This window comes from Haemaphysalis longicornis, unplaced genomic scaffold, assembly GCF_048455015.1.
Source record: "Haemaphysalis longicornis isolate Haplotype H1 unplaced genomic scaffold, Haemaphysalis longicornis Haplotype H1 scaffold_9, whole genome shotgun sequence".
Taxonomy (NCBI): Eukaryota; Metazoa; Arthropoda; class Arachnida; order Ixodida; family Ixodidae; genus Haemaphysalis; species Haemaphysalis longicornis.
In genome coordinates this window covers 172,324,658-172,396,746 of record NW_027526460.1, presented here as the reverse complement: position 1 = coordinate 172,396,746, position 72,089 = coordinate 172,324,658, and the positions used below count along the sequence as shown (strand labels likewise).

The 72,089-nt window shown below is 43.7% G+C and overlaps 1 long non-coding RNA gene across 3 annotated transcripts; it reads right to left on the bottom strand.

The window, feature by feature from the left end:
- Positions 1–47,228: 47,228 nt before the first annotated feature.
- On the bottom strand, positions 47,229–53,356 carry LOC144151770 (uncharacterized). 3 transcript variants are annotated; one of them, XR_013318959.1, is made up of 4 exons: positions 52,719–53,356; positions 49,840–49,959; positions 47,611–47,689; positions 47,229–47,523 (listed from the first exon to the last, which is right to left on the bottom strand). It is a non-coding gene; the product is annotated as an uncharacterized LOC144151770 (long non-coding RNA). The 3 variants fall into 3 exon arrangements; XR_013318960.1 differs by having other exon boundaries at positions 49,854–49,959; XR_013318961.1 differs by having other exon boundaries at positions 47,611–49,555; positions 49,660–49,959; positions 52,719–53,198.
- Positions 53,357–72,089: the final 18,733 nt, after the last annotated feature.

Here is a 72,089-nt window from a genome sequence, read left to right as displayed (position 1 = left end):
TGCCCAGACGTTCGGTCTTGCAAGGAACGCTGTTCCTTGGAACGCCGTTCTGTACAATACTGCTTCAGACGTGGCCTACGTCGTCATCTTGACCCCAACCACGGCCGGAGCCCCCCTAGCCGTTCCCGGCCCGCCGGGCTCCTGATCTATTCTTCTGAGGCAGGGGTCTCAAAGACGCGGCCCGCGGACCTTTTGATTCGGGCTTAGTATACGAACCTATTTATTACCGATGTTCTTGTTCGCAATCCTGCGATAGGTTAGGCCAGGGGTTGGTTGTGCGGCATTGCCAAAAACGTGTTTATTTGTTGAATATTTGCTGGAATATGTAAACCTTTCTGAAGCTTCGCTTTAAAAACTCAGAAAGCCAAAATGAACAACTTCGACAGCGATGCGCACAGTTGGTACCAAAATACGGAATCTTCGTATAAAAACTGACCATTACTCCTGCTCAGCTGATCAGACAGCTAAGCTTGTAGATATTAATGAAAATGATTCTACGAAATGAGTTACAAAAGCGCTTCGAATTGCAATTTCGCAATACAGTTGACTCCTACTAATACGAAATCCATGTGGGCCGTACAAAGCTTCGAACTAACAAAACTCTCAAACAAAACAGAATCCCGCCGTGATTATGGCGGAGTCCAGGGACGCGGAGTCGATTTCCAGCCGCGGCGGCCACTTTTCCGATGGAAGCGAGAAGTGAAAACGCCCATGTATTCGCGATTTCGACACACGTTAAAGATTTCCAGGTTGTATAAATTAATCCTCCACTGCAGCACGCCTCACCGGCTGTGTTGCGTCGGAGCGTTAACCTCACAATCAATCAATCAATGAAACAGAAAGCACAATGAGAGCAATGCCATAACTACGCTACACGTCTTCCTTCTTGATTTTGGTCACAACCTCGACTTTCCTTGCCAATACAAGAGCTCGACATGAATTGTCCTGAGTGTGAAGACTTATAGCTAAAGTTGAAGCCTGAAGCCTTCACCACCCAAATGCTTACACGGAGTTATGTGCAGCCAGGAAACTACAAAAAACGTAGACATGCGAACGCTGGCGCGAGTTTCAAGTGAACTGCATGGCTGCGGGCGGCCTCAGTTACGAGGGCGCCGACATAATACTCACGGTGGTGTTTTAACGCCGAAAAATTGGAATTTCCTCGAGAAATGACTGCTACCTGTATGTTTTTAGACGGCCGCCCCCCTCCTTTTCCCTTCTTCCCTCTTACCCAACTAGGCTACCAAGCCCCCCGTATCATTATTAAAGTTTCATTCATTCATTTTATTCAAAATACTTCCCAATTAACCGACAAAATTGGTTTTGGCTTCGAATTATCAGGCAATTTTTTAATCCAATTGTCCGTATAATTTCCGGAACCAGAACATCACTTCAAGTTAACCGAAAATTCTAACTAAGCGACTTTTAATTGTCTGGAGTCGATTGTATCTTGTTTGCGATCGTACTGACCGGACGTAGTCCGAACGAGCACAAGGAACACGAAACAATTCTTGTTTGCAATTTAAGCTATTCTTCTGTTCAATATAGTAATCAAATTTGAAAAGCCTGCAGTTTTATTCAAGCAGACAGACATGAGGCTGTCTGTTTTACGGTGTTTTTCAACACGCTAATGGAATGCCTTAGGGGCAGCGGCTTCATGTTCTTTGTGTTAAAACTGTGACGCGTAATTACCCGCGCGCGAAATCGCCTAAGATAAAACTATACATGAACATGTAGCCTCCATAGCAGTCAGACTTCATTAATATGCTTCGGGGTCTCTTCAGCACACCAAGAGTTACAGCCATTTGCTGTAACCATTCTCATTCCGTAGACGTTCATATGTTTACAACAATTCCTCAACGTTTACTATTTCACTGTGGCCCACCTAATTACGACAAGTATATGAACTCGCCGTGATGAAAGATCTGTCAGGTCACACCATAATTTTTCCCGAGATAATATACGCTATAAACATTGCACCTTTTCGGCAGCTAAATTTGCCCGCGAAGTAAAAAACCGTCAGCAACGCCTCACCTAAAATGTTCAGTAGCGATGACTAAACACAATTCTAAACACAAGCCTTTGGATAATAATTTTACTGTAGACCACTCCCTGAATATTTACTACGTTAAAACGCATGGAGAAGTGCAGTTAATTGCTGTTAGCGCTTGCTTCCAACACATATGTACAGCTGCAGCCCCTCGCAGGCACACTGCTGAAATATTTTACAGCGCAAGGAGCATAAAACGGCTACATCTCTAGAGGTAAGAAGTCGCATTCACGGGACCGAAGACACCCACTCGTGCGTGGCCCACGAGCGCCCATCCGTGCTTTCTTGTATGTTTAGGAATGGTGGAGACCCGAAGAGCAGAAAAGAGCACGGCATTTTGTGCACGTCCCGACCCTCCTATTTGCTTCTTTTGATAATTCGGCATGCTTCAGCGGAAAGAGGGGGACCCTTGGGGCGCGTTGGTAAGAGCGGCTTCGGGCCTCCCGAGTAGGGGAGAAGGAAAAAAAAAGAAAAAGTCTCCACCTCACAACGCCACGTGGTGTCAGATTTTCGAAGCTTTCGAGATGTCCCCGAAAGTTGGCCTCGCACGCACAGACGTGCAGACACACCTGCAAAAACGCGCACACGCGAACGCATCCACGCGTGACCTCATGGTCACCCGCTAGCTAACACAGGCCCACAAACACACTAACGCGTTTCTGGGCGCATGTGTGTGCGCTAGCGCGCGTGCGTGAATCAGTACACGCACATGTGCACGCGGGCATGCGCACACACACACACATACATATACATATATACACACACACATACACCCACGCGCTCACCCACACACGCACACGTGCGACAACGCGTGCACGCACACATGCACACACAGGCGCACGATTGCACGCAAACGAGTGCACGCTCACACGCGCGGGCACACCAACACGCGCACGGACGTACGTACGCCCGCGAACAGCACTCACACTTGGGTATGTGCGGGCACTTACACGTACATGCACACACGCACATACACACACGCGCTCACACACACACGAACACGCGCGCACACGCAGAAGCAAACTCCCGCAAGCACACGCCCAAACACATGTGTTTGGGCGTGTGCGGACACACAAGTGTGTGCGCGGATGCACGCACATGCGCCCGCTCGGACGGACGCACGCACATACGTCCGCTCGCAGGCATAGACGCACGCGCACACACGCACACACACGTGCACGCATGTACGCAGACACTCCAGTACGCACGCACACAGAAACACGCACAAGCGCACGCACACCCACACACGCACACAGACGAGCATTTGCACACGCACGCTCACGCGCACAGGCACACGCATGTGCACACGCGTACAAGGGCACGCACACGCGCACATTTGCCCTCAGACACACACGCACACATGCACGGAGCTCGAACGCATGCATGAGTGGAAACACACCCACGCTCGGAAAAACACACGCAAACGCACGAGTGCAAACACGCACGCGAACCCGTGCCTGCACACGCACGCGAACCCATGCTTGCACACGCACACGTGTGAACGTTCGCATACAAAAACCCGTGTACGCACACACGCGCGCACAAACGCCCGCATGAACGCACATAGACACGCACGCACACATGTAAACGCAGAAAAACCCCCCACACACGCACACACGCATACACATGCATACACACCAAGAGACACCCATACATACACACGCACCCAAGCACGCACACGCACACACACATGCATGTGCACACTCACACACACCCAGCCGCCCGAAAGCATATGCGCACGCATGCACGGAACCTTGAACACGCACGAGCACGCAAACATGCCCAAACAGACATTCACGCAGGTTAATGCTAGCGCACACAGGCACGCACGACCACACACGCACACACAGCACGCAAGCAAGCGCGCTCACGCAAACATATGTACAAGCATAGGTGCAAGCACACACAGACGCACGCACACATGAACACACACCCGTGAACAAGCTAACACAAAGGCGCACGCCCTCGCGCACACACATGTACACACGTGCAAACACGCGCACATGAACGCACACACGTGCGTGAGTGCGAGCGTGAGTGCGCGCGCACTCACGCTCGCACGAACACACAGACACACGCGCGCATGCACGCAAACACACGCAGACGCACACTCAAGCACGCGCGCACGCAAACGCGCATGGACGCACCGCGCACGCGGACACACACACATGCACACAGCGGGCAGGCGAACATGCACACACACGTAGCCACAAATGCGAACGCGTAGATCTACGTGCACGTTCACATAAACGTGCTCGTACACCCAAGCGCACACGCTATGGCACGCACGCGCAAAAACACACGCACAAGCAAACGCACACACGTGCATCTCTTTCACTTTACGTGGAAGTGTGGGTGCGCTTTTGTGCATGTGAGTGTACGTACGCATGCACGCGCGTGCTTCTGTGCGTGCGTGCATGCATGCGTCAACGTGTGCGTGCGCGAGTGTGCGCGCGTGGGCATGCACCTGTGTGCCCGTGGGCGCGCACCTGTGTGCCCGTGTGCGCAGGTGCGTGTATGCGTGAGTGCGTGCGTGGGTTTGCGAATGCGTGCACACGCGCACACACGCACACGTGTGAACGTACGCACGCAAAAACCCGTGCACGCACACACGCGCGCACAAACGTCCGCATGCAAGCACACACACACGCACGCACACATGTCCACGCAAAAAGTGCCCAAACACAAGTAAATACACGCAGACACATGCATACACAAAAAGAGAAACCCAAACCGTCACACACACACAAGCACGCACACGTACACAAGCACGCGCACGCACACGCACGCACACAGGCATGTGCACACTCACACACACCCAGACACCAGAAAGCACATGCGCATACACGCACGCGCGCACGCATGCACGGAACCTCGAACACGCACGAGCACGCAAACATGCCCAAACAGACATTCACGCAGGTAAATTCCAGCGCACACAGACACGCACGACCATACACGCACACAGAGCACGCAAGCAAGCGCGCTCACGCAAACACACGTACAAGCAAATGCGCAAGCACACACAGACGCCCACACACAGGAACACACACGCGCACAAGCGCACACACAGGTGCACACGCATGCACCCGAGTGCAAGCACGCGCACACGAACGCACGCACAGACAAACGCGCGCACACGCAAACACATGCACACGCAAACAAAAGCACGCGCGCACGCACACGCGCATGCATGCAGCGCGCACGCGAACACACACATGCACACAGCGTGCGGGCAAGCAAGCACACTTACGTACCCGCAAATGCGAACGCGTAGACCCGCGTCCATGTTCACATAAAAGTTCACGTAAATCCACGCACACACGCTACAGCACGAACGCACACAAACACGCCCAAGAAAATGCAAACATGTGCATCTCGTTCACTTTGCGTGGAAGTGTGGGTGAGCTTGCATGCATTTGAGTGTACGTACGCGTGCGCACGTGCGTCTGTGCGTGCTTGTATGCGTACGTCCGCGTGTGCGTGCGCGAGTGCGTGCGCGTGGACATGCACCTGTGTGCGCGTGGGCGTGGACCTGTGTGTGCGTGGGCGTGCACCTGTGTGCGCGTGTGCGCGCTTGCGTGTATGCGTGAGTGCGTGCGTTTGTTTGCGAATGCGTCCATGTGTGTGTGTATGTGTGCGTGTGTGTGCCCACGCCTGTATGCGGGCATACGCACGTGCGCGTGAGTGCGGGTGTCCGTGCGGTCGTGTGTATGTTTTTCCACGCTTGTTTGCAAGAGCGCGTGCCCGCGTGCTTGCACACATGGTCAGACACACGCACACATGCACACACGTAAGCACACACACACACAGGTGCATGCACATGCGAACGCACACGCGGACACGCACGCACGCGTGCACGTACACACATGCAGGCCCACACACAAAAGTACTAAGAGCACGCACACAAACTCGCGCACCAACGCGCCCACACACACACACACGCACACACCAACACAAACATCTGTGCGCAGATACACGCACACACGCACAAACGCAAAAATGTGCACACACACGCGTGTGCGTGCAGGTGCGCACGCACACACACGTGCGCTCAGCGTGCGTATGTGCATGCGCGTGTGTGCATGCGTAGCCTGTGTGCGTGTGCAGGTGTGTGCATCTATGAATCTTTGCCTTGCCTACGTGCTTGTGCCTGTGTATGTCCGTGTGTGCTTGTGCATGTGCGCGCGAGTGTGGGTGCCCGTGTGCGTGCGTGTGTGTGTCGGTGCGTGTGCGTTTGCTTGTTTGCATGCGTGTGGGTGCCCATGTCGGTGCGTGCGCGTGTGTGTGCTCGTTGCCATGCCCCTTTGTGCATGTGTGTGTGCGTAGGCATGCCCCGGTGTGCATGTGTGCACGTGTCTACGTGTGCGTGTTTGTGCGTGCACGCAAGATTGTGTGTGTGAGCGTGCATGTGTGAGTGTCGGGTGTGTGGGGGGGCTTGTGCTTGTGCGTTTGGGCATGTGGATGTGCGAGCCTGTGCGTTTGGGCGTGTGCGTGTTTAATCACGTTTGTGAGTGCGTTTGGGCGTGTGGATGTGTGCGCTTGTGTGCGTGTGCGCACGCGTCAGTGCGTGAGCAAGTGCGTGCATCTGCGAGTGTGTCGCGTGTGTGCATGCCTGTGCGCGTGTGTGCGTCAACGTATGGGACTGCATGGGCACGCGCGCGCACGCGCATACGCACACACGAACACACACCCACACACGCACACACACGCACGTGCATACAAAAGCACAAATGCACACACACAAGCACACACACAGCCACCTGTTCATGCGTGGGGGTGTGCTTGTGCCCAGGTTTGCGTGTGTATATGTGCTTCTGCTTGTGCGTGCGCGTGTGCGTGCTGTTGTGTGTACTCGTGAGCGCGTGTACGCTTGCGTGTGCGTGTATTTGCGGGCGTGTGTGTGTGCGTGCGCCAGTCTTTCGGTGCGCCAGTGCCTGCGTCCGCGTGCGCATGTATGTGTGCATGTGCGTGAGTGTGTGCGTGCGTGCTTGCGTTTCCGTGTGTTTGTGTGTGTGTACCTATGTGCGCGTGCGTGTGTGTGTGTGTTTGCGTGCATATGCGTGAGCGAGCGTGCACATGTGTGTGCGAGCGCGCGCGTGAGCGTGTGTGTGCGCGATTGTGTGTTGTGCGTGTGTGCGTGCGTGTATGTGCCCGTGCGCGCGCGCGTGGGTGAGTGGGCATGTGTGTGTGCAAGTACGCGTGCGTGTGAGTGTGTGCGTGGGTGCGTGTGAGCGCGCGTGTGTGTTGGTGTGCGTATAAGTGCGCGTGTGTACGTGCACGCGCATGCGTGCATCCATGTGTGCGTGCGCGTTTGACTCGGCGTACATACGCGTGTACTTGTGCGTGTGCATGCACGCACGTGTGTGTGCACGTGTGCATGTGCATGTGCGCGTGTGTTGGTGCGGGCGCGCTTGTGCTCGTCTTCTCGTGTGTATGAGTGTTTGCGTTGACGAGTGCGCGCGTGCGTACAATCACATGTGCGTTCAAGTGAGTGTGTGCGCGTCCACTTGCGTGTGTGTGCGTGCGCGAGCGCCTAAATGCACATGATCACGTGCGTGTATGTGCCCGTGTGCCCGCGCATGTGTGCGTGTGTGCGCTTGGTGCGCGACTGCCTGCGTGTGTACTACCGCGTGTGCATCCGCGTGGGCGTGTGCTCGTGTTCGTTGTTCCCCCCGCGCCTCCTTCCGTGTGTGGCTACAAGGTGTCCGCATGTGCGCGGGTCTGTGGGTGTGTATGTAAGCGTGAGCGCGTTTTCGTGTGCACGTGCCCGCACGTGTGCGTGGTTATGTGTGCGCGCTTCTGTGCATGTCTGTGTGCCTGTGTGCGTGACTGCCTGTGTGTGTGCGCGTGTACGCATGGGCGGGTGTTTGTGTGTGCGTGCGCACGTTTGTGTGTGTTTGTGTGCATGTGTGCATAAGTATGCACGAGTGCGTGCATAAGCGTATGCGTGTGCGTGTTTCTGTGTGTATGGGTTTCTGAGCATGCGCGTGTGCGCGTGAGCGTGCGCGTGTGCGGAAGCATGTGTTTGCGTGTGGGCATGAGTGCGGGTGTGCGCGCACCTGTGCGGGCGTGCGCCCGGGTGTACTCAGCCGCTCGCACACGCGTACACACACGCATGGACGCACGCATGCGCGCACGCACACACCAATGCCAATCCCACGCACACTAGCACGCACGCCGACACACACACAAGCGCGTGCATGCACGAAAGCACTCGCGCACGTAAGCACACACAAACATACACACACACGCGAACCCACGCACACTCGCAGAAACAAACGTGCACGCGCACAAAAAACACGCGCACACGCACACCCGATCACGCACACCTACGAGAACACGAGCGCACGCGCACACACGTACACACAGGCGAAATCACGCAAACACATACATGTCCGTGCGCCAGCACGTAAGCACGCACGCACACACACAAACGTGCACCCACGCTCACGTGAACACATGCACACACGTACACACACCCGCTACGTGAGTGCACACACGCGCGCATGCATAAACACAAACACACACAAACCCGCACAGGCAAGTGCACACAAACACCCACAAATACGTGTACGGACGCCCACATGTACACCAACACATGCACACAAACGCGTGCAAGCAAGCACGCGCACGCACATGCGCGCACGCACACATACAAACACACTCGCGAGCACACTCGCGCGCACACGCACGCACACGCACGCACACACACGCACACAGGCGAGTGCACGTGTGTGCACCCCAGGCTTGTGTGGGTGTGAGCTTGCGCGCACGTGTGTGTGCTTGGGTGAGTGCGTGCGCGATTGCGTGGTTGCACGAACCTGTGCTTAAACGTCTGCATGTTTCGATGTGAGCGCGTGCGTCCGTGCGCGCGCGGACGCGTGAATGTGTGCGCGTTTGCGTGCGCCTATGTGTGCTTGCGCGCGTGCGTGCCCTCGCACACATGGGCACACAAACACACAAAGGCACATACGCACTCACACACGCGCACACGCGTACGCACACGAACGCACGCCGACACACATCAGACGCGCGAATATGCGAAGGCAGTGGCGCACGCAAGCGCCAACATACATGTACACATGCACGTACAGACTCACGCACGCACGCAGAAACACAAACGTCCCAGCACACGCACACCCATGGATGCCTGCACGCTCGCACTCAAACACACGCGCAACCAAACTGCACACGCAAGTCGCACACACACACGCACGCACACACGCAGCCATACGAGTGTACATACACACACGCACGTACAAGGTCATGCGTGGACAGATGCGCATGCATGCACGCGGGCTTGCGCGCCCGCAAACGCACACGCCCGCTAGCCCACACACACGGCATTCGCGCCCGCAAGCAGACACACACGGACACGCACGCACGCACCCACGCACCCACGCACACACTCAAACGTGCACGCACACGCTCACGTATGCATGTGCGCGCGCTCGGACAAGCACGCACACCCACTCGCACACGCACGGACGCGCCTCCACGCGTGCACGCACGCAAACAGACGTGCGCATGACCACGTGCATGCACTCACACAAACACATGCGGGAGCACACACGTACACGTGCAAACACACTCACTCAAGACACACTCAAAACGTGCATGCGCGCAGGCGCGCATGCACGCAAGCACACATCCAGACATCGAGACGGACACGCACAACACTAACGCACGCATGCTACGCGCGTGCACACGCACGCAAGCACGCCACATTCACGCACACACCCACGCACCCCACGCACACTCACACACGCACACGCGCACGCCGACACGTACACCCCCACATACGCACACACACACTCGCGCGCACGTGCACACACACGCACACGCGCGTGTACACGAACACGCGCATGCACACGTGCACTCATTCACACGGGTATGCACACACACACACAAGCGCACAAGCACGCACCCAAACACGCACACAGATGAGAACACGGGAAAGCGCGCGCGCGCACGCGCACATGCTCGCGCAGACACACGCGTAAGTGCGCTTGGCGACACTCGGCAATGCAAGCCCACACACAAACGTGCACGCACAAACGAACTCACGCACCCAAACACGTACATGCACGAGCGCACGTGTACACGTGCGCTCGTGCATGTACGTGTACACGTGTGCCCGCACGCGCCCGCAAACACGTACGCCCGCTAGCCCACACGCGCACGCGCGAACACACACGTGCACAATTGCACACAGGTGCGTGTGCACGCACATTCGCGCACGTAAGCACACACACAAAGAGACGCACGCACACACACGCACGCACGTGCACATCCTCGGACACGCACACGCACGCACACACACACACTAGCACACGCAGGCACGTGCATCCACACGCGGACGCACTCACACACAAACACATGTGCCCGCGCATACCAACGCACGCAAACACGCATTGAAGAACGTGCATGCCCGCAATCGCTCATGCACGCAAGCAGACTTGCACATATGCACACAGGCACTTGAACATATGCACACAAGCACATGCACACCACCACACACATAGATACAGACACGCACCCATGGGCGCACACACACACATTCACGCACGCATGCTACGCGCACGCACGCAAGCAACCAACATTCACGCGCACCCGAACACGCATATGCAGAGACATGCAGACACGCTCAGACACGCACACACGCGAGCGCGCACCATCAAAAGAACACGCGCGCACACGCACACACATGCATTCTGACAGACGCATATACGCGCGCACACGCACACACACACAGGTGTGCGAAATGCACACCCGCACACGCGCACGCACACCCGCAAGTGCGCACAAGCGCTCGCACGCACACCAACGCGGACACGCGTGGCCACACATGAACATGCACTCGCGCGCGTGGACACACACAGTCGCGCACACGCACACGCAAGCACATGCGTGCAAGCACGCAGACACGAACGCGCACACACAGCCAGACATACAAACGCCCGCGTGCGCACACATGCGAATACACACATACAAAAGAGCCCGCACGCATACGGCATGCACGCGCACGGACACATGCACGCAGCACCTCCCTCCACGCACACACGCCCACGCATAAGCTCACATGGGCACACTCGTGCGCACCCACATGCAAGACACACACGCAAAATGCAACACACACGCAACAGACACACACATGCGCACACACGCGCGCGGGCGAACACACACCGACACGTGCATATGCACACGCGCACATGCACGCACACGCACGCACAAGCACACACGCACGCACCAACGGAAGCGTGCCCACACACACACGCACGAGCACACACAAACACATACCCGCACGCACACGCGCACTCACGCACGTGTGATAAAGCACTCGAAAACACGAGGTCACACACACGCGCACGAGTACACACACACGCGCACGTGTGTGCACACGCGAACACTAACATACATGCACATACACGCACGCGCACGCCGCGTAGGGTTGCAGGGTTGTGGGGTTGCGGCAGCAGGGTTACGGCAGTGATCTAGCAAGCTCACCGCATTCCTATCTACGTAGTTATTGGCGGTAATCGCGGCGTGCGACAGCCCGGCCTGAAAGAGTGCGCATTCGAGGCCTCGGAGCAACAAGTCGGCGCAGCCAATCAAGGACGACCAAGCGCCACCTGCCTCGGTCCCGCCTGCTGGCTATAAAGGCCGGCACCTCTTGGCATGCGGCACTCGGCAGCAGGGTTGCGGCAGTGATCCAGCAAGCTCACCTCATTCCTATATTCGCAGTTACTGGCGGTAATTGCGGCGTGCGACAGCCGGGCCTGACGGAGTGCGCATTCGAGGCGTCGGAGCAACAAGTCTGCGCAGCCAATCCAGGATGACCAAGCGCCACCTGCCTCGATCCCACCTGCTGGCTATAAAGGGCGGCACCTCTAGGCACCCGGCACTCGGCAGCAGGGTTGGGGCAGGGATCCAGAAAGCTTACCGCATTATGATATACTCAGGTATTGGCGAAAATCGCGGCGTGCGCCAGCCCGGCAATATTCCGCATTATGATCGTTGTTCCCAATCATTTTTTCTACGCCCTACATCGCTGGAGGAGGTTTTCCGTGTTCTGTGTGGTCTAAAATGTACTGGTTCAGGCTCAGACCTTATTAAATCAAGAATTAAGCTTGTCGCTCATGAGCCTTCAGGTGTTCTCGCTACTCTTATAAATAACATATTTATCACAGGCATTTTAAAACTTAAACTTGGGAAACTTGTGCCAGTTTTCAAAAAAGGAGAACGAAATGCGTTGGGTAACTACCGCCCGATAGCGATCCTGCCATTCTTAAGTAAACTAATTGAGAAACTTCTTGCTGACCGCCTAACCAAGTACCTAGAAAAATGTAACCTTCTCACACAACGGCAAATTGGTATCCGGCCCAGTTTTTCTACAGAGGTAGTGCTTATAGAATTCACTGATCAGATTAAAACGTTTATTGACAACAGTTGCTGGGCTGCGGCAATAGTTATCGATTTTACTAAGGCATTGGATACAATTAACCACAGTATACTTTTTCGAAATTAGAATCATATGGTATATGTGGACCGGCTCTAACCCTTCTAAAAAGTTATCTGTGTGACCGCACACAGGTTGTTCAATTTGCCGATGCCGTACCGCAGCCAATAACTATTAATCAAGGTGTTCCGCAGGGATCCATTTTAGGGCCGCTTCTTTTCATCTTGTGTATTGTCACGGTATAAACAAAACTACTAGCGGAATGGTTTATTTACTAAGGCGAACTTGTGCCCACAAGCGACCTGCGACCCTCTAGCCTTGGCCGAACTCTCGAGCTCCTCTTCCTTCTCTTCTTCTCCGGGTCTCATTCTTCGTCGTCGTCGTCGTCTCCACGAGCGGCTATCGGCTATCGTCGTCGTCATCAGAGGCTATCCCACATGTTGGATATGCGGAGAAAGAAGAGCGGTTGGTGAATGCCTGCCCAGGGCATGGGGTCAAAGGGTCAAAGTTCAAACTCACTACCAGCCGTGCCAATATTAATGACATACCTAGTTGCCTTAACAGTTCTGATTGCATTCTTTACGCTGATGACACGACTATATTTGCCGGTGATAAGAATCTGAACAACTGGTAAACATTGTGCCATGGTGTAACGATAATGCGCTGCACCGCCACAAAACCATGCTTCACGGTTTTTCATACCCATCATAAGCAAACCTTTTTAGTTCCGAGCATCATTCTAGATAACCAGGGGATTTATTCATCAAATACGGCCACGTTTCTAGGCATTGTGCTTGACTCTAATCTAAAATTTAACAAACATGCCATGTCCTTTGTTAAAAAAATTGGTTTTGGTATTTTCATTATTTCCAGCAGCATGTTATTCTGTCACTGTAATTTATGCTTTTATACACAGCCACCTCACATACTGCCTATCTTCCCGGGGAAACACGTACGAAACTCACATGTCTCACCTTGAACACTTGCAAAACCAAGCAGTACGGCTGATTACATTTAATCCTGTCCAGGCTTCGGCCCTCCCAATCTACCGGAAAATGAACATTCTTCCGCTCACATACCCACTACAGTTAAAGCTCGGCCTTCTAATTCATGGAATTTTAAATAAAGGTACTGCCATCAAGCATATTTCTGCCTCACAATTACTAAACCCCAATGTCACGTGAACGGATGGTGGGGTGGTCTTTACCAGCTCGGAGCAATGGACATAGGGAAGCCGTTGACGTGTTTAAAAACATACATTTAATGCACACTCAGAACCCCTAACGCAAAGCACTCAATAATTAAACTACACGCAAATGATACACACTCAAACGTCTAACAATCCCACAACACAACTCAAATACAAACCCCTAACTTAACAGCTCAATATACAATTCAAATCAAAACTCAAGACTTTACAATAAAGTTCTACACCTTCAGTTCAAATTCAATCATTACGTCAAGTCCTACTTCATCTCTTTCTCAGTACAACTCTCTAGTTGTATCCTACGAATATGTCCCTAATGGACTGGCCTTCCCCGCTGTCGTCGGCGCTGACGTGTCGCACCCGTTGCGTGGCCGCGACCCGGTGGTAGCCGTCGTCTCACTTCGTCGGTGCCGGCGTTCGATGCGCGCGGTCACTCCTTGTTCGGCGTGGGCTCCGCGCGTCCTCACTTCTTTCCTCTGTGGCTACCCCCTGGTAGCCGCTCTCGCTGGCGGTCCTTGATGCAGGCGTTCGACGCGCGTGGTCATCCCTTCGGCGGTTTGCTCCCTGGTAGCCGCGGCCGCTGGAGGTTCCAGGTAGGCTCGGCACGAACGTCGCCTTTCGGGGCCGTCGAAACGAACGTCGACGGAGCGTGGACGCTGACCGCTGGTGCCCGACCGATGCCGCTGGGGCCACGAAGACACAGGTTCGTGGTGCACCTAGGATGACGGTGCCGATGCGAAGTCGGCCCGCTCCCGCGCAGGCTCGGATGGCGTGGTCGATGGCCTGGCCGCGTCCCCCTGGCTCGTTCGTTGAAGCGCACGTGCTCCGGCCGCCTCCTGGTTTCTTCGGTTTCTTGCCTCCCGTTGTCTTGCCTCCCTGTCCTTATATGGCCATCTCGCCACTTGTCCCATGCGTGGCCTTCTCTGATTGGCCGACCAGTGTGCTGCCACCTTTGCCCATAATTCCTCGGTGCGTCGGCGCTGGCGCTTGCTGATTGGGGCGCTCCTGGCGCGCACTTCAAATGGCCGTTCCTTTCTTCGTTTCTTTCCTGTTTTTCGGGGGTTTGATGCGTCCCCCTCTCAGGGGGTGCCCTTGACACATGACAATTACCCCCCGCTTTAAGAGTTTTTTTCTTAAAAACTGCTTCCGCTTCGCCGCCGCTGTCGTCTTGTTTCACGTGGTTGGGGAGGTGTCTCGGACACCGATGTCCTCGTTTTCCTCCACCATCGCTCACTTCTTTTGAGTACACTGTTCGCCACCACTGCTCATTTCTGTCGTCACACTTTTCACTACACACTTCACCAATTTTTGCACCCTTGTCTGTATTTCACTTGTGTCCCGAACCTACATATACTTGGTTTACACAACGTTCTCGTTTTATCACCGATTCATCACTTTCTTAAACCCCAATCTACTCAAGCACGATGCTCTAGCACATCACCGCAATCAAACACTTCACGAAAATCTTATTGGACAACACTCTATCAAGCGGCACAAACTAACGCTTTTCCTCCTCCTACACCTCAACGGCACTTTGTAACTACTTCTTTCATATCTACACTTCATGCACATACTCCAAACTACTCATACAATTTGCTCTAACTTCACCAAAATCACACACTTCGATAATCTAATATTAAACACCACTATTCTCAATATATACATTCACACGAAGCTTGCCTTTTCACTCTACTACACTATTGAGATTCTACCCACCACACACAATCAGTCGTCACCGTCTTGGGTCCTATTCCTTTCCGAGTCAAGTCCATGTTATCCATCAGGTTCGTTGACCTATGGCTTCCTCTTCACCTTCTTCCGCCTCTTCCATTCAGCACCCTTAACTACACAAACAGATCGGTTATGACAGGCCTTCGTCAGACCATTCGCGTGCCGGTCTCACATAGCCTGCCTGAATGGTTTTGCTGGCAAGCCACGCCTTACAATTTCACCTGCCACTCTGAGCTTGCGCGCTGCTCTTGGCACCATAGGAGCTCGCCAGCCGCTGAGCGCGTCATTTCTTCTATGACGTGAGCTACCTTGCTCACCATGTTCACTCTGAGCCTTCTTTTCGCCTACTCTCCCCTTGGCCCTCCGTCTGCTCATTAGCCCCACACTGTGTCCGAACCGGGCCGTTTTCTAAGCGAGACAGAATTTCATTTGGCTATCCTTTACGCATTTCGCGCCCGGACTACCGCTAAACGATTCTGCATTCCTGCGCTCTCTTCTCTTTTGGTTCTGTGCAGACTTGGCTTGCGTATTCAGAGCTTCTACGACCTTTTTGCTTGACATCACTAGCCCCTGCAGTGCATCTCTTCCACACTGCTCTAGTTCTCCCTTTCCATCGACGTCACAAAACTTGGGCTGAGGGCGCTGTTCTATTTGGTCTGAAATCCCGCTACTAGGCTGCGCCCTAGTGGCTGTATTGACCATCTCAGACTTTGAGCTTACCGCTTCACTGTCTAACAGCTGGCCGTTTCGAGGATGAGGCTACTCCTACTACTCATACGCATTTCTAACGAACTTTCACTAAACCCTTCAAGCCTGATGTCATTGCTACCAGTGCACGGAGCGGCAGGTGCCTCAATCTCAACTAATTCTTTTTCGGGGACCGTAAAAGTAACTGAATCAACAAAGCCGCTCGGCGGCAGCAAGCTGTCCTCGCCTGACGTGTTCTCGGAGCGCTCATCGCAAAGCGCCTGGCCTGCGGTTGAGCCACGCCCAGCCAGTTCACTGCCTCGCGCTTCGAACACGACTTTCTCCACAGCAGGTTGTCTGAAGAAACAATCGTTTTCTTTGTGTTCCTTTTTACTCGCGGCCTCATTATGATCTGCGACCTGCATTCTATCAAGCGCACGTGCTCCTGCGCCTTCGCAGCTCTGCCTGCATTCCTCCTCACCTGCCTCGTATTGGTCAGCGACCCGCCTCTGCTTGGGCCTTCCGAGCACATCTCCGGTGGCGGCGACATACACGGAGGCAGGCTTCTGGCCCATCCAGATGCGGGCCCTGCAGGTGGGTCTCCACCACATCCACCGCGTGCAGGGCACACCTGACGGCGTGGCACTCCTTGAGCGCTACCGCAGCCGGCCCAACTCTCGGATGGGCATGCTGCTCAGTACGTACGAGAGCCACATCGCGTTGCCGCAGCGGCCACGCCTGGAGCCACCACCCCCAGGCACGGGGCAGGCTCTACGCATTGTCACCACATTGCCGGGGGTCCGTAGTAAGAGGTCGACTCCACCCCAGGCTGTCCATCAAGAGGTGGCTGCCCTGCTGCAGGGCGACGCTGCCGGACATCTGCAAGTGTACACGGATGGATCTGTACAACAGTCGATGGGCAGAGCCGGAGCCGCCTGCACGGCCCTAGAACTCGGCACCAGCCAGGTGTGCAGCCTGCCTTTCCCTGCCTCATCCACCCACGCAGAGCTGGCTGGACTTCAATTGGCTGCAGATCTTCTTCTCAAGCAGGGCACCCAGGCCCGGGGGGCCATCATCCTGAATGACTCACGGTCTGCCCTCCTCCGTCTGCGTGCCGCCGACCAGCCAGCCAGCTCTAGCGGCTACGTTGAGCGGTCGCTGGCGGCCAAGCTTCATGCGGTGGAAGCGCAGGGGTGTCCACTGCGACTTCACTGGCTGCCATCGCACGTGAACATCACGGGCAACGAGGTTGCAGACGCCTTGGCCAAAGGTGCTGCTCGCCAGGCAGGGGTTCCAGCCTCCCGGGATGTGGTGTCATTTGACGCTGCAAGGACTATCCTGGCACGAGTAGTGGAGGCCAAGCATCCAGATGCCCGAGTAGTCAGTGGGCAGGCCCCACGGGTCTTGCCCGGACGCATTAGCAGAGACGCCCGGTCGCTCCTTCTTCGCCTGCGGCTCAATTGCTGCAACGTGGGAGCGCGCTTGCCCCACCAAGGCCGCCGAGCATCCCCCACCTGCGCCGACTGCCCAGAGCCCGAGACGCTAGAGCACTTGCTGTGCTCTTGCCCGCAGCACGACACCGCAAGGACACAACTCCGGGCCGAACTCCAGCGACTCGGTGCCCCAAGCCACAAGCTAGAAGACTTCCTGTTCCCCACGGGACCGGACGCCATCCGACGGGAGGTCTTCCAGCACCTAGTCACCTTCCTGGTTACAACAGGACTAGCACTGCGTTTGTAGCCATCGAGTCATGGACTAAACGAACGCGATATAGACTATCTCCCACTCTCCTAACGCTCTCCTCTTCCCCCTTCTCTATTCCTATTCTTTGAAGCCCCAATCCCCTTCCCTGGACTGGGTCGTATGAGGGTGAACTCCCCGTTGAGTTCAACAATATCCCCAGGCCTTTTCTCTTCCCTCCTTTGTTAATAAATCACCACCTCACCACCACCACCCGCGTTCCTCCAAGCTCACGTGCGGCGCGTCCACCGTTCTTTTTGCGTGTCCCTTCTTCGAGCCACTGCTTTAATTCAGCATGTGCTCTCTGTAATTCTGCTGTTTTACTTCTATTTCTCTTTTTCTCCTCAATCCTTCTTTTCTCCTCCTTAATGCTTCTTTTCTCCGTCTCAATTCCCCTTTTCTCCGCCTCGAAATGTCTTTCCTCTGCCAAAAAACTTCTTTCCTCCACCTCCGAACTTTCCCTTGCTTTGCGAGATTCTTCAATCTTTGCATCCAATCTCTCATGCGCTTTGCGGCTATCTTCATCTAACAATTCCAAAAACTGCTTTTTGTTCAAACCTCGCGTTTGAACCAACGTCGACAACCTTCCCAAATCCGTTCTCGCAGCTGGTTAGACACGTGACTGGGCTCGATGGAAATATCCTTGGTGAGGATAAATCAATCCTGTCAGGCTCGCCAATTATTTGTCACGTGAACGGATGGTTGGGTGGTCTTTACCAGCTCGGAGCAATGGACACAGGAAAGCCGTTAACGTGTTTGACATAACACACATTTAATGCACACTCAGAACCCCTAACGCAAAGCACTCAATAATTAAACTACACGCAAATGATACACACTCAAACCTCTAACAATCCCACAACACAACTCAAATACAAACCCCTAACTTAATATACAATATACATTTCAAATCAAACCTCAAGACTACAATAAAGTTCTACACCTTCAGTCCAAATTCACTCATTACGTCAAGTCCTACTTCATCTCTTTCTTACTACAACCCAGTCGAAAAACACAACAGGAATTTCTGTCGCACAACAGAAATTTCTGTCGCACAACAGAAATTTCTGTCGCACGACAGGGATTTCTGTTGGGACTACAGGATGGTCGGTCGTGCGACAGGAAGTTCTGTAGTACAACTACAGAAAATCTGTCGTACGACAGGCATTTCTGTCGCACGACAGGAATTTCTGTTGGGACTACAGGGTGGCCTGTCGTGCGACAGAAATTTCTGTAGTACAACTACAGAAAATCTGTCGTACGACAGGCATTTCTGTCGCACAACACGAATTTCTGTTGGGAATGCAGGATGGTCTGTTGTGAGACAGGAATGTCTGCAGAATGATGACAGAATGTCTGTCGTACGACAGACATTTATGTAGTACAACAGACATATCTATCATGCGACCGACATTCTGCAGTCCCCACTACAAAAACCTTTGGAATAGAACTACAAAATTTCTGTCGCATGAGACATTTCTGTTGTACTACAGTTATTGTGCAACACCCAGTAGGCAATACAGAAACTTCTGTTGGCCCACAGACTGTCCTTCAGCCACTACATTCAGCATTCCGTAATTACCATTATTATCTGCCATGCGACAGATCATTTTGTAGTCCCTGCAGATTTTTATAGTGTGAAAGAGAAGTTTAGATTCATTGCGAAAGTGTCACATGAGAGACCGTTCAGTATTGCGACAAAATCTCTTGCTTACCCTGTCGGAAAGCCCCGCGTTTTCCGGCATTAGGAGAGCGATGGAATAGCCCGGAAAGAGCGGAATACGCAGGAAAGCGCCGCGCTGAACGACAGCAACGCGGGGAGGTTGCTGGAGAGCATCGAATAACATGGGGACATTGCCTTTGGGGACAGGGCTTCAGCCAATGCGAAGGGGATAGCACGAACGGGATAGTACGGGATGGTATGATGCCGCTGCTTGGCTGGACACGGGAATGCCGCGCGCGGGTTAAGGGGTGGACTGGTTGTATTCCAGCGCCGCGATCGACGCAGATGCTCCGAAACTTGGTGTTTGCGGCCCGTGCGGTGCCGCAAAGTCCCACTTTTTTAGCGTGCGCTGCACGGAAACAATGCTGCGTGCGAGTGACGGTCATCTCGTTCAATTGCATTGCAAGCGTCTGTTGTAATGAACGTTTGTTGCATTGCGGCCATTAGCATTGCGGCCGTGTTGGAAAAAACCTTCGCTACAAATTTGCAATTAACAACGCAACTTAGCACAAATCACACTAATGTTGGAGCATCTAAGCGTAGCCCCATAATAAAAAAAATGGATACATAGAGAACTTCGGAAATTCCTTGGGTTCTTTGAGTGAATTGCAATTGCATATATTGTACTGTGGACAATGTTTGATAAAAGAATCAGGCAACAAGGGTAGCCCCTCGGCAAAACGGACGCATAAAAAACAAGCAAGATGTGCTTTTTGAAGACGTGGTGTAATAATTGCAGTGCACATTCTGACATGTATTTCTGGGTGTCTTTGAGAGCCCCGTTGTTTCAATCTGCGCGCTGTTGTTCTATTTTTTTAGCGAGCAATTTGTTTATAATAACGCGAAACATGCGTCCAATCAAGCCGAAATAGTTAGAATAAGATTTTAAAAACAGCGAACCAGTTGGCGCTACCTGTGTGAAAAAAAAAGAAACGGCGCCAGTGCATTAGCGAGATGTGTTAAAAAAATATATATAGAAAGAAAGAAAACGCGCGCCTTCCCTCTAGCCCGGCCCTTCGGAAGAAGTTCGGGGAAGCATCGTCACCACTGAAGGCATGTCGCGGCGCGACAGAACTCGCGGGACAGGGTGGGTGGTGGTGGTGGTGGTGATTTATTAACAAAGGAGGGAAGAGAAAAGGCCTGGGGATATTGTTGAACTCAACGGGGAGTTCACCCTCATACGACCCAGTCCAGGGAAGGGGATTGGGGCTTCAAAGGATAGGAAGAGAGAAGGGGGAAGAGAAGAGCGACAGGGAGACCACAATACGAAGAATCGAGAGGGGTGAGGAGGGGTCGCGAAACAACTTCTCGTGATCGGCCGCTTCCCTCCTTACCCTTCCTTTGTTCCCTCCTGCTTTGTTCCCTCCTGCTTTCCCTTCTGCTTTTCGTGGCCCAGTGGCTCGTTCACATTTCACATCGGCGCTTTGCCTCGTTGAAGTTAGGCTTAACTTTTTTGTGAAAGCGTGCATCTTATGTCTCCGCGGAGTGTCAGCAGCAACATTTGAAGCTTCGGAAGCTGTAGTAAAAGCAAGATCAGTGGTCCGGATTTCAAGCATTTCGATGTGAGGACTCCTCCAGCGACGACTAACCGGGGTGCTTGGGATAATTGCCACTTTAATGTGAGTAAATGTGAGGAATCTCGCAGGCAGCGTGATTTGGAATACGTGCGATGTGCTTCGACAATCGACTGAACTTGAAACGATCCCTGCGTGACTTCGGCAGGTATCGTGCGTGCGTACTCTTCAAGATAGTGCAGCACCACAGGGACGTGCGCTTTTCGCCACAGGATACCCTTCTACACCTTGCTGTGCGAATGCAACGGAACAAGGTTCACAAAGGCAAGCATTCCAGCTAAAGATTGACTTTCCATTTTAATTTTCTCACGTTCTCTCACGTTTTGCAGTGTAAAAGAAATATCTGTTCACTTGGGTTTTAATGGCCCTAACTAATATAAGGAACGAATTTTCGAACGGTTATTGTCGATGCTCGTTTAATTTTTTTTTCTACCGGGGAGAATAAATTTGCTTTTATGAACAGGTTGAGCATCATTGACGGAACACGATGATGGGACGCGATTTGGCGCTGCTTCCGAAGCACGGCCAAATCAGCTGAAAAGTGCCCAATTTAGTCTGGCTAAATTTTGTAGCGCTACTGAGGTTTCCCTGAAGGAATGAATTCTGTATTTCTTTTTAACAGCTACGCGGGTTTGCAATTACACGGCTATTAACGAAAAAAAGGCCGAGCACGAGCATCGGCCACGCTATTCGCTGGAGACGGCGTGGTCTCGGGCGTGTTCCAGCGTTACGTTCCAGCGGCTGCTGGATCCACGAGTTTCCGCGTCCGGCGTGTACCACCGTCCAGGTTCCCGTGAATTTGCAGCAGGCGCAGTTTCGCATGACGTGCGGATGAAAGCTGTTTTGTACTAAAAGAAATTAGAGTTCTGATTGTTTCCAAGTGAGCACGATCATGAAGCATACAAATCACGCGCCATATTTTGTTTTTATATTTGGCAATAAAATAAAAATTATTTGTTTGGTGTAACAGCAACATAAGAGGGCAGTAAAAGCCTCTCCATGACAAAAGTGAAGCCACGGTAGTGCCCAGGAACATGTTGTAAAAAGAGGAAAATAAAATGGATAAGCACCGCAAACTGCTTTTTTTTTTCGGACTGTGATCAGGCATGTGCAGTCTGCGTAACATCAAACTTTTGTATTGCATGCATGAATGTACCACTAGTTGCATTGCTTAAATGCCTTTTGGTACAGCTTTCTGAAATCAGTTATTCACTGAAAACAATTTCAAGCTTGTACCAGAAAGGCAAGAATGACCCCAAATGCTTATGTTTGTTGGTCATATTGCCGCGAACCATACATTGGGTTTGTTTATTTGTGTTTTGCTTTTACCACCCCGCTGCGCCGGTCTGTGTTATCTCTGCGCCAAGGGAAGCGCGTGTTCCATTCTTTCTTTCTGTGCCGCATGTGTTATCTGTCGTGATAGGGAGAGCATTCCGATCTAACGTGAACAGCCCAGAATAATCTTCTTGGATCTACTATGTTCTCGATGCGAATCGACGTTTCGAGAACCACGCGCGCCGAAAGATAAAAAGCCTGCAGTGCGGACGCTGGAGCATTCGATTCGACGACACTCGCCTGTGCAAGTCACTTTGTTGACCGCTGCTTCGCCGCCTCAGTATTCTTTTGAGTTGTTAGGGGAGCACAGGTTCGCTCCAATAACCGTGTTTCTCTTTGAAGACAACTGCATCGTCCTTGTCTTCATGACATCTGGTGGAGGTGCGGGGTACGCACCCTTCATGCCCACTACAACCTCTGGAAGCCTCCAAGCCAGTCCAACAAGAGCCAGCCCCCGCCTGCAAGATTTACCACCCGAGTTCGGTCTACTACCGGAAAAGACGAAGAAGAAAGACGTCGAAACCCGCACCATGCTCAACCAAGCCAATCCTCCTGTCGTTCTGCAGCAGCCACGGGAACCGCCATCATTCCGAGGAGCCCCCGCAGAAGACCCAGAAGAATGGTTGGAGAAACTGGAGCGCGTCCGGAAATTCAACAGGTGGGACGACGCACAAACGTTCCTACATGTCTTCTTTTACTTAGAAGATGCTGCTCGAACTTGGTTCGAGAACCATGAGAGCTCTTTGACGGACTGGACTCAATTTAAAAGGTAGTTCCTTAAGACCTTCACTACCGTGGTGAGAAAAGAGCGAGCTGCGCTTTTGCTTGAAACTCGAACGCAGCACTTGAACGAAGGAGTCGTGATTTTCGTTGAGGAGATGAAGCGACGTTTTCGTCGTGCGGACCCTGAAATGACCGAGGAAAAGATCTCAGGTTTCTAATGCGAGGAGTGAAGCAAGAGCTTTTTGCTTGTCTAGTCCGTAACCCTCTGAAGACAGTGTCGGAATTCGCGTCTGAGGCGGCCGCGATGGAGAAGACGCTAGAAATTCGAACGAGGCAGTACGACCGCCCTGTCAACGCGCTGTTCTCGGAGACTATCGCTGCCGCAAATGGAAGCTCCGATACATTGCGAGAGACCATCGGAGCAGTGGTGAGGGAGGAGCTTCGGAAGCTTTTTCCAACGACGCCGGAACCTCAAGTGGCTTCCCTGACCGACGTAATCCGAGAAGAAGTCCAAAACGCACTGGCAATTTCTACGCCGTCGGAAGCACCCCGCGAACCACAAGCCATGACCTACTCCTCGGCTGTTCGTCGGCCCCGCCCTGCTCTAACCCGTCTACAAGAAGCTCCACCGTACCGCCGTCCACTCTCGCCGCCGTCCCCACTGTCGCCGCCGCCGACCGTAACGCCGTACACAGCCCAAACCCAGACGCCGAGGAAGACTGACGTTTGGCGAACGCCAGATCATCGTCCGCTGTGCTACCATTGCGGAGAGGCCGACCACATCTACCGTCGCTGTCCCTACAAGAGGCTCGGTTTGCGAGGGTTCTCCGTCGACGCCCCACGCCCCCGATACGGCCAGCGCCCTGCTGAGATCGAAGAATACCTCTCCAACACCAACCGAGGACCAGCCCGCTTCAACCGTTCACCGTCACCCTACCCGTCTCAGTCACCGAACCGCCGCAGCACTGCTGACTTCTCACGTGGAAGGTCCCCCAGCCCACGCGGGGGAAACTAAAAGCAGCAACTTCGGGAGGTAAAGTTGCACAACGGCGGAAAAATGAAAACCCTCCAACGACGCAGCGACTCGCTGAAGACCATCATTCACGAAATGCCCTCATCCCGACGACCCGACCTAGCCCTAACGAGACTCCTGAACACGACGACAGCTACACGGCGCGACGCGTACCCGACCTGACCGAGGCGTCCGTTGAGAAGACGACGACAACGACGATGCACACTGCCTGACCGTCAACACGTACATTCGCTTTGCGTGGAAGTGTGGCTGACCGTGTGTGCATGTGAGTACATCCACGCATGTATGCGGGTGCATGTGCACGCGCGCGTGCGTGCGCGTGTTCGTGCGGCCGTGTGTTTTCCACACGTTTTTGCGTGAGCGAATGCCCGCACGCATGGACACACACGATCAGACACACGCACACGCGTGTGCACCTAAACATGCACATACACACACGCAAACACACGCGAGCACACACACAGGTGCATGCACACGCACACGTACACGCGGGCACACGCACGCACGTACGTAGGCACGTACGTAAGCACACGCACACTTACAAACGCGCGCATGAATGCGCGCACACACACGCGCGCACACACGTATGCGCACACGCGCGCACACACACAAGCAACTGTGTGCATGGGCGACACGCGCATCACACACACGCGCCCGGATGCCAGGACTCGCGCTCGCAAACACTTGCGCGCGCCCAAACACTAGCAAGCACACGCGCACGGAAGCACGCGTACACACGCACAAGCAAACACGCGTGGAAGCACACACAAACGCGCGCGCGCACACACGCACACGCACACCCTGACACGCGAAGTCACACGCACACACGCCCACGCGCACTCACACGCACACACACACACAATCACGTGTGCGCACACACACGCACACAAGCACAGAACATGCGCAAATAAGCGCACGGACGTGAGCTTGTTTGCGTGTGTGTTTATGTGCTTGCGTGTGTGTGTGCGTGCATGCGCGTGTGCGTGTGTGCTTGTGCGTGTGCGTGCGTGTGTGTGCGAGTGTGTTCGTTTGCAAATTTGCGTGCGTGGGTGCTGGTGTCTGTGCGTGTACGTGTGTGCGCTTGGGCGTGCACCTGTGTGCATGTGTGTGCTTGTGCGCGTGTTTGTGCATGTACGCAATATTTTGGGCGTGTGTGTGTGTGGGTGTGTGCAGGGACGTGTGTGTACGGGTCAGTGCGTGTGTGTTTGTGTGCGTGTGTATGTGCGTGCTTGTGAGTGTGTGTAAGCCTGTTCATTTGGGCGCGTACGTGTGTAATCACGTGTGTGATTTTGTTTCGGCATGTGCATGTGTGCGCGTGTGTGCTGCGTCAGTGTGTGAGCACGTGCGTACATCTGCGAGTGTGTCCATGTGTGCGTGCATTTGTGTGTGCATGTGTGTACGCCTGTGCACGTGTGGGCGACCACGCATGTATGGGGGTGCATGTGTACGCGCACACACCCACACACGCGCGCACGCACACACACGCACGTTCATCGTAAGTAGCGCTAGATCCGGGACACAAAAGAGAAGACACACACGACGGCGCTAGATCTGGGACACAAAAGAAAAGACACACACGACGGCGCTAGCGCCGTCGTGTGTGTCTTTTTTTGTGTCCTGTATTTAGCGCTACTTAAGATGAATCAAAACCAACTAGCCCAACTGTCAATTTTATTGTCACACACGCACACACGTGCACCCACACCCAAACCTACACCCACACGCACACGCACACACACAAGCACCTGCACGCACAGACACGAACACATGCACGCACACCCACGCACATGCACGCACACACGCACAAAGGCACGAACACGGGAGCACATTCGCACGCGCAAACATGCGCCCGCGCGCGCAAGCAAGCACACACATACGAACGTGCATAGACACACCCGTGCACGCGTCCACCAGCGTGCGCGTGTGTGTATGCACGTACATGCGCGTGTGTATCCTCATGACCGCGCACGCGCGCATACACGTGCATGCACGTGTATGCACGCAAGTGCGTGCTTTCGGTTGTGTGTGCGTATGCGCGTTCGTGTGTGTGTGTGCAAGTGTGCAAGTGTGCGTGCGCGGGAGTGCACCCTCGTGTGTGCTCGCATTTCTCTGCGTGCGTGCGTGCGTGCAGGCGTGCGTGCGTGCGTGCGTGTGCTTGTGTGCGTGTGCGTGCGTGTCTGCGTTCGCGTGTGCGTGCGCGTGCGTATGTGCACGTGCGTCCGCATGCGGTCGGGTGTGCCCGTGTGTGTGCATGCTTGTGTGCATGCTTGTACGTGCATGTTTGTGCGTGTGCGGTTGCGCGTGTGCTGGTGTGTGCCTGCGTATAGTAGTTCGTGTGCGTGTTCATGTGCGGGAGCGTGTGCGGGCACTTGTGCGTGTGCATGCACGTGTTTGTGGGCGTGCGTGTGTGTGCGTGCCTGTTCGCGTGTGCACATACGGGCGCATATACGTGTGGGTTTTTGGGTGCGTGCGTGCACGCGTACGTGTGGGCGCGCTCGTCTGCTTGTGCGTGTGTGTGTTTGTATGTGCTTGTGTGCGGGAGCATGTATGTGTGCCTATGCTTCCGGGGCTTCGTTCGCGCGTGTGTGCGAGATTGCGTCGTGTGTGTGTGCGTGTGTGTGGACACACTCTCACACACACACGACGCAAGCTCGCGTCGTGTATGTGTGCGTGCGGCGCGTGTGCGTGCGTGCTTGCGTGCGTCTGTACGTGTGGGCGTGCATGCGCCTGTGTGCGCGTGTGTGCGTGTGTCTGTGTGTGTGCATGCGCGCACGAGTACCTTCGTGTGTGCACGTACGTGAGTGTATGTGCGTGAGTGTGCGTGTGTTCGGGTGTGCAATGGCGTTTGTACGTGGTGCGTGTATGTTGGCGCGCGCATGCTTTTCTGAGTGCGTTCGTGCATTCGAGTGTGTCCGCTTGCGCGTGTGCAGAATTGCGCGCGCGTATGTGTGTGCACGTGTGCGCATGCATCAGTGCGTGTGTACGCTTGTGCGTGTGTGCGCTTGCGCGTGACTGTGTGACCATTTGTGTGTACGGGTGTGCGCATGTGTGCGTGTTCGCGTACGCACACTCGCAAACACCAGCACGCGTGCGTGTGCGAGTGCGTGTACGCATGTTCGTGCGTGTGTGCATGTGGGCATGCGTGCACATGTTTGTGTGTGTGCGTGCACGTGTGCGTGCGTGCGTGAATGTGTGTGCCTGTGCGGCGCGCGTGTGTGGGTGTGCACGTGCGTGAGTGCGTGTGTGTGTGCGTGCGTCCGTGCGTGCGTCCGTTCGTGTCTGTGCGCGTGTGTGTGCCCGTGCGTGCGCCCTTGTGCGCGCGTGTTCAGCATGTGCGTGGGTGTTTGCGTGTATGTGTGCGTGTGTTCGTGCACGTTTGTGTGGGTGTGACCGTGCGTGTGGGCATATGTGCTTGCGTACACGAGTGCCTGCATTCGTGTGTGTGGGCGTGTGTCCGTGTGAGCACGTGTGCATGCGTGTGCCTGTCTGCGCACGTATGTGTGCATGTGCGTGCATGTGCTTGTGCGCGTGCACTTGTGCGCGCGTGTGTTTGCCTCTGTGTGTGTCCACGTGTACGTGCGCCTGTGTTTCCGTGTGCGTGTGTGTACGTGTATGCATGTGGACGTCTACACGTCCATGTGTGTGTGTGTGTGCATTTTTATGTTCGCGTCTGCGAATGTGTGCGTGTACACACACGCGTGCGTGTGTGTGCAGCTGTGCTCATGTAGGCAAGTTGGCGCGTGTGTGCGTGTGTGCGTGTGTGTGTCCATGTGTGCACGTGTGCATGCGTGTGCCTGTCTCCGGGCGTATCTGTGCGTGTGTGCTTGTGTGTGTTTGCATGTGTGTGCGTGTTCTTGTGCGTGTGCGCGTTTTTGCAGGTGTGTGTGCACGTGTGTGCGTGGGTGTGTCCGTGCATGTGTGCGTGCGTGCGTGTGTGTGCGCGTGACCGTCAAAAGTGGTGGCATCGCACGCGTGTGCGTGTGTGCCGTGTGCGCGTGTGCAAGTGCGCGCGAGGTGTGTCTGTGTACGTGAGTTGGAGCGTCTGTGAGCGTGCGTGCGTGTGTGTATGCGCGTATGTGTGTGCGGGGACGCGCGTGCGTGTATGCCCGTGTAGTGGCGTTCGCGAGTGCCCGCCGGCGTGCGTGCCCGTGTGTGCGTGCGTGTGTGTGTGTGTGCGTGTCTGCCGTCGTGTGTCTGCGTGTGTTCTTGAGTGAGCTCGCGGGAGATTTGTATCTCCGCGTGCATTCAATGTACTCACATGTGCACGTGTGCATGTGTGAAGGTGTCTTGAAACCTTTGAGGTTGTTCTTTTTACCCTTTGTGCACCTATTTTTTATCATCATCATCATCATCATCATCACCAGCAGCCTATCTACGCCCACTGCAGGGCAAAGGCCTCTCCCATTATTCTCCAATTACCACGGTCCTGTGCCAACTGTGACCAATTTATCGCGCAAACTTCTTGATCTCATCTGCCCATCTAACTTTCTGCCGCCCCCTGCAACGCTTGCCTTCTCTAGGGATCCACTCTGTTACCCTTAATGACCAGCGGTTATCTTGCCTTCGCATCACATGCCCTGCCCACGTCCATTTCTTCTTCTTTATTTCTACTATTATGTCTTTAACACCAGTTTGCTCTCTGACCCACTCCGCTGTCTTCTTGTCCCTTAATGTTACACCTATCATTTTCCGCTCCATTGCCCGCTGAGTCGTTCTCAATTTAAGTTGAACCCTCTTAGTGAGCCTCCAAGTTTCTGCCCCGTACGTGAGTACCGGTAACGTACGCGAGTACCGTACGTGAGTACCACTGCCTCGCCACCTATCTCAAACTGCTGTGCTGTCCCGAGGTTATTGATCATTACTTTATTTTCTGCATATTGTTTTCAGGCCCACGGCCTGTAATTTTTCAAGTCCTTCATGTCGCCTTTCTTATGGATTAGGATGATGTTCGCGTTCTTCCAAGATTCTGGTACCATTGCGGTCATTAGGCATTGCGTATGCAGGTTTGCCAGTTTTTCAAGTACAATTTCTCTGTCATCCTTCAAGAGGTCTGCTGTTATCTGATCCTCACCAGGTGCTTTGCCACCTTTCATTTCTCTCAAAGCCTTCCTTACTTCTTCGGTCGTTACTGGTGGGATGTCTATCTCCTCTGAACTGCTGTCTTGTTCGGCATTATCCTGTATGTCCCTGCTACTGTACAGATCTCTAAAGAACTCCTCGGCCAGTGTGACTATTTTATCCCTATTTGTGATGAAAATGCCTTGCTTATCCTTAAGTGCATACACCTGATTTTTCCCCACGCCAAGACGTCTCTTCACTGCTTTCAGGCTACCCCCGTTCTTTCAGCGTATTCGATCCTCTCCATATTATACTTCCGTATGTCAGGTGTCTCACGCTTATTGATTAACTTCGAGAGCTCGGCTAGTTCTATTCTGTCAGGTGCGGTAGAGATTCTCATGGTTTGCCGTTTGCTGATTAGATCTTTCGTCTCCTGTGAAAGTTTACCAGTATCCTGTCTAGACATAGTGCCCCCGACTTCTATTGCACACTCCGTGATGATGCGTGTAAGGTTGTCGCTGGCTTCCTGTGTTGTAAGCTCGGCTTCCTCGTTAAGGGCGGAATATCGGTTCTGCAGTGCGATCCTGAATTCTTCTACTTTACGTGTTACTGTTAGTTCGTTTATCGGCTTCTTTCGTACTAGCTTGTTGCGGTCTCTCCTCAAATCTAGCCTAACTCGAGATCTTACCATACGGTTGTCACTACACTTTACCCTTCCGAGCACTTCCACATCCTGCACGACGCCAGGGTTATCGCATAATATTAAGTCTATTTCATTTTTGTGCGCCCCATTCGGGCTCCTCCAGGTCCACTTCCGACTCTCCCGTTTACAGAAGAAGGTATTCATTATGCGGAGGTTATTCCGTTCTGCAAACTCAACTAGTAGTTCCCCCCTGCTATTTCTACAGCCCAGACCATAGTTCCCAACTGCCTTGTCTCCAGCCTGATTCTTGCCTACTTTAGCATTGAAGTCCCCCATAACTACGGTATACTGTGTTTTTACTTTAGCCATTGCCAATTCCACATCTTCATAGAAGCGTTCCACTACTTGGTCGTCGTAGCTGGATGTGGGGGCGTAGCCCTGCACCACTTTGAGCTTGTACCTCCTATTCAGCCTAATTACAAGACCTGCTGCCCATTCGTTATTGTTATAGTATTCGTCTGTTTCATAGACCTATTTTTCATAGATCTTTTAATTTACAGTGATGTGTCCATCTCACCCCGTCTGTCCCTTTCACTCTCACTAACATCTTCAATATCTTTTACTTTGGGTTTTTTAACCTTAGTGCACCTATTTCTCATCGATCTTTTGATTTAAACAGTGATGTGAGTCTCTCTCTCTCCGTCTGTCCCTTTCTCTCTCTATAACATCTTGAAAACCTTTTATTATGTTCTTTTTAACCTCTGGGAACCAATCTTTAAAGGATTTTGTGATTTACACAGTGATGTGAGTCTCTCTCTCTCCGTCTGTACCTTTCTCTCTCTCTAACATCTTGAAAACCTTTCTTTTGTTCTTTTTACTCTTTGTGCACGTATTTTTCCTAGATCTTTTGGTTTTACACAGTGATATGAGTCTCTCTCTCTCCATCTGTCCCTTCTTTCGCTGTAACACCTGGAAAACTTTTTATTTTGTTCTTTTAAACCTTTGTGCGCCTATTTTTTATACATCTTTTTGATTTACACAGTGATGTTAGTCAATCACTCTCCGTTTGTCCTTTTCGCTCTCTATAGCATCCTGAAACCTTTTACTTTGTTCTTTTCAACCTTTGTGCACATATACTTTATAGATCTTTTTATTTAAACAGTGCTTTTCAACGTTTGTGCACATATACTTTATAGATCTTTTTATTTAAACAGTGATGTGAGTCTACCTCTTTTCTTCTGTCCCTTTCTCTCTCTCTAACATCTTGAAACCCTTTTTTTGTTCTTTTTAACATTTGTGCACCTATTTTTCATAGATCTTTTGATTTACACAGTGATGTACGTCTATCTCTCTCCGTCTGTTCTTTTCTCTTCTCTCTAAAATCGTGAAAACCGTTCATTTTGTTCTTTTAAACATTTCTGCACCTATTTTTCATAGATCCTATAATTTACACAGTGATGTCTCTATCTCTCTCTTTCTCTCCCTTTCTCTCTCTCTAACATCTTCAATACTTATTATTTTGTGCTTTTCACCCTCGTGAACCTATTTTTCAAATATCATTTCATTTAGACAGTGATATGAGTCTCTCTCTCTCCGTCTGTCCCTTTCTCCCTCTCTAACATCTTGAAAACCTTTTATGTTCTTTTTAACCTTTGGGAACCAATTTTTCATAGATTTGGTGATTTACACAGTGATGTGAGTCTCTCTCTCTCCGTCTATACCTTTCTCTATCTCTAACGTCTTGAAAACCTTTCATTTTGTTCTTTTTACCCTTTGTGCACTTATTTTTCATAGATCTTTTGATTTATAGCAGTGATGTGAGTCTCTCTCTATGATCTGTCCTTTTCTCTCTCTGTAACATCTTGAAAACCTTTTATTTTATTCTTTTATACCTTTGTGCACCTCTTTCTCATAGATCTTTTTGATTTATACAGTGATGTGAAACAATCTCTCTCCGTTTGTCCCTTTAGCGCTCTATAACATCCTGAAACCTTTATTTTGTTCTTTTTATCCTTTGTGCACTCTTTTTTTATAAATCTTTTGATTTACACAGTTATGTGAGTCTACCCAAATTCTTCTGTCCCTTTCTCTCTCTCTAACATCTTTAAAACCTTTTTTTTGTTCTTTTAGAGCTTTGTGTACCTATTTTTCATAGATATTTTGATTTACACAGTGATAGGAGTCTGTATCTCTCCGTCTGTTCCTTATGTCTCTCTAACATCTTGAAAACCTTTTATGTTGTTCTTTGAACCCTTTGTGTACCTATTTTTCATAATTATTTTGATCTACACAGTGATGTGAGTCTCTCTCTCTCCATCTGTCCCTTTCTCTCGCTGTAACATCTGGAAAACTTTTTATTTTGTGGTTTTAAACCTTTGTGCACCTATTTTTTATAGATCTTTTTGATTTACACAGTGATGTTAGTCAATCACTCTCTGTTTGTCCTTTTCGCTCTCTATAACATCCAGAAACCTTTTAGTTTGTTCTTTTTAACCTTTGTGCACCTATTTTTCATAATTCTTTTGATCTACACAATGATGTCAGTCTCCCTCTCTCCGTCTGTATCTTTTTCTCTCTCTCAAACATCTTGAAAACCTTTTATTTTGTTCTTTTTAAACTTTGAGCACCACTTTTTTATAGATCTTTTGATTTACACAGTGATGTGAGTCTCTCTCTCCGTCTGTCCCTTTCTCACTCTGTAAGATCTCGAAAACACTTATTTTTTTCTTTTAAACCTTTGTGCACCTTTTTTTCAAAGATCTTTTAATTTACACAGTGATGTGTCTATCTCCCTCCGTCTGTCCCTTTCACTCTCTCTAACATCTTCAACGCCTTTTACTTTGAGCTTTTTACCTTAGTGCACCTATTTCTCATAGATGTTTTGATTTACACAGTTATATGAGTCTCTCTCTCTAAATCTGTCCCTTTCTCTCTAACATCTTGTAAACCTTTTATGTTCTTTTTAACTTTTGGAAAACAATTTTTCATATAACTTTTGGAAAACAATTTTTCATTTTTCAAACTTTTTTCTTTGTTCTTTTTACCCTTGTGAACCTATTTTTCATAGATCTTTTGATATACACAGTGATGTCAGTCTAGCTCTCTTCGTCTGTCCCTTTCTCTCTCTCTAACATCTTGAAAACCTTGTTGTGCACATAATTTTATAGATCTTTTGATTTACATAGTGATGTGAGACTATCTCTCCTTGTCGGTCCATTTCTCTCTCTCCAACAGCTTGAAAACCTTTCATTTCGTTGTTTTTAACCTTTGTGCACCTATTTTTCATAATTCTTTTGGTCTACACTGTCATTTGAGTTTCTCTCTCTCCGTCTGTCCCTTTCTCTCTCTCTAAAATCTTGAAAACCTTTTATTATGTTCTTTTTCACCTTGGGAACCAATTTTTCATAGATTTTGTGATTTACACAGTGATGTGAGTCTCTCTCTCCATCTATACATTTCTCTCTCTCTAACATCTTGAAAACCTTTTTTTGTTCTTTTTAACCTTTGTGCACTTATTTTTCATATATCTTTTGATTTACACCATGATGTGAGTCTCTCTCTCTCTGCGTCTCTCCATTTTTCCCTCTGTATTATCTTCAAAACCTTTTGTTCTTTTTAACCTTTGTGGACCCATTTTTTATAACTTTTGATTTACACAGTTATGTGAGTCTATCTCTCTCCGTCTGTCCTTTTCTCTCTCTTTATCATCTTGAGAACCTTTTATTTGGTTCTTTTTAAACTTTGTGAACCTCAGTTTCATAGATCCTTTGATTTACACAGTGATGTGAGTCCAGCTCTCTCCGTCTGTCGCTTTATCTCTCTCTAACACCATAAAAGCATCTTATTTAGTTCCGTTTAAACATTGTGAACCTGTTTTTCATAGATGTTTTGATGTACAATGTGATGGGAGTCCATCTCTCTCCATCTGTCTCTTTCTCTCTCTCTACCTTCTCGAAAACCTTTTATTTTGTTTTTTTTACCCTTTGAGAACCAATTTTTATAAATCGTTTGATTTGAACAGTGATGTGAGTCTATCTCTCTCCGTCTGTTCCTTTCTTTCTCTCTAACATCTTGAAAACCTTCTATTTTGTTCCTTTTACCCTTTGTGAACCTTTTTTTCATAGATCTTTTGATTTACACAGTGATGTGGGTCTCTCTCTCTCTCTCCGTCTATCCCTTTCTCTCTCTCTAACTACTTCAAAACCTTTAATTCTGTTCTTTTATTTCTTTGTGCACCTTTTTTTCAGAGAATATTTGATTTACACAGTGATGTGAGTTTATCTGCCTCCGTCTGTCCCTTTCTCTCTCTCTGTCATCTTAAAACCTTGTATTTCGTTCTTTTACCCTTTGTGAACCTATTTTTCAAATAACTTTTCGTTTGCACAGTGATGTGAGTCTATCTCTCTCCGTCTGTCTTTTTTCTCACTCTTTTAACCAATGTGCACCAATTTTTAAAGATATTTTGATTTACACAGTGATGTGAGTCTCTCTCTTTCTGTCCCTTTCTCTCTCTCTCTCTAACATGGTGAAAACCTTTATTTTTGTTCTTTTCAACCTTTGTGCACCTATTTTTTATATTTCTTTTGATCTACACACTGTTGTGAGTCTATCTCTCTCTACATCTCTCCCTTTCTCTCTCTCTCTCTCTGTGACATCTTGAAAACCTCTTTTTTGTTCTTTTTAACGTTTGTGAAACTATTTTGCATACATCGTTTGATTTCCACAGTGATGTGAGCCTATCTCTACGTCTGTCCCTGTCTCTCTCTGTAACATCTTGAAAACCTTTCTTTTGTTTTTTATACCTGTGTGCACCTATTTTTCTTATATATTCTGATTTACACAGTGATGTGAGTCTCTCTCTCTCCGTCTGTCCCTTTCTGTCACTCTAATATCTTGAAAACGTTTTATTATGTTCTTTTTACCCTTTGGGAACCAGTTTTTTATTGATTTAGTCATTTACACAGTGATGTGAGTCTCTCTCTCTCCGTCTATACCTTTCTCTCTCTCTAACATCTTTAAAAGCTTTGAATTTGCGCTTTTTACACTTTGTGCACCTATTTTTCATAGATCTTTTGATTTACACAGTGATATAAGTCAATCTCTCTCCGTTTGTCCCTTTCGCTCTCTGTAACATCGTGAAACCTTTTTGTTTGTTCTTTTTATGCTTTGTGCACTTAATTTTATAGATCTTTGGATTTACACAGTGATGTGAGTCTACATCTCTTGTTCTGCCCCTTTCTCTCTCTCTAACATCTTGAAAACCTTCTTTTGCTCTTTGTAACCTTTGTGTACCTATTTTTCATAGATCTTTTGATTTACACAGTGATGTGAGTCTGTATCTCTGTCTGTTTCTTATCTTTCTCTAACATCTTGAAAACCTTTTATGTTGTTCTTTTTAACCTTCGTGCACCTATTTTTTATAATTTTTTTATGTACACAGTGATGTTAGTTTATCTTTCTCCGTCTGTCTTTTTCTCTCTCGCTCTCTCTAACATCTTGAAAACCTTTTTTTTTGTTCTTTTTACCCTTTGTGCACTTTTATTTTATATATTTTTTTATTTATACAGTGATGAGAATCTTCCTCTCTCTGTCTGTTCCTTTCTTTTTCTCTCTCAACATCTTGAAAGCCTTTTTTGTTTTTTTAACCTATGTGCACCTATTTTTAAACATAATTTGATTTACACAGTGATGTGAGTGTACCTCTCTCTTTCTGTCCCTTTCTCTCTCTTACTCTGTGACATCTTGAAAACCTCTTTATTGTTCTTTTTAACCTTTGTGAAACTAATTTTCATAGATCTTTTTTTTACACAGGGATGTAAGTCTATCTCTCTCCATCTGTTCCTTTCTCTTCCCTCTAACATATTGAAAACCGTTCATTTTGTTCTTTTTAACATTTGTGTACCTATTTTTCATGGATCTTAAGGATTTACACAGTGATGTGTCTATCTCTCTCCGTATGTCCCTTTCTGTCTCTCTAAAATCAATACCTTTTATTTTGGGCTTTTTACCCTTTGTGCACCTATTTTTTATATCTCTTTTGATTTACACAGTGATGTGAGTCGCTCTCTCTCTCCGTCAGCCCCTTTCTGTCTTTCTAACATCTTGAAAACCTTTTACTATGTTCTTTTTACCTTTGCGAACCAATTTCCTATAGATCTTATGATTTACACAGTGATGTGTCTATCTCTCTCAGTCTGTCCCTTTCTCTCTGTCTAACATCATCAATATCTTTTATTTTGTGCTTTTTAACCTTTGTGCACTCATTTTTCATAGATCTTTTGATTTACATGGTGATGTGAGTCTCTCTCTCTGCGTCGGTCCTTTTCTCTCTCTGTGACTTCTTGAAAACCTTTTATTTCTTATTTTTACCCTTTGTGCACCTATTTTTCATAGATCTTTTGATTTACACAGTGATGTAAGTCTATCTCTCTCCGTCTGTCCCTTTCTATCTATATAACATCTTGAAACCTTTTAGTTTGTTCTTTTTATCCTTAGTGCACCTATTTTTCATAATTCTTTAGATCTACACAGTGATGTGAATATATCTCTCTGTCTGTCCCTTTCTCTCTCTCTCTCTTTCTAACATCTTGAAAACCTTTTTTTTGTTCTTTTTAACATTTGTGCACCTATTTTTTATATATTTTTATTTATACATTGATGTGAGTCTATCTCTCTCTTTCTGGCCCTTTCTATCTCTCTAACCACTTTAAAACCTTCCAAATTTTCTTTTTAACCTTTGTGCACCTATTTTTCATAATTCTTTTGATCTACACATTCATGTGAGTCTATCTCTCTCCATCTGTCCCCTTCTTTCTCTCTGACATCTTGAAAACCATTTATTTTGTTCTTTTTGACCTTTGTGCACCTGTTTTCGAAGATCATTTGATTTACACAATTATGTGAGTCTATCTCTCTCCGTCTGTTCCTTTCTCTTGCCTCTAACATCTTGAAAACCGTTCATTTTGTTCATTTTAAGATTTGTGGACCTATTTTTCATAGATCTTTTGATTTACACAATGATGTGAGTCTATCTCACTCCGTCTGTCCCTTTCTATTCTCTCTAACATCTTGGAAACCGTACATTTTGTTCTTTTTACATTTGTGCACCTATTTTTCATAGATCTTATGATTTACACAGTGATGTGAGTCTCTCTCTCTGCGTCTTTCCCTTTCTATCTCTGTAACATCTTGAAAACCTTTTTTTGTTCTTTTTACCCCTTGTGCACCTATTTTTCATAGATCTTTTTGATTTACACAATGATGTGAGTCTACCTCTCTCCGTCTGTCGCTTTCTCTTTCTCTATCATCTTGAAAACCTCTTATTTGGTTTTGTTTAACCTTTGTGAACCTATTTTTCATAGATCTTTTGACTTACGATGTGATGGGTGTCCATCTCTCTCCGTCGGTTCCTTTCTCTCTCTCTAACTTCTCGAAAACCTTTCATTTTTTTTTACCCTTTCTGAACCTATCTTTATAAATCTTTTGATTGGAACAATGATGTGAGTCTATCTCTCTTCGTCTGCCCCTTTCTCTCTCTCTAACATCTCGAAAACTTTTTTTGTTCTTTTTAAAGTTTGTGAACCTTTTTTTCACAGATCTTATGATTTACAAAGTGATGTGTCTATCTCTCTCCGTCTGTCCCTTTCTTTTTACATTTGTGCACCTATTTTTCATAGATCCTATGATTTACACAGTGATGTGTCTACCTCTCTCCGTCTGTCCCTTTCTCTCTCTCTAACATCTTCAATACCTTTCATTTGTGCTTTTTAACCTTCGTGCCCCTATTTTCCATAGATCTTTTGATTTACACAGTGATGTGAGTTTCTCTCTCTCCGTCTGTTCCTTTCTCTCTATGTAACATCTTGAAACCTTTTCTTTTGTTCTTTTTACCCTTCGTGCACCTATTTTTCATAGATCTTTTTGATTTACACAGTGATGTGAGTTAAATTCTCTACGTTTGTCCCTTTCGCACTCTGTAACATCGTGAAACCTTTTTGTTTGTTCTTTTTATGCTTTGTGCACCTATTTTTATAGATCTTTTGATTTACACAGTGATGTGGGTCTACCTCTCTTCTGTCACTTTCTCTCTCTCTAACATCTTGAAAACCTTCTTTTGCTCTTTTTCACCTTTGTGTACCTATTTTACATTGATCTTTTGATTTACACAGTGATTTGAGTCTGTATCTCTCCGTCTGTTTCTTATATTTCTCTATCTTGAAAACCTTTTATGTTGTTCTTTTTACCCTTTGTGCACCTATTTTTCATAATTTTTTTATGTACACAGTGATGTTAGTTTATCTTTCTCTGTCTGTCTTTTTGTCTCTCGCTCTCTCTAACATCTCGAAAACCTTTTATTTTATTCTTTTTACCCTTTTTACACTTTTATTTCATAAATTTTTTATTTATACAGTGATGTGAGTCTATCTCTCTCCGTCTGTTCCTTTCTCTCTCTCTCTCAACACTTTCAAAACGTTTTTTGTTTTTTTTAACCTATGTGCACCTATTTTTAAACATATTTTGATTTTTACAGTGATGAGAGTGTATCTCTCTCTTTCTGTCCCTTTCTCTCCCTCTCTCTCTCTCTGATATCATGAAAACCTCTTTTTTTTCTTTGTAACCTTTGTGAAACTATTTTTCATAGATCTTTTGATTTACACAGGGATGTCAGTCTCTCTCTCTGCGTCTGTCCTTTTCTGTCTTTGTGACATCTTAAAACCTTTTATTTTTCTTGTTACCCTTTGTGCACCTATTTTCCATAGATCTTTTGATTTACACAGTGATGTGAATTTATTTCTCTCCGTTTGTTCCTTTCTATCTCTCTCTCTCTCTAACATCTTGAAAACCTTTTTTTGTTCTTTTTACCCTTTGTGCACCTATTTTTTATATATTTTTATTTTTACATTCATGTGAGTCTATCTGTCTCCTTCTGTCCCTTTCTATCTCTCTAACAGCTTGAAAACATTCTTTTTGTTATTTTTAACCTTTGTGACCCATTTTTCATAAATATTTTGATATACACATTGATGTGAGTTTATCTCTTACCGTCTGTCCCTTTCTCTTTCTAACATCGTGAAAACCTTTTTTTTGTTCTTTTTAACCTTTGTGCACCTTTTTTTATATATTTTTATTTATACAGTGATCTGAGTTTTTCTCTCTGCCTGTCCCTTTTTCTCTCAACATCTTGAAAACCTTTTTTTTTGTTCATTTTACCCTTTGTGCACCTATTTTTCATAGATCTTTTGATCTAAACAGTCATGTGAGCCTATCTCTCTTCGTCTGTTCCTTTCTCTCTCTCTAACATCTTAAAAACCTTTTATTTTGTTCTTTTTACATTTCTGAACCTATTTTTTTAATCTATTTAGTTACACAGTGATGTGAGTCTCTCTCTCTCCGTCTGTCCCTTTCTCTCCATCATCTCTCTCTCCATCATCTTGAAACTTGTTATTTAGTTCTTTTTAACCTTTGTGCACCTATTTTTATAGATGTTTTGATTTACACAGTTATGTGAATCTATCTCTGTTCTTCTGTCCATTTCCCTCTCTCTAACCTCTCGAAAACCTTTTCTTTTGTTCTTTTTACCTTTGTGCACCTATTTTTCATAGATCTTTTGATCTACACAGTGATGTGAGTCTATATCTCTCCGTCTGTTGCTTTCTGTCTCTCTAACAACTTGAAAACCGTTTATTTTGTTCTTTTTAACCTCTGTGAAACCCTTTTTCATAGATCTTTATATTTACACAGTGATGTGAATCAATCTCTCTCCATCTGTCCCTTTCTCTCTAAGTAACATCTTGAAACCTTTTTCTTTGTTCTTTTTACCCTTGTGAATCTTTTTGTTCTTTTTACTCTTGTGAACTTTTTTTCATAGATCTTTTGATCTACACAGTGATGTTCGTCTAGCTTTCTTCGTCTGTTCCTTTCTCTCTCTCTAACATCTTGAAAACCTCTTATTTTGTTCTTTTTATGCTTTGTGAATCTTTTGTTATAGATGTTTTGATTACACAGGTATGTGAGTCTATCTCTCTCCTTCTGCCCCTTCCTCTCTCTCTAACATCTTGAAAACCCTTTTTTAGTTCTTTTTAACTTCTGCGCACCTATTTCTCATAGATCTTTTGATCTAAACAGTGATGTGAGCCTATCTCTCTTCGTCTGTTCCTTTCTCTCTCTCTAAGAACTTGAAAACCTTTCATTTTGTTCTTTTTAACCTTTCTGAACCTTTTTTTCATTTATCCATTTATATACACAGTGATGTGAGTCTCTCTCTCACCGTCTGTCCCTTTCTCTCTGTCCAACATCATGAAATCCTTTTATTTTGTTCTTTTTACCTTTGTGCACCTATTTTTATAGATGTTTTGATTTACACAGTTATGTGAACCTATCCTTGTCCTTCTGTCCCTTCCTCTCTTTCTAACATCCTGGAAAGCTTTTTTTTGTTCTTTTACCTTTGTGCAGCTATTTTTCATAGATCTTTTGATCTACACTGTGATGTGAGTCCATAGCTCTCCGTCTGCTCCTTATATCTCTCTAACATCTTGAAAACCTTTTATCCTGCTCTCTTTACCCTTTCTGCACCTTTTTTTATATTCTTTTGATTTACACATTGATGTGAGTCTATCTCTCTCCGTCTGTCCTTTTCTGTTTCTCTAACATCTTGAAAACCTTTTATTTTGTTCCATTTACCCTTTGTGAACCAATTTTTCATAGATCTTTTGATTTACATGGTGATGTGAGTCTACCTCTCTCAGTCTGTCACTTTCTCTCTCTCTAACACCTTGGAAACCTTTTATTTTGTTCTTTTTAATCTTTCTCAACCTACTTTTCATAGATCTTTTGATTTACACAGTGATGTGAGTAAATCTCTCTCCGTCTGTCCCTTTCTCACTCTCTAATATCTTGAAAACCTTTTATTTTGTTCTTTTTAACCTTTGTGAAACTCTTTTTCATAGATATTTTGTTTTACACCTCTACCTCTCTCTGTCTGTCGCTTTCTCTCTCTCTAACATCTCCAAAACCTTTTATTTTGTTTTTTAAACCTTAGTGCACCTTTTTTCACAGATCTTATGATTTACACATTGATGTGAGTCTATCTCTCTCCATCTGTCCCTTTCTCTCTCTCTCTCTGACATCTTGAAAGCCATTTATTTTGTTCTTTTTGACCTTTTTGCACCTATTTTTCATAGATCTTTTGATTTACACAGTTATGTGAGTCTATCTCTCTCCGTCTGTTCCTTTCTCTACCATCTAACATCTTGAAAACCGTTCATTTTGTTCTTTTAACATTTGTGGACCTATTTTTCATAGATCTTATGATTTAAACAGTGATGTGAGTCTATCTCATTCCGTCTGTCCCTTTCTCTTGTCTCTGTAACATCTTGACAACATATGTTTTTGTTCTTTTTACCCTTTGTGCATCTATATTTCGTAGATTTTTTTGATTTACACAGTGATGTGAGTTGATCCCTCTCCGTTTGTCCCTTTCGCTCTCTGTAACATCCTGAAACCTTTTACTTTGTTCTTTTTATCCTTTGTGCACCTATTTTTTAGATCTCTTGGTTTGCACAGTGATGTGAGTCTACCTCTCTTCTTGTGTTCTTTTCTCTCTCTAACATCTTGAAAACCTTTTTTTGTTCTTTTTAACCTTTGTGTACCTATTTTTCATAGATCTGATTTACACAGTTATGTGAGTCTGTATCTCTTCGTCTGCCCCTTATCTCTCTCTAACATCTTGAAATCCTCTTATATTGTTCATTTTAACCTTTGTGACCCATTTTTCATAAATATTTTGATATACACATTGATGTGAGTTTATCTCTTACCGTCTGTCCCTTTCTCTCTCTCTCTAACATCGTGAAAACCTTTTATTTTGTTCTTTTTAACCTTTGTGCACCTTTTTTTATATATTTTTTTCTTTATACAGTGATCTGAGTTTTTCTCTCCGTCTGTCCATTTCTCTCTCTATCAACATCTTGAAAACCTTTTTTTTGTTCTTTTTACCCTTTGTTCACCTATTTTTCATAGATCTTTTGATTTACACAGTTATGTGAATCTATCTCTGTCCTTCAATCCCTTTCTCTCTCTAAACAATCTTGAAAACCTTTTCTTTTGTTCTTGTTACCTTTGTGCACCTATTTTTTGATAATCTCTTGATTTACACAATAATGTGAGTCTATCTCTCTCAGTCTTTCCCTTTATCTCTCTCTAACATCTTGGAAACCTTTTATTTTGTTTTTTTACCCTTTGTGCACCTATTTTTAAAGATCTTTTGATTTACACACATATGTGAGTATATGTCTCTCCTTCTGTCCCTTTCTCTCTCTAACATCCTGAAAAGCTTTTTTTTGATCTTTTTACCTTTGTGTACCTATTTCTCATAGATCTTTTGATCTACACAGTGAGTCTATATCTCTCCGTCTGTTCCTTATATCTCTCTAACATCTTGAAAACCTTTCATCTTGCTCTCTTTAGCCTTTTTGCACCTTTTTTTAATATTCTTTTGATTTACACATTGATGTGAGTCTATCAATCTCCGACTGTCCTTTTCTGTCTCTCTACATCAAGTAAACCTTTTATTTTGTTCCATTTACCCTTTGTGAACCTATTTTTCATAGATCTTTTGATTTACATAGTGATGTGAGTCTACCTCTCTCAGTCTGTCCCTTTCTCTCTCTCCAACACCGTGGAAACCTTTTATATTGTTCTTTTTAATCTTTCTCAACCTACTTTTCATAGATCTTTTGATTTACACAGTGATGTGAGTATATCTCTCTCCGTCTGTCCCATTCTCTCTCTCTAACATCTTGAAAACCTTTTATTTCGTTTTTTTATCCTTTGTGCACCTTTTTTTATAGATCTTTTCATTTACACAGTTATGTGAGTCTAGCTGTCTCCTTCTGTAACTTTCTCTCTCGTGAACATCTTGAAAACCTTTTTTTTTGTTCTTTTTAAGCTTTGTGCACCTATTTTTCATAGATCTTTTGATTTAAACAGTCATGTGAGCCTATCTCTCGTCGACTGTTCCTTTCTCTCTCTCTAACATCTTGAAAACCTTTTATTTTGTTCTTTTTAACATTTCTGAACCTATTTCTTATTGATCTATTTTTTTACACAGTGATGTGAGTCTCTCTCAATCTCCGTCTGTCCCTTTCTCTCTCTCCATCATCTTGAAATACTTTTATTTTGTTCTTTTTAACCTTTGTTAAACTATTTTTCATAGAGCTTTTGATTTACATAGTGATGTGAGTCTATCTCTCTCAGTCTGTCCCTTTCTCTCTCTCTAACACCTTGGAAACCTTTCATTTTGTTCTTTTTATTCTTTCTCAACCTACTTTTCATACATCTTTTGATTTACACGGTGATGTGAGTATATGTCTCTCCGTCTGTCCCTTTCTCGCTGTCTAATAACTTCAAAACCTTTTATTTTGTTCTTTTTAACCTTCGTGAAACTCTTTTTCATAGATCTTTTGATCTAAACAGTGATGTGAGCCTATCTCTCTTCGTATGTTCCTTTCTCTCTCTCTAACAACCTGATAACCTTTTATTTTGTTTTATTCAACATTTCTGAACCTATTTTTCGTTGATCTATTTATTTACACAGTAATGTGAGTCTATTTCTCTCTGTCTGTCTCTTTCTCTCTATGTAACATCTTGAAACTTTTTTCTTTTTTCTTGTTACCCTTGTGAACCTTTTTTCATAGATCTTTTGATCTACACAGTGATGTCAGTCTAGCTCTCTTCGTCTGCCCCTTTCTCTCTCTCTAACATCTTGAACACTTTTTATTTTTTTATTTTTACCCTTTGTGCACCTGTTTTTTAGATCTTTTCATTTACAGAGTTATGTGAGTCTATCTCTCTCCATCTGTCCCTTCCTCTTCTCTAACATCTTGAAAACTTTTTTTTGTTTTTTTTAACCTTTGTGCGCCTATTTTTCATAGATCTGTTGATCTAAACAGTGATGTGAGCCTATCTCTATTCGTCTGTTCTTTTCTCTCTCTCTAATAACTTGAAAACCTTTCATTTGGTTCTTTTTAACGTTTCTGAACCTATTTTTCATTAATCTATTTATTTACACAGTTATGTGAGTCTCTCTTTCTCCCTCTGTCCCTTTCTCTCTCTCCAACATATTTACATCCTTTTATTTTGTTCTTTTTACCCTTTGTGCACCTATTTTTTAAATGTTTTGATTTACACATTGATGTGAGTCTATCTCTCTCCGTCTGTCCTTTTCTGTCTCTCTAACATCTTGAAAACCTTTTATTTTGTTCCATTTACCCTTTGTGAACCTATTTTTCATAGATCTTTTGATTTACATAGTGATGTGAGTCTATCTCTCTCAGTCTGTCCTTTTCTCTCTCTCTAACACCTTGGAAACCTTCTATTTTGTTCTTTTTATTCTTTCTCAACCTACTTTTTGTAGATCTTTTGATTTACACAGTGATGTGAGTATATCTCTCTCCGTCTGTCCCTTTTCGCTCTCTAGTATCTTGAAAACCTTTTATTTTGTTCTTTTTACCCTTTGTGAAACTCTTTTTCATAGATCTTTTAATTTACACGGTGATGTAAGTCTATCTCTCTCCGTCTGTTCCTTTTTCTCTATATAACATCTTGAAATCTTTTTCTTTGTTCTTTTTACCCTTGTGAACCTATTTTTCATAGACCTTTTGATCTACGCAGTGATGTCAGTCTAGCTCTCTTCGTCTGTCCCATTCTCTCTCTCTAACATCTTGAAAACCTTTTATTTCGTTTTTTATCCTTTGTGCACCTTTTTTTTAGATCTTTTGATTTACACAGTTATGTGAGTCTATCTCTCTTCATCTGTTCCATTCTCTCTCTCTAACATCTTGAAAACATTTTATTTTGTTCTTTTTAACATTTCTGAACCTATTTTTATTGATCTTTTTTTTACCCAGTGATGTGAGTCTCTCTCTCTCCGTCGGTTCCTTTCTCTCTCTCTCCATCATCTTGAAATACTTTTATTTTGTTCTTTTTAACCTTTGTTAAACTATTTTTCATAGATCTTTTGATTTACATAGTGATGTGAATCTATCTCTCTCAGTCTGTCCCTTTCTCCCTCTCTAACACCTTGGAAACCTTTCAATTTGTTCTTTTTAATCTTTCTTAACCTACTTTTCATAGATCTTTTCATTTACACGGTGATGTGAGTATATGTCTCTCCGTCTGTCCCTTTCTCGCTGTCTAATAACTTAAAAACCTTTTATTTTCTTCTTTTTAACCTTCGTGAATCTCTTTTTCATAGATCTTTTGTTCTAAACAGTGATGTGAGCCTATCTCTCTTCGTCTGTTCTTTTCTCTCTCTCTAACAACCTGAAAACCTTTTATTTTGTTCTTTTCAACATTTCTGAACCTATTTTTCATTGATCTATTTATTTACACAGTGATGTGAGTCTATCTCTCTCTGTCTGTCCCTTTCTCTCTATGTAACATCTTGAAACCCTTTTCTTTGTTCTTTTTACCCTTGTGAACCTTTTTTCATAGATTTTTTGATCTACACAGTGATGTCAGTCTAGCTCTCTTCGTCTGCCCCTTTCTCTCTCTAACATCTTGAAAACTGTTTATTTTGTTTTTTTACCCTTAGTGCACCTATTCTTATAGATCTTTTGATTTACACAGTTATGTGAGTCTATCTCTCTCCTTCTGTCCCTTCCTCTCTCTCTAACATCTTAAAAACCTTTTTTTGTTCTTTTTATTCTTTGTGCACCTGTTTTTCATAGATTTTTTTATCTAAACAGTGATGTGAGCCTATCTCTCTTCGTCTGTTCCTTTCTCTCTCTCTAACAAATTGAAAACCTTTCATTTTGCTCTTTTTAACATTTCTGAACCTATTTTTCATTGATCTATTTATTTACACAGTGATGTGAGTCTCTCTCTCTCCGTCTGTCCCTTTCTCTCTCTCCGACATCTTGAAATCCTTTTATTTTGTTCTTTTTACCCTTGTGAACCTAGTTTTCATAGATCTTTTGATCTACGCAGTGATGTCAGTCTAGCTCTCTTCGTCTGTCCCATTCTCTCTCTCTAACATCTTGAAAACCTTTTATTTCGTTTTTTTATCCTTTGTGCAACTTTTTTTAAAGATCTTTATATTTACACAGTTATGTGAGTCTATCTCTCTCCTTCTGTAACTTTCTCTCTCTTCAACACCTTGAAAACCTTTTTTTGTTCTTTTTAACCTTTGTGCACCTATTTTTCATAGATCTTTTGATTTAAACAGTCATGTGAGCCTATCTCTCTTCGACTGTTCCTTTCTCTCTCTCTAACATCTTGAAAACCTTTTATTTTGTTCTTTTTAACATTTCTGAACCTATTTTTTATTGATTTATTTTTATACACAGTGATGTGAGTCTCTCTCTCTCCGTCTGTCCCTTTCTCTCTCTCTCCATCATCTTGAAATATTTTTATTTTCTTCTTTTTAACCTTTGTTAAACTATTTTTCATAGATCTTTTGATTTACATAGTGATGTGAGTCTATCTCTCTCAGTCTGTCCCTTTCTCTCTCTCTAACACCTTGGAAACCTTTCATTTTGTTCTTTTTAATCTTTCTCAACCTACTTTTCATAGATCTTTTGATTTACAGGGCGATGTAAGTATATGTCTCTCCGTCTGTCCCTTTCTTGCTATCTAATAACTTCAAAACCTTTTATTTTGTTCTTTTTAACCTTCGTTCAACTCTTTTTCATAGATCTTTTGATCTAAACAGTGATGTGAGCCTATCTCTCTTCGTCTGTTCCTTTCTCTCTCTCTAACAACTTGTAAACCTTTCATTTGGTTCTTTTTACCGTTTCTGAACCTATTTTTCATTAATCTATTTATTTACACAGTGATGTGAGTCTCTCTCTCTTCGTCTGTACTCCAACATCTTAAAATTCTTTTATTTTGTTCTTTTTACCTTTGTGCAGCTATTTTAATAGATCTCTTGATGAACACAGTGATGTGAGTCTATATCTCTCCGTCTGTTCCGTATATCTCTCTAACATCTCGTAAACCTTTTATCCTGCTCTTCCCTATTGAAAATGTGGAGTTGATGGAATCCATCAAAAATCAACATGGTGGATTATGGTAATGGAATTAATGATGGCATGATGGCAGATGACTGCATGCTGGCAGGGTGTCGGATGATGGCAGATGACTGCATGCTGGCAGGGTGATGGATGACGGCATGCGTCGGTAGCTGATGGCAATGGTAGCGTCGATGCTGGCAGCTCGGGTGACAGTATGCAAAATTGCAAAAAATGATGACGACAAGAAAAGGAAAGATGCTATGCAATGCTAATTAAAAACTGGTTTCATTTCTTGCGAATAAATTTATAAAATAAGATTTGCAGCAAATAAGTAAGCTTGCATATGCGTTTTGCTCTGTCCATTCATGTCGTGATCATTTTTCTGCTATCCTGCTACAATGATCTGAAAACTTAACCATTTTATGAGAGCTTAGATGTGTGTGCTGGGGTGCTTAAAAATATTACACAAAACAAACTTGGTTTTAACGTTGAATATATTATCATTAAATATCAAATACGGTGACTATCTTCGAACAGGTGGGCAGCTGAAAAGAAAAAAAAACTGAGTTACACACTAAAGCTTATACAATCCAGATCAACTCAAAACAAATGTATATTCACATTTCACATACTTCCTTAAACATTCTGAGATGGTCACTCCGATGTGGTCCCTTGCTTCTGCCCTTCCTTTTTGCCATAAAAATAGAAAGCCTGCAGAAAAAGAACATTTTCAACAAATTAAGTGGAAACCATCCTGCTAGGACTCCCTTCAGGTCATGGAAGGGTGCTCTTGACCGGCACTGCTCTAAAAGGCATTGCATGGTGGCAATGCCTTTCCCGGGAAAGGATTTTAGTAAGATGCAAGCGTGCATGCATGCAACCGAGAATTTCAAGAGAACATGCGTTAGCAGCAGGTGGGAAAGAAGCAAAACACCCTCGTCTAGAAGAATTCTATGCTCAAAGCGCAGCCAGCGAATACCAGGCGCAAAAAAATGTAGCTTCAGGCGAGTGTGTTGAAGGTTAGGAACACGTTAAATTGAAAAGTGAAGAAGGCCAGATGACATTAACCTGGTTGGATGCATTGAAGCGACGAAAAGAAACGCACACAGTCTTGAGATGAAAGTGCAGACTAAACGAACGCTTGCAAAAACTTCAGCAAACTTGTGATGAATTTAGAGAAAGTTCAATACTATGAGGACAACCGAGCTGTGCAAGCACTAAAGACCCTTTCGGAAGCCGCACAAGAAGGAGAACGGGTGTGCCAAATTTGCCATGGAACAGATTATCAATAGTGATAAGGCGCGCTAACTAGACAGGAACCCACGTTGCGGCAAAGTGTTGTGGAAGGCGACTTCTTGTAAAGGATACGAGCATGTGAGGGGCAAAAAACTGCTGAAGCTGCCGTGTCAAAGCACACTAAAAATCTTGTCAGACCTTCTGCAAGAGACTCGAGTAATAAACCTAATAAAGGAACGGCTTCAAGTGGAGGGACAAAGCTTGCGGTCACTAAAAGAACCATACTGCAGCCTGATTACTGACGAAATGTCAATACAGGAAAAAGTAATTTATGGCTGTCAAGTCGACATATTTTCGGCCTTGATATAAGCTGTGAACCTTGAACCGGTGGTGCCACTGAATTAGCCTGCAGGCTCCTTTGGTTGGTCCTGTGGGGGCTTTCCACGGCTGACGTTATCCCCTTAGGGTATTTTTTTACCGGGAACAGGAAGCATGACCGGCTCCGTAACCTGAATTTTAGTGTGCTCAACTGTGTAAGAGGTAGGGTTCTTCATTATCCGTATTGTCACAGACAGCCACCAGACAAACAGCGCCATGTTCCTAGGCATGTCGGTTGACAACACACTACAACATCAGCATGTTTTGCTACATCCAGCGCGGCAAAATGACCCATCGTTCCTTTTATTTGACCAAACCACCTCATTAAGAACCTTAGAACAAATTTTCTAGAGAGAGAGAGGGGGATGTTTGATGGAATGCAGAAAGTTAGGGACTGTTTTGTTCTCAAGGCCCTCTTTAAGATCCAATAAAAGTTGTCACTTGTGAACCCAGTTTGGCTCCTAAGCTGATCACACATTGAGCCGAACCTGGAAAAAATTAAGCTGTCCCACCCCACCTTGATATTTTCGCCTGTCGTCATCAGCAGCCCCAAGTTCCTTCAGAAAAAGCCCAAAGGTCACGAATACGCTACAGAATCGAAAATTCCAGTAAAACAAGCTGAATAGTGCAATCCCATGTTAAGGACCATGCATCTACTCCACGTAAATATGTGATTGCAGCCTGTTCAGCAAGGTGTCTCAAGTGAAGCATGAAGCGCAATAACACAACAGCCCAACCAAGAACTGTAGCGCGGATGGCTGATCGTGTGGCCACTTTCCGAATTGACGCCACCGCATCACCGATAGCGTGCACCACAGGCGACGCGGCGGAGGAAAAGAGAGCTATCGTTCTCACAGGCGGAGAGGAGCATTCGGTGGGCTGCACGAAAAGGGGGATATCAAGCAGCTGTGTCACTTCTAAATGTTGCATCATGTGCATCCTAGTTCTCTTTTTTACTAAGAACTCCCACCTTCGTGCTTGTGTTTCAGCAGTCCAATGTACAATGGCAGCAAAGGTTCATGTTAAACAATACATAAAGACGTTAAATACAATACATCCAAATTCACCGATTCCAAACTCGGAGAGCAATGAATTGCTGAAATGAAGATGCCGACCAGCATATATATACAGTGCTATTGGAAGACCAAAGCACTGCACGCTCGGTCAAATTCGGCAAGTTCTGGTAACTGAATTTCACAGTGCACGTCATAGCATTGCACTACAATTGTATAGAACTAGGTGCTCACCTATTGTAACCAACCTGAAAAACAGCCAGTGACATCTGATGAGAGGTCCATCCAGATAGGTCCATCCCCCAAGTAGGGCATGCCAGCTGATCTCCACTGCAAGGTGTAACAGTCAGTAGCCTGCAAAATAGAAGTGAGTGGCAAACAACAAGCAAGTTGCGTTAGCCTTAATCCTTCAAAGTTCTAAATGCGATATTAAGGTGTCGAGCAAGGTGTTCTTCACACTCCAAGCGAAAATATGAGAACGTTAAAATACCACATTACCTGGATGTAAGGATGGCCGAAGTGACTATCACAGCATAGTGACAATGTCAACGATCAAGCTTCTAACTCAATTCTCTCTTTGGAAGTAGATGCCGTTCATTATGACCAGTTCATGTATGCGTAAAAAGGTGCCGAGATGAGCTCTCTCATTGCTATAAGGCAAATTGCTTCCACGATTCTGTGACAAAGCGCAGACCTAAATGATTATAACGTTGCCTTAACAATTAGGGAGTGCCTAGCATTCCGTCCAGCCGGAATGCTAAAAACTGCTAAAGTTCCGTCCAGACTGAACGCCAAATCAAAACCAGCCAATTAGCCGCCATTTCTCATTCTGGGATTAGGTGTAGTGGTTCCGCGGCTGACTACGAACGTTGTAGGCCCTGGTTCGATTCTCGCACCATTTTTTTTTTGTGTGTGTGTGTGGCCGTGGTTAGCGTTTTGTAATAGCAAAACTTCCCGCCCGCTTTACAATTCACGCGATGAGAGCAGTAGGTCTTGGTTTTTTACTCAAGCGGCCGAGCCGCTCCCGCTCACTGGAGCCAAGGCCGACGTAGCCATCGCCAGTTACACCCAATCTCCTCTAATTATTACCAGTGATTAATAATTAACAGTGACTCTGGCTAGTCAGTGAGCGGAAGCGGTTTGGCCGGTTAGGTAAAAATCAAGACCGACTGCTCTCGCTGAAATATTGTGAAGCGGGTGTCGGGTGGCGACTTGGAGATCTGTCCAGATTGAGCTAGAGTTAGTCCGATCATCTGTAATTATTAATAATGATTAATAATTATCAGTGATTCTGGCTAGTCAGTGAGCGGTAGCTGTTTTGCTGGATGGGTAAAAATCAAGAAAGACTGCTCTCAACGCGAGTTGTGTCTCCTCCGGACGGAACTTTAGTGACAGTTGCCGTTCCGTCTAGACGGAACGCTATACACAGCCTAACAATTCTGCCAAAGGAGGCTGGAAAGGCTGTGATGAACTGCTGAACAACAATACAAGTGAAGCAATTTTTTTTGTTTCTAAAGTCTCTTCTAGGTGATTGCAGCTTAAACCTGGTTCAATTCTTCTTCCCACGCAGTGCTTGAAGCCCACATGATGCGTCGGTGCATGTTTTCAGCTGGTACCGTCAATATCATGGCAACAATTTTTTTCCTTCAAAACATGAATCTAATTAGTCCTTAATAATGGTCGCGATGTCTTAGGGAAGCATAGGGAACCAGATTTAAGGTTGTGCTCACATTGACATCAAAGCCATTGAAACGATTTTCAAAAATGATACTCATTGGTATAGGCCGCAAAATTTGAAACATGACAATAATGCATTACTGCCAATAATGACAATAGCCAGTGCTTAAAAAATTATTGCGATGAGAAAGAGGTTATCCTCTTCTGAAAAATTAAGAAAAAACTTTCAGTGTGATCTAACCATCTAGAAAAGGCTGTTCTCCCATCTATTCTCTAGCGGCATATTTTCTAGAACTATATTTATTTACATCAAGTCGTGTTTTTAACAGAGTGTATTATTTGCTGTGCAATTATGTACACAAGCTACTAGAAAGAGACCTTCGGCCTTAACCAGTCCAGAGGAGACCCACTTTTTTTTTTGAAGCATTTGCTCTTGTGCGGGGTGCACTCATCCACAGAATGAGAGCCCAATACAAAATTTAACTGAGCAACACGCGTGGCCGCGAATTATTCGGTGACGGTAGTGAATGTTGCAGTGCTTAAACGCTCCCCACGTGCGGCCAGCATTGCTTATACCTCTGCACCAGACGCACGATACGCATGTAGTTTCGACGCGGTAGCAAATTCGAGTTGAATGAACGTTTTTGGTGCTACTGATGCACATGCACAAACATATATGCGATTATCGAACGATTGGAACACTCAAACATTCACTGCACATGCGGGGCTTGCGAGTGTGACGCCAATTTCAGCTATCGTACCCTCAATCTGAACGCAGAGAGCCTTGTTTGTACCAGTGCACTTTTCTGAGTGACCGCTTTGAAAAATGACAATCCCTGCAGTGTAGTGTAGACTGCTATGTGCCTCGGCTAAAAGTTACCTAAAGCGTACCACTCCAGTCCAGGTACGAAAAATGATGCGAAGAACAATTTGCAATTCCTTAAAAAGAACTACCCACCAAAAAAAAAAAAACTTGCGAACTCAACCTGGAGCGGTCGACCGCGCGTATTGGCGATCGGTTGTTGCGAGCACCAAACCGTTTAGCCAACGTAGCAGTATGGTCCTACTTCGCTCAACAAAAAGCCTACAAACGGCACAAACAATAGGGCTCTTCGATTTACAGACTCGAATTCACCGCGGATATTCCGCCGGAGTCCGATGATTCCCCGAAGCCATAAGGATACACAAGAAAATCGAATGCCTGACTGCTTTCAGGGAATCGGCGGTGAGTCCGGGACTGTAAATCGAACAGCCCTACTGTTTCTAGTCCCGCACGCAATATCCGCGGTCGAAAGGCAGATCTACGTAACCCTCAAAATCAGTCGCTGTCAAAAAACATTAGGGCTAACCGACGACGCAAACGTCTAACACGGAACGGAAGAGCCCTGCCCTGTTAAATACACAAGTAAAGTGCAAAAAGTAGACTAGTCACTTACCTTAAATCACAGGCGACATATCTTCGTCGAAACAATAATCCGCTGTCTTCAAAACAACCACAACAAAGCCACTCGACAAGCGCGTACAACTCCACCGTCTCGGCGGCCAGGAAGAAAGGAATGCGGCGGCGTGATGGCGTGGCGATGTTGCTGGATGGAGCAGTGGAGTACTGAGGCCGGGGTTTCGGTTTCGGCTGTGCCTTGGTGTTTTCGTAACGCAGTTCATACACGGCGCGAAGTGAACAAAATGCGTCGAAACAAATTCTGGCTTGAACATAGACACATAAAGCAATGTAAATAGAAAGATAAGGTTGCCATACCCAGCAAAAAGTTGAGTTTGTTGGGCTATCCTGTATATGAGCGACTGAGTTGTGGAATAAACCTCCGACATCACTTTGGGGGAAATCACTTTTGGTTAAAAACTACCAAGAACAGGCACATTTTTCGTTTAAAAAAAAATCATATCGTGCTGTCAGCAAAAAAAAAAAAAAAGAAACAGACCACCAGAGGATCGAACCACCACCTTTGCAACAAAAAACGAGCGCGTTACCACTGCACCACCGCTACAATCGGAAATCAAGTCCGAACAAGTGCCATTTAGTTGGTTTGTCAATCTAAATCGCCCATGAATGCATAAATATTGTGAGTTATGTTTACTGCTTCTCGTATATAACCCATTCCGGCAGTCATACCGCTTCTTGGGCACGCACCAGTCCCCGAAACGAGGCTGACCTTGAGAAGTGTAGCCAGCTATCTCAACCTAAAAGAGATATCGCACATCCCCGTTCTCCCCGACGAAAGCCAACGTAGCTATGAGTGAAATGGCATAGAGGGAAATGGCATGCGCGCCCGGAATTAAAATTATGTTGTGTAATAATACCGTGCTTAGATCAGTCTCAAGGCAGCTGATTACAACTAAGGAGGATCGGCGAAGCGCTAGACCCGTAGTCTGCCGCGTACAATTTAAGCCATGCCACGGACGGTTCTGTCCGCGGGCTCAGCGCAGCGAAAATGAACACGTACGGTTTGACGGTTTGACCCTGTCACAGCGAAAAAAAGCTGCCCATGTTTTCAACGTAAGTGTCCGCACTGCCATCCTTACACCAAAAACGGCGAATAAAGGGCATACAGTTTCATACCAGCCCTCCAAGTTCTGGCTTAAAAACAAGAAGCGCTAATCAAAGTAGCTTATCTCTAATATGCCAAGTTTTCAGCAGCACCTTATCAAAAATGCAGTTATTGTTTTTTCTTCTCGAAATTCCCAATGCCACCGCTATGTTTCTGTTATTATATCAGTCCTTCGCTATCGAATGAATTTTGGCTTGCTGCCAGCATTCGTTCGGAAAATGCCTTTCCATCATCAGTACAGCAGTCAAGCTTGCCGTCACGCGAACATCTGCCGTCATCGCGCAGCGTGCGTGCCAAGTTTTCGTCAACACCTTTTCAAAAAGGCAGCTTTTGTAATTTTTTCGCAACGGTCAATGCCAAAGCTATGTTTCTGTTATTACAAGCGCTTCGCTCTCGTATAAGTTTTGGCTTTCTGCCGTCATTCATTCAGAAAATGCCTTTCCATCGTCAATTCAGCAGTCAAGCTTGCCGTCACGCAAACATCTGCCTCCATTGCGCCGCAAGCCTGCCAGCATGGAGGAAGGTGCTGGAAGGTGCTGAAAGGTGCTGGCAGGCATGCCATCATGCCTGCCAGCACCTTCCAGCGTCTCCTTCCAGCAGCTTCCATTACAGTTTCTTACGTACATCAAGCTTTCCAAGGCGACCATCAAACGCAATCTACCTTTCCAGCAATGAATCTTGATGGTTGGTTGATGGAATTTTCAACAGGGTTTTTACCTTTTGTGCACCTATTTTTTATAATCTTTTGATTTACACATTGATGTGAGTCTATCTCTCTCCGTCTGTCCTTTTCTGTCTGTCTGACATCTTGAAAACTATTTATTTTGTTCCATTTACCCTTCGTGAATCTATTTTCATAGATCTTTTGATTTACATAGTGATGTGAGTCTATCTCTCTCAGTCTATCCCTTTCTCTTCTCTCTCTCTAACACCGTGGAAACCTTTTATGTTGTTCTTTTTAATCTTTGTCAACCTACTTTTCATAGATCTTTTGATTTACACAGTGATGTGAGTATATCTCTCTCCGTCTGTTCCTTTTTCTCTGTATAACATCTTGAAACCTTTTTCTTTGTTCTTTTTACCCTTGTGAACCTATTTTTCATAGACCTTTTGATCTACGCAGTGATGTCAGTCTAGCTCTCTTCGTCTTTCCCATTCTCTCTCTCTAACATCTTGAAAACCTTTTATTTCGTTTTTTATCCTTTGTGCACCTTTTTTTATAGATCTTTTGATTTACACAGTAATGTGAGTCTATCTCTCTTCATCTGTTCCATTCTCTCTCTCTAACATCTTGAAAACCTTTTATTTTGTTCTTTTTAACATTTCTGAAACTATTTTTATTGATCTTTTTTTTACCCAGTGATGTGAGTCTCTCCGTCGGTTCCTTTCTCTCTCTCTCCATCATCTTGAAATACTTTTATTTTGTTCTTTTTAACCTTTGTTAAACTAGTTTTCATAGATCTTTTGATTTACATAGTGATGTGAATCTATCTCTCTCAGTCTGTCCCTTTCTCCCTCTCTAACACCTTGGAAACCTTTCAATTTGTTCTTTTTAATCTTTCTTAACCTACTTTTCATAGATCTTTTCATTTACACGGTGATGTGAGTATATGTCTCTCCGTCTGTCCCTTTCTCGCTGTCTAATAACTTAAAAACCTTTTATTTTGTTCTTTTTAACCATCGTGAATCTCTTTTTCATAGATCTTTTGATCTAAACAGTGATGTGAGCCTATCTCTCTTCGTCTGTTCCTTTCTCTCTCTCTAACAACCTGAAAACCTTTTATTTTGTTCTTTTCACCATTTCTGAACCTATTTTTCATTGATCTATTTATTTACACAGTGATGTGAGTCTATCTCTCTCTGTCTGTCCCTTTCTCTCTATGTAACATCTTGAAACCCTTTTCTTTGTTCTTTTTACCCTTGTGAACCTTTTTTCATAGATTTTTTGATCTACACAGTGATGTCAGTCTAGCTCTCTTCGTCTGCCCCTTTCTCTCTCTAACATCTTGAAAACTGTTTATTTTGTTGTTTTTACCCTTAGTGCACCTATTTTTATAGATCTTTTGATTTACACAGTTATGTGAGTCTGTCTCTCTCCTTCTGTCCCTTCCTCTCTCTCTAACATCTTAAAAACCTTTTTTTTTGTTCTTTTTATTCTTTGTGCACCTGTTTTTCATAGATTTTTTGATCTAAACAGTGATGTGAGCCTATCTCTCTTCGTCTGTTCCTTTCTCTCTCTCTAACAAATTGAAAACCTTTCATTTTGTTCTTTTTAACATTTCTGAACCTATTTTTCATTGATCTATTTATTTACACAGTGATGTGAGTCTCTCTCTCTCCGTCTGTCCCTTTCTCTCTCTCCGACATCTTGAAATCCTTTTATTTTGTTCTTTTTACCCTTGTGAACCTAGTTTTCATAGATCTTTTGATCTACGCCGTGATGTCAGTCTAGCTCTCTTCGTCTGTCCCATTCTCTCTCTCTAACATCTTGAAAACCTTTTATTTCGTTTTTTTATCCTTTGTGCACCTTTTTATAAAGATCTTAATATTTACACAGTTATGTGAGTCTATCTCTCTCCTTCTGTAACTTTCTCTCTCTTCAACACCTTGAAAACCTTTTTTTGTTCTTTTTAACCTTTGTGCACCTATTTTTCATAGATCTTTTGATATAAACAGTCATGTGAGCCCATCTCTCTTCGACTGTTCCTTTCTCTCTCTCTAACATCTTGAAAACCTTTTATTTTGTTCTTTTTAACATTTCTGAACCTATTTTTTATTGATATTTTTTTATACACAGAGATGTGAGTCTCTCTCTCTCCGTCTGTCCCTTTCTCTCTCTCTCCATCATCTTGAAATATTTTTATTTTCTTCTTTTTAACCTTTGTTAAACTATTTTTCATAGATCTTTTGATTTACATAGTGATGTGAGTCTATCTCTCTCAGTCTGTCCCTTTCTCTCTCTCTAACACCTTGGAAACCTTTCATTTTGTTCTTTTTAATCTTTCTCAACGTACTTTTCATAGATCTTTTGATTTACAGGGCGATGTAAGTATATGTCTCTCCGTCTGTCCCTTTCTTGCTATCTAATAACTTCAAAACCTTTTATTTTGTTCTTTTTAACCTTCGTGAAACTCTTTTTCATAGATCTTTTGATCTAAACAGTGATGTGAGCCTATCTCTCTTCGTCTGTTCCTTTCTCTCTCTCTAACAACTTGAAAACCTTTCATTTGGTTCTTTTTACCGTTTCTGAACGTATTTTTTATTAATCTATTTATTTACACAGTGATGTGAGTCTCTCTCTCTTCGTCTGTCCCTTTCTCTCTCTCCAACATAATTAAATCCTTTTATTTTGTTCTTTTTAACCTTTGTGCACCTATTTTTTTAAATGTTTTGATTTACACAGTTATGTGAGCCTATCTCTGTCCTTCTGTCTCTTTCTCTCTCTCTAACATCTTGAAAAATCTTTCTTTTTGTTCTTTTTACCTTTGTGCACCTATTTTTCATAGATCTTTTTATGTACACAGTGATGTGAGTCTATATCTCTCCGTCTGTTCCTTATATCTCTCTAACCTCTTGAAAACCTTTTATCCTGCTCTCTTTACCCTTTGTGCACCTATTTATTAATAATCTTTTGATTTACACATTGATGTGAGTCTATCTCTCTCCGTCTGTCCTTTTCTGTCTCTCTAACATCTTAAAAACCTTTTTTTTGTTCTTTTTATTCTTTGTGCACCTGTTTTTCATAGATTTTTTTATCTAAACAGGGATGTGAGCCTATCTCTCTTCGTCTGTTCCTTTCTCTCTCTCTCACAAATTGAAAACCTTTCATTTTGTTCTTTTTAACATTTCTGAACCGTTTTTTCATTGATCTATTTATTTACACAGTGATGTGAGTCTCTCTCTCTCCGTCTGTCCCTTTCTCTCTCTCCGACATCTTGAAATCCTTTTATTTTGTTCTTTTAACCTTTGTGCACCTATTTTTTTAGATATTTTGATTTACACAGTTATGTTAACCTATCTCTGTCCTTCTGTCCGTTTCTCTCTCTCTAACATCTTGAAAACCTTTTTTTTTGTTCTTTTTACCTTTGTGCACCTATTTTTCATAGATCTTTTGATCTACACAGTGATGTGAGTCTATATCTCTCCGTCTGTTCCTTATATCTCTCTAACATCTTGAAAACCTTTTATCCTGCTCTCTTTAGCCTTTGTGCACCTATTTTTTAATAATCTTTTGATTTACACATTGATGTGAGTCTTTCTCTCTCCGTCTGTCCCTTTCTCTCTATATAACATCTTGACACCTTTTTCTTTGTTCTTTTTACCCTTGTGAACCTTGTTTTCATAGATCTTTTGATCTACGCAGTGATGTCAGTCTAGCTCTCTTTGTCTGTCCCATTCTCTCTCTCTAACATCTTGAAAACCTTTTATTTCGTTTTTTTATCCTTTGTGCACCTTCTTTTAAAGATCTTTATATTTACACAGTTATGTGAGTCTATCTCTCTCCTTCTGTAACTTTCTCTCTCTTCAACACCTTGAAAACCTTTTTTTGTTCTTTTTAACCTTTGTGCACCTATTTTTCATAGATCTTTTGATTTAAACCGTCATGTGAGCCTATCTCTCTTCGACTGTTCCTTTCTCTCTCTCTAACATCTTGAAAACCTTTGATTTTGTTCTTTTTAACATTTCTGAACCTATTTTTTTTATCTATTTTTATACACAGTGATGTGAGTCTCTCTCTCTCCATCATCTTGAAATATTTTTATTTTCTTCTTTTTAACCTTTGTTAAACTATTTTTCATAGATCTTTTGATTTACATAGTGATGTGAGTCTATCTCTCTCAGTCTGTCCCTTTCTCTCTCTCTAACACCTTGGAAACCTTTCATTTTGTTCTTTTTAATCTTTCTCAACCTACTTTTCATAGATCTTTTGATTTACAGGGCGATGTAAGTATATGTCTCTCCGTCTGTCCCTTTCTTGCTATCTAATAACTTCAAAACCTTTTATTTTGTTCTTTTTAACCTTCGTGAAACTCTTTTTCATAGATCTTTTGATCTAAACAGTGATGAGAGCCTATCTCTCTTTGTCTGTTCCTTTCTCTCTCTCTAACAACTTGAAAACCTTTCATTTGGTTCTTTTTACCGTTTCTGAACGTATTTTTCATTAATCTATTTATTTACACAGTGATGTGAGTCTCTCTCTCTTCGTCTGTCCCTTTCTCTCTCTCCAACATATTTAAATCCTTTTATTTTGTTCTTTTTAACCTTTGTGCACCTATTTTTTTAAATGTTTTGATTTACACAGTTATGTGAGCCTATCTCTGTCCTTCTGTCTCTTTCTCTCTCTCTAACATCTTGAAAAATCTTTCTTTTTGTTCTTTTTACCTTTGTGCACCTATTTTTCATAGATCTTTTTATGTACACAGTGATGTGAGTCTATATCTCTCCGTCTGTTCCTTATATCTCTCTAACCTCTTGAAAACCTTTTATCCTGCTCTCTTTACCCTTTGTGCACCTATTTATAAATAATCTTTTGATTTACACATTGATGTGAGTCTATCTCTCTCCGTCTGTCCTTTTCTGTCTCTCTAACATCTTAAAAACCTTTTTTTTGTTCTTTTTATTCTTTGTGCACCTGTTTTTCATAGATTTTTTTATCTAAACAGGGATGTGAGCCTATCTCTCTTCGTCTGTTCCTTTCTCTCTCTCTAACAAATTGAAAACCTTTCATTTTGTTCTTTTTAACATTTCTGAACCGTTTTTTCATTGATCTATTTATTTACACAGTGATGTGAGTCTCTCTCTCTCCGTCTGTCCCTTTCTCTCTCTCCGACATCTTGAAATCCTTTTATTTTGTTCTTTTTACCCTTGTGAACCTAGTTTTCATAGATCTTTTGATCTACGCCGTGATGTCAGTCTAGCTCTCTTCGTCTGTCCCATTCTCTCTCTCTAACATCTTGAAAACCTTTTATTTCGTTTTTTATCCTTTGTGCACCTTTTTTTATAGATCTTTTGATTTACACAGTTATGTGAGTCTATCTCTCTTCATCTGTTCCATTCTCTCTCTCTAACATCTTGAAAACCTTTTATTTTGTTCTTTTTAACATTTCTGAAGCTATTTTTATTGATCTTTTTTTTACCCAGTGATGTGAGTCTCTCCGTCGGTTCCTTTCTCTCTCTCTCCATCATCTTGAAATACTTTTATTTTGTTCTTTTTAACCTTTGTTAAACTAGTTTTCATAGATCTTTTGATTTACATAGTGATGTGAATCTATCTCTCTCAGTCTGTCTCTTTCTCCCTCTCTAACACCTTGGAAACCTTTCAATTTGTTCTTTTTAATCTTTCTTAACCTACTTTTCATAGATCTTTTCATTTACACGGTGATGTGAGTATATGTCTCTCCGTCTGTCTCTTTCTCGCTGTCTAATAACTTAAAAACATTTTATTTTGTTCTTTTTAACCATCGTGAATCTCTTTTTCATAGATCTTTTGATCTAAACAGTGATGTGAGCCTATCTCTCTTCGTCTGTTCCTTTCTCTCTCTCTAACAACCTGAAAACCTTTTATTTTGTTCTTTTCAACATTTCTGAACCTATTTTTCATTGATCTATTTATTTACACAGTGATGTGAGTCTATCTCTCTCTGTCTGTACCTTTCTCTCTATGTAACATCCTGAAACCCTTTTCTTTGTTCTTTTTACCCTTGTGAACCTTTTTTCATAGATTTTTTGATCTACACAGTGATGTCAGTCTAGCTCTCTTCGTCTGCCCCTTTCTCTCTCTAACATCTTGAAAACTGTTTATTTTGTTGTTTTTACCCTTAGTGCACCTATTTTTATAGATCTTTTGATTTACACAGTTATGTGAGTCTGTCTCTCTCCTTCTGTCCCTTCCTCTCTCTCTAACATCTTAAAAACATTTTTTTGTTCTTTTTATTCTTTGTGCACCTGTTTTTCATAGATTTTTTGATCTAAACAGTGATGTGAGCCTATCTCTCTTCGTCTGTTCCTTTCTCTCTCTCTAACAAATTGAAAACCTTTCATTTTGTTCTTTTTAACATTTCTGAACCTATTTTTCATTGATCTATTTATTTACACAGTGATGTGAGTCTCTCTCTCTCCGTCTGTCCCTTTCTCTCTCTCCGACATCTTGAAATCCTTTTATTTTGTTCTTTTTACCCTTGTGAACCTAGTTTTCATAGATCTTTTGATCTACGCCGTGATGTCAGTCTAGCTCTCTTCGTCTGTCCCATTCTCTCTCTCTAACATCTTGAAAACCTTTTATTTCGTTTTTTTATCCTTTGTGCACATTTTTATAAAGATCTTAATATTTACACAGTTATGTGAGTCTATCTCTCTCCTTCTGTAACTTTCTCTCTCTTCAACACCTTGAAAACCTTTTTTTGTTCTTTTTAACCTTTGTGCACCTATTTTTCATAGATCTTTTGATTTTAACAGTCATGTGAGCCTATCTCTCTTCGACTGTTCCTTTCTCTCTCTCTAACATCTTGAAAACCTTTTATTTTGTTCTTTTTAACATTTCTGAACCTATTTTTATTGATCTATTTTTATACACAGTGATGTGAGTCTCTCTCTCTCCGTCTGTCCCTTTCTCTCTCTCTCCATCATCTTGAAATATTTTTATTTTCTTCTTTTTAACCTTTGTTAAAATATTTTTCATACATCTTTTGATTTACATAGTGATGTGAGTCTATCTCTCTCAGTCTGTCCCTTTCTCTCTCTCTAACACCTTGGAAACCTTTCATTTTGTTCTTTTTAATCTTTCTCAACCTACTTTTCATAGATCTTTTGATTTACAGGGCGATGTAAGTATATGTCTCTCCGTCTGTCCCTTTCTTGCTATCTAATAACTTCAAAACCTTTTATTTTGTTCTTTTTAACCTTCGTGAAACTCTTTTTCATAGATCTTTTGATCTAAACAGTGATGTGAGCCTATCTCTCTTCGTCTGTTCCTTTCTCTCTCTCTAACAACTTGAAAACCTTTCATTTGGTTCTTTTTACCGTTTCTGAACGTATTTTTCATTAATCTATTTATTTACACAGTGATGTGAGTCTCTCTCTCTTCGTCTGTCCCTTTCTCTCTCTCCAACATAATTAAATCCTTTTATTTTGTTCTTTTTAACCTTTGTGCACCTATTTTTTTAAATGTTTTGATTTACACAGTTATGTGAGCCTATCTCTGTCCTTCTGTCTCTTTCTCTCTCTCTAACATCTTGAAAAATCTTTCTTTTTGTTCTTTTTACCTTTGTGCACCTATTTTTCATAGATCTTTTTATGTACACAGTGATGTGAGTCTATATCTCTCCGTCTGTTCCTTATATCTCTCTAACCTCTTGAAAACCTTTTATCCTGCTCTCTTTAGCCTTTGTGCACCTATTTTTTAATAATCTTTTGATTTACACATTGATGTGAGTCTTTCTCTCTCCGTCTGTCCCTTTCTCTCTATATAACATCTTGACACCTTTTTCTTTGTTCTTTTTACCCTTGTGAACCTTGTTTTCATAGATCTTTTGATCTACGCAGTGATGTCAGTCTAGCTCTCTTCGTCTGTCCCATTCTCTCTCTCTAACATCTTGAAAACCTTTTATTTCGTTTTTTTATCCTTTGTGCACCTTTTTTTAAAGATCTTTATATTTACACAGTTATGTGAGTCTATCTCTCTCCTTCTGTAACTTTCTCTCTCTTCAACACCTTGAAAACCTTTTTTTTGTTCTTTTTAACCTTTGTGCACCTATTTTTCATAGATCTTTTGATTTAAACCGTCATGTGAGCCTATCTCTCTTCGACTGTTCCTTTCTCTCTCTCTAACATCTTGAAAACCTTTGATTTTGTTCTTTTTAACATTTCTGAACCTATTTTTTTTAATCTATTTTTATACACAGTGATGTGAGTCTCTCTCTCTCCATCATCTTGAAATATTTTTATTTTCTTCTTTTTAACCTTTGTTAAACTATTTTTCATAGATCTTTTGATTTACATAGTGATGTGAGTCTATCTCTGTCAGTCTGTCCCTTTCTCCCTCTCTAACACCTTGGAAACCTTTCATTTTGTTCTTTTTAATCTTTCTCAACCTACTTTTCATAGATCTTTTGATTTACAGGGCGATGTAAGTATATGTCTCTCCGTCTGTCCCTTTCTTGCTATCTAATAACTTCAAAACCTTTTATTTTGTTCTTTTTAACCTTCGTGAAACTCTTTTTCATAGATCTTTTGATCTAAACAGTGATGTGAGCCTATCTCTCTTCGTCTGTTCCTTTCTCCCTCTCTAACAACTTGAAAACCTTTCATTTGGTTCTTTTTACCGTTTCTGAACCTATTTTTCATTAATCTATTTATTTACACAGTGATGTGAGTCTCTCTGTCTTCGTCTGTCCCTTTCTCTCTCTCCAACATATTAAAATCCTTTTATTTTGTTCTTTTTAACCTTTGTGCACCTATTTTTTTAAATGTTTTGATTTACACAGTTATGTGAGCCTATCTCTGTCCTTCTGTCTCTTTCTCTCTCTCTAACATCTTGAAAATCTTTCGTTTTGTTCTTTTTACCTTTGTGCACCTATTTTTCATAGATCTTTTTATGTACACAGTGATGTGAGTCTATATCTCGCCGTCTGTTCCTTATATCTCTCTAACCTCTTGAAAACCTTTTATCCTGCTCTCTTTACCCTTTGTGCACCTATTTATTAATAATCTTTTGATTTACACATTGATGTGAGTCTATCTCTCTCCGTCTGTCCTTTTCTGTCTCTCTAACATCTTGAAAACCTTTTTTTTTTTGTTCATTTTACCTTTGTGCACCTATTTTTCATAGATCTTTTGATCTACACAGTGATGTGAGTCTATATCTCTCCGTCTGTTCCTTATATCTCTCTAACATCTTGAAAACCTTTTATCCTGCTCTCTTTAGCCTTTGTGCACCTATTTTTTAATAATCTTTTGATTTACACATTGATGTGAGTCTTTCTCTCTCCGTCTGTCCCTTTCTCTCTATATAACATCTTGACACCTTTTTCTTTGTTCTTTTTACCCTTGTGAACCTTGTTTTCATAGATCTTTTGATCTACGCAGTGATGTCAGTCTAGCTCTCTTCGTCTGTCCCATTCTCTCTCTCTAACATCTTGAAAACCTTTTATTTCGTTTTTTTATCCTTTGTGCACCTTTTTTTAAAGATCTTTATATTTACACAGTTATGTGAGTCTATCTCTCTCCTTCTGTAACTTTCTCTCTCTTCAACACCTTGAAAACCTTTTTTTTGTTCTTTTTAACCTTTGTGCACCTATTTTTCATAGATCTTTTGATTTAAACCGTCATGTGAGCCTATCTCTCTTCGACTGTTCCTTTCTCTCTCTCTAACATCTTGAAAACCTTTGATTTTGTTCTTTTTAACATTTCTGAACCTATTTTTTTTAATCTATTTTTATACACAGTGATGTGAGTCTCTCTCTCTCCATCATCTTGAAATATTTTTATTTTCTTCTTTTTAACCTTTGTTAAACTATTTTTCATAGATCTTTTGATTTACATAGTGATGTGAGTCTATCTCTGTCAGTCTGTCCCTTTCTCCCTCTCTAACACCTTGGAAACCTTTCATTTTGTTCTTTTTAATCTTTCTCAACCTACTTTTCATAGATCTTTTGATTTACAGGGCGATGTAAGTATATGTCTCTCCGTCTGTCCCTTTCTTGCTATCTAATAACTTCAAAACCTTTTATTTTGTTCTTTTTAACCTTCGTGAAACTCTTTTTCATAGATCTTTTGATCTAAACAGTGATGTGAGCCTATCTCTCTTCGTCTGTTCCTTTCTCCCTCTCTAACAACTTGAAAACCTTTCATTTGGTTCTTTTTACCGTTTCTGAACCTATTTTTCATTAATCTATTTATTTACACAGTGATGTGAGTCTCTCTGTCTTCGTCTGTCCCTTTCTCTCTCTCCAACATATTAAAATCCTTTTATTTTGTTCTTTTTAACCTTTGTGCACCTATTTTTTTAAATGTTTTGATTTACACAGTTATGTGAGCCTATCTCTGTCCTTCTGTCTCTTTCTCTCTCTCTAACATCTTGAAAATCTTTCGTTTTGTTCTTTTTACCTTTGTGCACCTATTTTTCATAGATCTTTTTATGTACACAGTGATGTGAGTCTATATCTCGCCGTCTGTTCCTTATATCTCTCTAACCTCTTGAAAACCTTTTATCCTGCTCTCTTTACCCTTTGTGCACCTATTTTTTAATAATCTTTTGATTTACACATTGATGTGAGTCTATCTCTCTCCGTCTGTCTTTTTCAGTCTCTCTAACATCTTGAAAACCTTTTATGTTGTTCCATTTACCCTTTGTGAACCTATTTTTCATAGATCTTTTAATTTACATAGTGATGTGAGTCTATCTCTCTCAGTCTGTCCCTTTCTCTCTCTCTAACACCTTGGAAACCTTTTATTTTGTTCTTTCTAATCTTTCTCAACCTACTTTTTGTAGATCTTTTGATTTACACAGTGATGTGAGTCTATCTCTCTCCGTCTGTCCCTTTCTCTCTATGTAACATCTTGAAACCTTTTTCTTTGTTCTTTTTACCCTTGTGAACCTATTTTTCATAGATCTTTTGATCTAACCAGTGATGTCAGTCTAGCTCTCTTCGTCTGTCCCATTCTCTCTCTCTAAGATCTTGAAAACCTTTTATTTTGTTTTTTTTTTACCCTTTGTGCACCTATTTTTATAGATCTTTTGATATACACAGTTATGTGAGTCTATCTCTCTCCTTCTGTCCCTTCCCCTCTCTCTAACATCCTGAAAACTTTTTTTTTTGTTCTTTCTAACCTTTGTGCACCTATTTTTCATACGCCTTTTGATCTAAACAGTGATGTGAGCCTATCTCTCTTCGTCTGTTCCTTTCTCTCCCTCTAACAACTTGAAAACCTTTCATTTTGTTCTTTTTAACATTTCTGAACCTATTTTTCATTAATCTATTTATTTACACAGTGATGTGAGTCTCTCTCTCTCCGTCTGTCCCTTTCTCTCTCTCCAACATATTTAAATCCTTTTATTTTGTTCTTTTTACCCTTTGTGCTCCTATTTTTTTTAATGTTTTGATTTACACAGTTATGTGAGCCTCTCTCTGTCCTTCTGTTTCTTTCTCTCTCTCTAACACCTTGAAAATCTTTCTTTTTGTTCTTTTTAACCTTTGTGCACCTGTTTTTCATAGATCTTTTGATCTAAACAGTGATGTGAGCCTATCTCTCTTCGTCTGTTCCTTTCTCTCTCTCTAACAACTTGAAAACCTTTCATTTTGTACTTTTTAACATTTCTCAACCTATTTTTCATTGATCCATTTATTTACACAGTGATGCGAGTCTCTCTCCCTCCGTCTAACACTTTCTCTCTCTCCGACATCTTGAAATCCTTTTATTTTGTTCTTTACCTTTGTGCACCTTTTTTTTAGATGTTTTGATTTACAGAGTTATGTTAACCTATCTCTGTCCTTCTGTCCGTTTCTCTCTCTCTAACATCTTGAAAACCTTTTTTTTGTTCTTTTAAACTTTGTGCACCTATTTTTCATAGATCTTTTGATCTGCACAGTGATGTGAGTCTATATCTTTCTGTCTGTTCCTCATATCTCTCTAACATCTTGAAAACCTTTTATCCTGCTCTCTTTAGCCTTTGTGCACCTATTTTTTAATATTCTTTTGATTTACACATTTATGTGAGTCTATCTCTCTCCGTCTGTCCTTTTCTGTCTCTCTAACATCTTGAAAACCTTTTTTTTGTTCCATTTACCCTTTGTGAACCTATTTTTCATAGATCTTTTGATCTACACAGTGATGTCAGTCTACCTCTCTTCGTCTGTCCAGTTCTCTCTCTCTAACATGTTGAAAACCTTTTATTTTGTTTTTTTATCCTTTGTGCACCTATTTTTATAGATCTTTTGATTTACACTGTTATGTGAGTCTATCTCTCTCCTTCATTCCCTTTCTCTCTCTCTAACATCTTGAAAACTTTTTTTTGTTCTTTTTACCTTTGTGCACCTATTTTTCATAGGCCTTTTGATCTAAACAGTGATGTGAGCCTATCTCTGTTCGTCTGTTCCTTTCTCTCTCTCTAACAACTTGAAAACCTTTCATTTTGTTCTTTTTAACGTTTCTGAATCTATTTTTTATTAATCTATTTATTTACACAGTGATGTGAGTCTCTCTCTCTCCGTCTGTCTCTTTCTCTCTCTCCAACATCTTGAAATCCTTTTATTTTGTTCTTTTTACCTTTGTGCACCTATTTTTATAGATGTTTTGATTTACACAGTTATGTAAGCCTAACTCTGTCGTTATCTCTCTTTCTCTCTCTCTAACATCTTGAAAACCTTTCTTTTGTTCATTCTACCTTTGTGCACCTATTTTATATAGATCTCTTGATGTACACAGTGATGTTAGTCTATATCTCTCCGTCTGTTCCGTATATCTCTCTACCATCTTGAAAACCTTTTATCCTGCTCTCTTTACCCTTTGTGCACCTATTTTTTGATACTCTTTTGATTTACACATCGATGTGAGTCTATCTCTCTCCGTCTGTCCTTTTCTGTCTCTCTAACATCTTGAAAACTTTTTATTTTGTTCCATTTACCCTTTGTGAACCTATTTTTCATAGATCTTTTGATTTACATAGTGATGTGAGTCTATCTCTCTCAGTCAGTCCCTTTCTCTTCTCTCTCTCTCTAACACCTTGGAAACCTTTTATTTTGTTCTTTTTAATCTTTCTCAACCTACTTTTCATAGATCTTTTGATTTACGTAGTGATGTGAGTGTATGTCTCTCCGTCTGTCCCTTTCTCGCTCTCTAATATCTTGAAAACCTTATATTTTGTTCTTTTTAACCTTTGTGAAACTCTTTTTCATAGATCTTTTGATTTCCACAGTGATGTGAGTCTATCTCTCTCCGTCTGTCCCTTTCTCTCTATGTAACATCTTGAAACCTTTTTCTTTGTTCTTTTTACCCTTGTGAACCTATTTTTCATAGATCTTTTGATCTACACAGTGATGTGAGCCTATATCTCTCCGTCTGTTCCTTATATCTCTCTAACATCTTGAAGATATTTTATCTTGCTCTCTTTAGCCTTTGTGCACCTTTTTTTAATAATCTTTTGATTTACACATTGATGTGAGTCTATCTCTCTTCGTCTGTCCTTTTCTGTCTCTCTAACATCTTGAAAACTTTTTATTTTGTTCCATTTACCCTTGTGAACCTATTTTTCATTGATTTTTTTTTACATAGTGATGTGAGCCTATCTCTCTTCGTCTGTCCCTTTCTCTCTCTCTAACACCTTGGAAACCTTTTTTTTTGTTCTTTCTAATCTTTCTCAACCTACTTTTCATAGTTCTTTTGATTTACACAGTGATGCGAGTATATTTCTCCCCGTCTGTCCCATTCTCTCTCTCTAACATCTTGAAAACCTTTTATTTTGTTTTTTACCCTTTGTGCAACTATTTCTATAGATCTTTTGATTTACACAGTTATGTGAGTCTGTCTCTCTCCTTTTGTCCCGTTCTCTCTCTCTAACATCTTGAAAACCTTTTTTTGTTCTTTTTAACCTTTGTGCACCTATTTTCATAGATTTTTTGATCAAAACAGTGATGTGAGCCTATCTCTCTCCGTCTGTCCCTTTCTCTCTCTCCAACATCTTGAAATCCTTTTATTTTGTTCTTTTAGACCCTTGTGCACCTATTTTTATAGATGTTTTGACTTACACAGTTATGTGAATCTATCTCTGTCCTTCTGTCCCTTTCTCTCTCTCTAACATCTTGAAAACCCTTTTCTTTTTGTTTTTTTTACCTTTGTGCATCTATTTTTCATAGATGTTTTCATTTACACAGTGATGTGAGTCTATATCTTTCCGTCTGTTCCTTAAATCTCTCTAACATCTTGAAAACATTTTATCTTGCTCTCTTTAGCCTTTGTGCACCCATTTTTAATAATCTTTTGATTTACACATTGATGTGACTCCATCTTTTTCCGTCTGTCCTTTTCTGCCTCTCCAACATCTTGAAAACCTACTTTTTGTTCTTTTTAACCTTTGTGCACCTATTTTTCATAATTCTTTTAATGTACACAGTGATGTGAGTCTATCTCTCTCCATCTGTCCCTGTCTCTCTCTCTCTTACATCTTGAAAACCATTTATTTTTTCTTTTTGACCTTTGTGCACCTATTTTTCATAGATCTTTTGATTTACACAGTCATGTGAGTCTATCTCTCTCCGTCTGTTCCTGTCTCTTCCCTCTAACATCTTGAAAACCGTTCATTATCTTCTTTTTAACATTTGTGCACCTATTTTTTATAGATCTTTTGATTTACACAGTGATGTGAGTGTATCTCACTCCGTCTGTCCCTTTCTCTTCTCTCTAACATCTTGGAAAACGTTCATTTTGGTCTTCTTACATTTGTGCACCTATTTTTCATAGATCCTATGTATTACCCAGTGACGTGAGTCTCTCTCTCTCTGCGTCTTTCCCTTTCTCTCTCTGTAACATCTTGAAAACCTTTTATTTTGGTCTTTTTACCCCTTGTGCACCTATTTTTCATAGATATTTTTGATTTACACATTGATGTGAGTCAGTCTCTCTCCGTTTGTCCCTTTCGGTCTCTGTAACATACTGAAACCTTTTTTTTTGTTCTTTTTATTTTTTGTGCACCTATTTTTATAGATCTTTTGATTTACACAGTGATGTGAGTCTACCTCTTATTGTGTCCCTTTCTCTCTAACATCCTGAAAACCTTTTTTTGCTCTTTTTATTCTTTGTGTACCTATTTTTCATAGATCTTTTGATTTCCACAGTCATGTGAGTCTGTATAATAATAATAATCGTTTATTATCAAGGAGTTCGTGCAGAAGAAAATGGGGTCGCCAAAGCCTACAGGTGGGCTTGTGCGGCGTCGCCCGGCCTCAACGGCCTTCACTTCGGCAAAAAAGACTCTTTGACAGTGGTAACTGAATATGAAGGTAAAAAAAAGAAAAAGGCAATCAAACAAAAGAGAACAGATAAAAAAAGAGAAAGGAAAAAAAAGAGAGAAGACGGAAAATAAAGCTAGGAAAGAAAAAAGGAAAGCAAACAACAACCGACAAACCGAAGAGACAAAGACAAACATACAAACAGAGATACAATAAATCAACATGGGTTTCAGCTACATGGATGGCATTTTCCTCATCACAAGAAAACAATTAAAGAACAAAGAAATAGCTAACAATCATCACGTACACATGCATACTTCAGCATATTTCCAATGCCAGCGTAGCAGCACGCAAGCGTTTCCGTGTTGTTGAAGAGAACAATTCGTCAGGCAATTCGTTGAAGATAGCAGGAACATAATATGGCCGCGCAGCCATTCCGTAATGCGTACGGACCCTTGGCGTCATATATCGAGGCATGTGCCGCAGAGGTATAGGTTTAACATTGGGAGTTCGGTAATCCGTACACCAGAAATATTTTAGCACGACGATTTGCTTAAACAATGTATCGAATGACGGTAGACCACTTGCCTTAAATACACTGCCCGAATCCGGCACGTGTGACTTATAAAGAACACTCTTGGCAATGTTTTTAAAATACTGTTAACCCTCTTTTTCCAGGTAACGGAGCAGTTGAAAAAACAGCACATGCCATAACGAAGAACACTATAACCCAAAGTTTGAGCTAGTATTTTTCGAACACAGAAAGGCAGAAACACTTTTAAGTTATACAGCATACAGGCTCTATACAGCATACAGGCTCTAAGCTTTTTACATATGTGAGCCATGTGTGCGTTCCAGGAAAGATCCCCATCAAAATGTACACCTAGGTATTCAACAGACGCGACACAGAAAATACGGGCACAGGAACAAGATGCACAATTTGATGAGTGTATTGTAATGAAGCAGTCGTTCGGCACTGTTTTCCGTCGATTTCGGAAACAAACAAGCCGACTTTTTACAGGGTAGATTGTTATTAAATTTGCTTCAAACCAATCGGCTACCCTTCTGGTATCGTCTTGAAGATTTGAGAGAGCGAGAGAATAACCAGAGTTGCCAGATACCAGCAGGGTGTCATCAGCGTATTGATAGATTATCGAAGTTTTAACAACAGTAGCTAAGTCATTAACATACAAATTAAAAAGAAGAGGTGACAAGATAGACCCTTGCGGGACACCTCTCTTAAGTCTGATACTATCACTCAGCACTGACCCAAGTGAGACCACTTGAGAACGATCCCGAAGGTAATTTTGAAGCAGAGATAGAAATGGTCCGCGGAAGCCATAACGGTATAATTTAGAACAGAGTATACCATGGTTCACAGTATTAAACGCTTTCTTAACATCAAGAAATAGCCCAAACGAAACCTTATTCTGATCTATGCTGTTATGAAGGGTATCAGACAACTTTTCAAGTAACACCTGCGTGCCCGTGCCGGAGATGAATCCGTATTGATGTTCGCTCAGTAACTCATGTTTTGTCACAAAGGAAGTCATGACACCCAATTATGTGCTTTTCAAGAATTTGAGAAAAACAAGATACAACTGAAATAGGGCGGTAGTTCGAAGGGTCCTTTTTTTGCCGCTTTTATAGAGGGGAACCACACGTGCGCACTTTAGACTGTCTGGCCAAGAGCAATGTTCAATTATGTTGTTCAGTATAAACAAAAGAACACCTTTTAAATACCCAATATTTCTGCAGAGATCACCTATGTGTATGTTATCAAGCCCTAATGATTTGTTGCGGCTTAAACTACTGACTATGCAAAGTAGATCAGGCTCTGTCAAGAGCGGGATAAATGCGGACGCTTACACAAAATTTGGTAGTGTATTGTTACTTGCACACTGCACTGGATCGTTTTGTTCCAATGAAAACGATTCATTGAATTGGTTGGCCATGTCGGAAGTAGCGGAACCAAAGTTGCGTTCTATGGTGCTTTTAGTAGACAGGCGTTCGTTACCTCGTAATTGATTTACAAAGGACCAAGTTTTAGTCATATTGCGACTAGACGCTTTGAACTGTTCGCTACAGAATTGCCTCTTTGACAGACGAATCTGCGCGGTCACTCTATTTCTCACCGTACGGAACTTGTCGCGCAGCGCTGTCTTGTCAGGGGCTCGGCGACATCTTGCCCAAAGCATATTTTTTTCTTTTATCAGTGCCAAAACACCAGGGGTAAGCCATTGATGCTCAGCCCTCCGTTTTTTTATTACTACCGTTTTCTTACAGGCCTCCTTCATCTGGC